The 72089-nt window shown below is 28.6% G+C and overlaps 5 protein-coding genes across 6 annotated transcripts; 3 read left to right on the top strand and 2 right to left on the bottom strand.

Moving 5' to 3' along the window:
* The first annotated feature begins 4747 nt into the window (after nt 1-4747).
* On the top strand, nt 4748-5669 carry LOC112756423 (uncharacterized). The gene has a single exon (XM_025805013.3). It carries the CDS (start codon nt 4882-4884, stop codon nt 5356-5358), a length of 477 nt encoding a protein of 158 aa, XP_025660798.1. The 5' UTR covers nt 4748-4881; the 3' UTR covers nt 5359-5669.
* Nucleotides 5670-7195: 1526 nt separating this feature from the next.
* Nucleotides 7196-10393, bottom strand: LOC112758134 (bet1-like SNARE 1-1). Of its 2 annotated transcripts, none has more exons than XM_025806734.3 (6): nt 10288-10393; nt 10088-10207; nt 8205-8358; nt 7764-7820; nt 7631-7690; nt 7196-7403 (listed from the first exon to the last, which is right to left on the bottom strand). In XM_025806734.3, exons 2-6 carry the CDS (start codon nt 10099-10101, stop codon nt 7314-7316), a joined length of 375 nt encoding a protein of 124 aa, XP_025662519.1. In that variant the 5' UTR covers nt 10102-10207; nt 10288-10393; the 3' UTR covers nt 7196-7313. The 2 variants fall into 2 exon arrangements, with proteins under 2 accessions (XP_025662519.1, XP_025662518.1); XM_025806733.3 differs by having other exon boundaries at nt 10088-10147.
* Nucleotides 10394-33738: 23345 nt separating this feature from the next.
* On the top strand, nt 33739-41341 carry LOC112754570 (poly [ADP-ribose] polymerase 1). The gene is made up of 20 exons (XM_025802250.3): nt 33739-34019; nt 34753-34802; nt 34895-35084; nt 35246-35405; nt 35521-35863; nt 36289-36484; nt 36558-36713; nt 36855-36915; nt 37032-37092; nt 37192-37443; nt 37904-38138; nt 38241-38353; nt 38423-38499; nt 38635-38792; nt 39168-39359; nt 39446-39554; nt 39944-40026; nt 40136-40273; nt 40408-40590; nt 41042-41341. Exons 1-20 carry the CDS (start codon nt 33867-33869, stop codon nt 41087-41089), a joined length of 2958 nt encoding a protein of 985 aa, XP_025658035.1. The 5' UTR covers nt 33739-33866; the 3' UTR covers nt 41090-41341.
* Nucleotides 41342-45411: 4070 nt separating this feature from the next.
* Nucleotides 45412-47384, top strand: LOC112754571 (LOB domain-containing protein 16). Its single transcript, XM_025802251.3, has 2 exons — nt 45412-46077; nt 46808-47384. The coding sequence occupies exons 1-2, from the start codon at nt 45769-45771 to the stop codon at nt 47192-47194; spliced, it is 696 nt and encodes a 231-aa protein (XP_025658036.1). The 5' UTR covers nt 45412-45768; the 3' UTR covers nt 47195-47384.
* A 9109-nt stretch (nt 47385-56493) lies between these two features.
* Nucleotides 56494-57650, bottom strand: LOC112757942 (LOB domain-containing protein 29). Its single transcript, XM_025806484.3, has 2 exons — nt 57366-57650; nt 56494-57108 (listed from the first exon to the last, which is right to left on the bottom strand). Exons 1-2 carry the CDS (start codon nt 57648-57650, stop codon nt 56767-56769), a joined length of 627 nt encoding a protein of 208 aa, XP_025662269.1. The 3' UTR covers nt 56494-56766.
* Between the last annotated feature and the right edge of the window lie 14439 nt (nt 57651-72089).

Here is a 72089-nt window from a genome sequence, read left to right as displayed (position 1 = left end):
TGATTTGACTGATTTGACTAAATTTTCATCAAACGACTCTCGACTATCAACTTCATGTGAAGTCGACTGCACCTGAATTTTTACCTAAAAAATAAATGTTACAAAAAATTTAAGATCTGTTTAGTTTCAGAAAATATTTCTTATTTATTTTTAGTATTTTTTTTTAGAATTTGTTTAGTAAAATTAAAAACAATGAACATAATAAAATTTTGTTATTTACATTTTTACGTTTTTTTTAAATCTTAAATACAAAATATAGAAAAAAATACTAATGATTAGAGCATTTTTAATATTAATTTTAAGTTTAATTTTATTTTGGTCTTACTAAATGATTCATTAGCATTTTTAAGACTATATATATATATATAGTAATTTGAAGCTAAGAATAAAATTTATCATTCTAATATTTGGTTTTAATTAAATTAGAATTTTATATTATATTTAGTTATTTTATTAAAATAGTTATATAAATAATAAAATTTTATTGATTTTCAATGATATTGTCTCTTTAAAGTGAGATTGATTTTATTTTATCTGTTAATTTTAATACAAATTTTAATTCTAAATCAATTTATTTTTTAAAATTATTTAAAATGATTCTCTAAATATACTTCATTGAAATTGGTCTAATTAGGTAAAAATTGATAAGAGTGATATAGTCTTAATCTTTTACTAATAAACTGTCAAATGAAAAAATCTTACCTGAAAGATTTTTATTTCATTCAAGGTATATAGTAGTGGGTTGGGTCAAAATAGATTTCTCAAAGTTCTAATATAGTAATAATTGAGATTTGGATTAAATTCAGACAAAAATAAGATTAAATATTCAATTAGAATTCATTATTGAAGCTCTTTACCTTTAATTCCATAATGAATCAGCAATAACGAGGAGAAAGCCATCTGAATAATCCAGACAGCAAAATGTCAAAAGAAAACATTCTTCCTATTACATATATATGTACACATCATATATTGATATATATACCATAGGAAACATTTTAAGTGTATCGGAAAGTACTGGTGTACCGGTTAAAATAACCGTTGATTTTAATTAATATATATTATATATTTTTTTTATGATTTATATCCACGGTTAAAATAATTGGAGTATCGATCTGGTGCATATATATATAAAGTGCAGTGTTTAGAGATGATTCAAACCACATTATAGATTGAGAAAAACTCTTAATAATAATGCATTATATTCCTCCTTGTTTTGTAATGAACAACAAGAAGCGAGAATGCCACCAACTAATCTCATCAATTCCACTTGTAGACCATAGAATATATAGAAAAGAGAAATAAAGATAAAGATGAAGAATGAGAGTGAGAGTGAGAGTAAGAGTTTATTAATTTTGAAAAAAATTTTTATTTTAATTATAAAAAAATATCGAATGACATATTTTGATTTGTCAAATTACTAATATAAATTATATATGAGTAAAAATAGTAGAGAGAAATAGAAAAATAGAGAGAGATAAATGAGAGAATTTAGGAAGGAAATTTATTAATTTAAAAAAAAATATTTTCTCTCAATTTTAATAAAGAGTGTCATGTGAGATGTGACACATTTGATTATTAAATTAGATAGTAATATATAATACATAATACAGATATATTTCAATTTTAATTTTAATACAATTGGAGAATGTCATATTGCACATTTTGATTATCAAATTAGTAATTAGTCATTGACATTGATAATGATATATAAAATAGATAAAATGATTGAAGGAATGAGAGAAATAGAGAAAAGAAGAGGGAGAGTGGGAGAATTCTTTAATTTTGGAAGAAAAAATTTGATTTCCATTACAATGAGGGAATAACATGTGGTACATTTTTGTTGTAAAATTAGTAATAGGGGTGTTCATGGATCGGATTCGATCCGCATATCGACGGTGTTTATCCGAATCCGATCCGAAAATTGTGGATATGGATCCAATGCGCAAGGCTTTCGAATCGGATCGGATCAGATCTGCACACTAATCGGATCGGATTGCGGATTTTGTGTTGGTATCCACATATCCGCGTATCCGCAAAAATAAAGAAATAAATAAGTAAATATTCTTTTTATGTTTTATTTCAACTAATAATTATCATATATGTTGTATTATTTTAATTTATTATTTAAGAAAAGTATGTTTAATATTATTTTAAGAGTAAATATATTTAAAAGAATAGAAAAAATGAATTTTATTGATATATTTTTAATAAAAATAAGCTTTTAAAAATATTTTTTTGTGTTTTGCGGATATATCTGATCCGATCCGCAAATGTGCGGATCGGATCGGATCCAACCTTAAAAACTGTGGATATTGGATCCGATCCGATCCGATAATTTTAGTGCGGATCGGATCGAAATTTTGGCCATATCCGATCCGATCCGATCCGTAGTCACCCATAATTAGTAAGGAAGAGTGAAGAATTCTTTAATTTTGGAGGGAATGATTTGATTTCAATTATAATAAAAAAGTGAGATGTGGCATATTTTGATTATAAAATTAGTAAAGATGAGAGGAGAATTTATTAATTTTAGAGAGAAAGATTTGATTCTAATTACAATGAGAAAATGACATGTAGCACATTTTTATTGTAAAATTAGTAAAGAGGAGAAAAAAATTTCTTAATTTTGGAAAAAAAAATTTGATTCTAATCACAATAAAAAAAGAATATGTAACTTATTTTGGTTGTAATAAAATTTTATATATATATATATATATGCGCGCGTGCGCATGTGGGAATGAAGGTTCGTGCATGGTTCCTGGCACAGATGCTATGCTACAAATTAATACAAAATTAGTGGGTGAACTTGTTCCCTCAAAAGCAAAATTGTTTTCTGTACTTTTCCAATGCCTGACTCTTATTTTTATATAAATTATGATCCAAGCGATAAGCTGTTGTTTTTATGTTACATTATTATTATTATTATTACCATTTTTAAAATTTTATACAAAATATTTTGAGAGAATATTCAATTCTGTCCTTGAAAATTATCTCAAAAGGATAATGAGATTTTTAACAAAAAAAAAAATTTTTTTTTTATTTTTATTTTTATGGAACTATCTTGTGCCAAAAAATAAAACATTAATTTTTTTTATAAAAATTAATCAATCCCATAAAAATAAAAAAAAAAAAACCAAAAAAAATATTTTTTTTTTATTAAAAATCTTGTTGTTTTTCGAAATAATTGTCAGTATCGTTTATAATTTTAAATATTTTCCCCAAATTACTTAGGGAAAATTTTTCCCCGAAATCAATCCTTAATTTTTCATTCCATTAGCCACATTCCTAAAAGAAAAATACTTACATCATTTTCTCTATGTAGAGTGTAGACAATCTCTGTTAGCCTTTTTAAAAGAAGAATATGACTCAAACTAATTTATCTAATGAAATTTACTAATTTAATAATTAACATTTGTTGGAAATTTCCCAATTATAGTTCGGGCTAAAATTCTTTGGGCCAAATTTGATTTAGGATATTACCCTAGTTAAAATAATAAACTTCTATTACCAAAAAAAACTTCATACAAATATTTCATCGTATCAGGTTTTCGTACATTTATAGTTAAGCAAATGAGATTTAATTTGTCTAAATATACATTATTTGATTGATTGCTTTCTTTGAAAAAAATTAAAAATATGATACCACCCCCGTTTACAATGTTAATTAGTTGTTATTAATAATGGTGATAAAACCAATCACAATAAAGAAATATAATGAAACCCAAAGTTATGATTTGATTTTCGTTTTTAGTACGACCATAATTATTACCAGTAAGTCTCGACCTTTTATGACAAGACCAATTAATTTTAGACCTTGTTTTTTTTCAAAAAATGTTACTTTTAGAGGAAAAAATAGGGTTAAAAATCTTAAAATAAACATTTTTTAATGAGTTGATCGAATCTTCATGTCGGATCAAAAGAAAAATTTTAAAAATGTATTTTTATTAAAATTTAAAAATAAAATAATGAGTCGTTGATTTAGTCTGTATGCTGTTTAGTCTATTATTTTTTTTGGATTAATCGAATAAAGCTATTTTAATATGAAATAAGCTTAAAAAACAATAATAAATGTACAGTATCATTTTTGTTGAATCATTTTAATATAGAAAAATATTAGATGGTGAATACTTTTGATTTTACTTTACATTTAAATTAATATTAATTAATTATTTATTTATTTTTTATATTGAAAGTGTTTGTCCCGTAATATTTAGCCATAATTAAAGAAAAAATTATAAGATATATAAGTATTTATAAAAATATCTGAAAAATTTTCGTAATTAAAATATTGATATAAATTTAAAAATATAGTAAAGAAAAAAGAGTAAAGGGAAATATTTACATGATGACATCTTCTTATGAAAATGACATTATGAACCTTTAGATGGTTAATCAAATGAAAAAGTATAAAATATTAACATATTATCTGTCAATTTATTGTTAATAATAATTAATTATTATATTTTAAACACATATATAAAGAGACACATCTAGAAAATATATCTATAAAAACACTTCTATTAAACACAGTCATAAAAAAGACATTTTTATTAGACACATCCATAAAAACACTTCCATTAAACACAATTATAAATAAGAGTTGGCAGAAGTTGACAGAAATGCTATTGATAATATAGCGAGATTGTAATCAAATATATTTAGTCAAACATATTAACTCATCTAATGATCCACAATACTATCTTCATGCGAAGATGTCATCATGGGAGTATCACCTTACAGTAATTGATTGGTGGAGATGCATTCGGGGCCGGCAATGCCTGTGCCCTTTGTTTGTCTCATCCACCTTCTCCTTTTCTATATTATACATACCATTCTTCTTCCTTTCTCAGATCTCTCTCTCTCTCTCAAATAGCTTCCATGGAAGAAGAGGATACGGATCCATCGCCCCCGGAAACTGCTGGCAGATCGTACGAGTGTGTCTTCTGCAAGAGAGGCTTCACAACTGCACAAGCCTTAGGTGGACACATGAACATTCATAGAAAGGACAAGGCCAATAACAGAACTAAACCTACTACTACTTTTCTTATTCCTTCTTCTTTGATAAGTTCTTCTTCAACTCAACTTCATAATTCCGATCATCATCTCGGCTTCTATTACTTTTCATCATCAACTTCCAGACGGAATACCTATGAGGTTCATTCTGATTGTTCTTCTTCCAATCAAGGTTATTTTCCTCCACCAAAGGAGAGAAACTTGAGTTCTTGCAATAATAATAATAATAATAATCCATCATCGTCATCATGTGTTGCTCAAGTTAAAGACAAGGTACAAGATAACAGTGATGAAGGTGGCGGCCTTGATTTAGAGCTCAGACTTGGTCATCATCATCCTTAATTAATTAATAACTAGCATGCATATTATATTATTGTTATGTCATACATAGCTTGAAGCTTCTTCAATGGAGAAATAATGATGGCTTAATTATTGCTCTGGATCCATCCATTTTCTGATGAGAAATAAGGCAGCAGGTACTACTGAACTTATTACCTTTTTATCCACAAAAATTGTGTAGCCACATCATATTCTAGGGTTTCTATTCTTATATATACCAGAAGCTCCTAATTCATATATATTATGTGAATTAATTAATTATTGTAATTTTTTTTCTAAATAAATCTATATATTACATATGCATATACTTCCAAGAAGTGTGTCAATAGAATATGAAGGTCCTGTATGTATATATGTCCTTTAATTTAAGGTGAAAACTCAGGTGAAGTCAACTACACGTGAAGTTGATACTTGAGGTTGAGAGCCATTAGATGATTTGACTTATTTGACTAAATTTTCATCTAACGACTTCACGCAGTCAATGTAAAAAATAATTATTTTCACTAATATAACATTACGTGATTAAATGCACATGTAAAATGATTTTATACTGACAGTATATCAAAATTAAATTCTAACAAAATATGTTAAAAGTTATCACACTAAATTTTAACATAGATAAAGTTCTTTAGTAGTGAATACATCTAACTATCCAAGTAATAAGTATAAAATGTTGCTAGACTTGTGTTACGTTTTTTTTTTTTTGGTAAAATACTTATATTAACCAAACCAAACCAATGCTAATATTAAATCATCCAAATCAAATAATATTACATAGATGTCTCTAATCATATTTTTATATAAATTAAATTAAACTAATTCGAATTACACAATATAATAATAAATCAAAACACATGAGTTCAAATTACATGAGAACATTATTTTAAATATAAATTGAATTGATTAAATTCGAATTATACATTATAATACTAAATCGAATCAATGTGATTCTGATTCGATTTATTCCTTATAACAGATTATTGATATTTACTACTTTTAAGTTAATCTTTATTAATGAATGAGAGTCTGGATGAAGTTTAAGGACGATTAAAGTGTGACATATCTCACAAGCAAATGGTTAGAGGTTGAAAAGAATATTCACTTTCTTTTTTTTTTTTTTTTTTGTCAACTTACATTAAGAAACGCTCGAACTCCAGACCTCTCATTCGAGAAAAGAGGCATGTTTGGATTATAGCTCATTTTGTGATTTTGGTCGCTGCCTAAGCCTTTTTTACCTCCCGATCTTTCTTTCACTGTTTCTGAGAATCCCTTTCTCTTTTCTCTCTGTTTATTCTTCTTTTCAAAGACAAAAAAATTTAGGTGCATCAGATATAGTATTTTTGGTTTGGATTGAAGATTGTTTTTTTGCCTGAAACGGTATTGGAAGAATAAGTTTGATGGTGATTTGATATATATGGTAAAAAAAATGATCACGACAAAAACAAAAAGGACTTTGCACTTTTCTTTTTCTTTGTATCTAATATCTATATGTCAAAAAAGAGCTGAAGACAATTTTGTTTGTTTCTGATTCAAATTGTGTCTTTTTTATTCCAACTCTCCGAATTTTTGTCACGGAACGAAACTCAAATGGAGTCTTAGGATTCATTGCCTCAACAAAAACTATCATCAATTTCAAACGGCTTACCGGGGTAGAACAACGCCAATTATTGGAAATTTGGAATAACGCCCAACTTAATTACCCGCTGCTTCCAAGTCCAAAAAAAAAAAAAATTACCCGCTGCTTTAATTCATATCGTGAAGAAGTATATTTAAATCAAGGTGAATGGGTACACCCCTAAGGCATGTACATAAGTACATAACTAATCGGGTTCAATGCCTGTTTAAACTTAAAAAGCTTTATACATGATAGAATATCTTACAGGGCGCAGCATTAATTACAGTGATAAGAGTTACCTCCTTTCGGGTCTAACCAAGTTGACAATTGAATGAAATATCAGTTACCTAGTTAGGTAATACACTATAAGAAAAAGCACAACAAATGATGCTACAAGTGTAAACATTCTCCTGCTGGATTTTGTCTCGAATACCTGAAAGATGACACAAGATCACCAGAATAGACATGGGGGGTTAAAAAATTGATCCGAACAAAGGAAACAACTCCACCTACCCCATCCATTATCTTATCTTTATCCCCAAGATCCCAACAAAAATGAAAACAAGCAGAGCAGAAATAATAGAAAGGAAAGGATAAAATTAATAATAATAATAAAAAAGACGCTCTCCAAAGGGGACTACAATTACTTGTTCAACATACCATTTTAAATTTGTCCATAGTGCCTGAAAGGATTCCCCTTGATGAATCCATATCATTCCCCTAAAATCAGTGCCACAAGATTACTAAAACATCAGAAAAGACCAAATAATTTCAATAGTTTCAGCAAACATACCATACGATCCAGCATGCGATTATGACTATCCACCTCCTCGTGTATATCGCCTGATAACTGTTACAATCACACCAATTGGAAAAAAAGGGGGCTATTTTAGACCATTGTGAAAACCTGCTATTTAAATATGTATGAAATAAAATTCCAATTTCCACATATTTTAAAACTCAAGAACAACCAGTGGTAACATCATTAAGGAATCAGAAATTATAAGCACCGGCAATCAGTGAAGATGGCGTCCAAGAATAGAAAACTAAAATCGCAAAAAAAAGGAGCATTTTTTATTTCTTAATATTCAAAATTTCTAATTTCAAATTCCAGAAGATTGTAGTTTGTGTAGTACAAACTACATTCAACAAGCAAAAGATATAACAAAAATTTTAAAAGAAAATTATCAAACTAGAAATGTGTAGGGCATGTTGCTAGCAATAATAAACTTACCCTTTTCAGGAGATTGACTCTATCTTGCAATCCATCCATTGCTTGCTCATTATCATGCTCATCAATTTCATGGGAAGAAGAGTAGAGAGATTGAGCTCTGATGCCCCCCTCCTCAATGCCATCAAAAAGCGCAACTCTGTTGTTCCGATTGTCTCTGGAAAAAAAATGTAAAATCCCAAAATGGTCAAGCAACACGCACAAGCAAGATAAATTTTCCTATCTAAACATTCGAATAGTTTTAAACTGAAGAAATCAGACAAGAGACATTTCCATATTCCAAAATAGTCATGCAACACACACACAAACAAGATGCATTTCCCTTCCTAAATATTTGAACAGTTTTATAATGGCCAGAAATCAGACATGAGAGATCTCCACATTGTATAAAGTATCATAATAATTATATAATGTCTCAGGCATCAGCATTTGTAACATCTGAACTCTGCCGGAAAAGATACAAACACCTACGTACTTCTAAAATCTAAATAATCTGAACTCGGTAGAGAAGAGTAGAAACAGTAGCTATGCCTACATAAAGTGTAATACTTATGTACTATTATCCTTGACTTTTTATACTTTCATTCAAGTGGCCATAATGTAATGTAATATCAGTAAAACAAAACAGTTTAGCTTCTAATTTTACAAACAGAGATGGTGAAAAAATGTTATACAATGATGGTAGACCAAAATTAAGATATTCAAAATATTAGTCTTATAACCAGAAGCTAAATAAATAAGCAATATGACATATCTAACACAGCTTCACTATATGATAAAACACGGTAATAAAGGAACTATTTAGAGTGTGACTGCATTATGGCGCTACAAATATAAAAGCAAAGGCATAATTATCAGCCTAAGTAACCATATGTTACCCGAGTTACCGACCAGTACAGATTACAGAAGAATTGATAGTGCAGTGGAAACTCAAATAAACTGCATGTCATGTTGCGTACACTGGAAAAGCCAATAGCCCAATACCTAGAGGAGATAAGAGACATACAACATAACTCAAAATGAGAAGAGATCATACACTACATTGGTCCTCCTTGTCATGTTGCATAGTATAGAAGTTAGATCCACCTTGTCTTCCATAAGTGGCAGAATCAAATCTCGGAAGCATGTTCGTTTCCAAACAGCTGCTTAACTTCTCTACCAGTTTCATTGAAATTATTTCATGATCGTATGGCAGGAGCATTATTATTGACTTAGTTTATTAATTAATTTTGCGACACATTTTCAGCACAAGTCATGTGCATAATGCCTCAATGCGAACAGTTAATAAGCTAGTAACAACTGATCTTTTTTTTTTTAAAAAAAGGAATTTTAACTAAATTTTATGTTAATGTAATTTGAAATCTCATACTCAACCTAATTTTTTGAGTTAGATTCAAACTAAGGTTTGAGATCAATAAATCAAAACAGAATCTCCTCCAGACACCACAGCTGACAGCTCATATCTGTTACAGGTAACTCGCCATCATTCAAAATTCAGATAAAAGGTATTCTAGTTGGACGACGCAAGGGCCCGTGAATTGCGCAATCTGGAAAACTAAAAGCATCGAGTCTCTAATCTATAACAGAGCACTGAGAGCAGTTCCCCTGCTTATTCGGTCCGCACAATTTCACCTCTATCAAGCAAATACGATTTCGAAATCACTCCAGAAACGAAACGAAATCACAGCTTTAAAGCTGCTATTCGCAAATCAATTATCGCAATCAAATCTATACCAGATAAAGAAATACAGATCTCCAAAAACGACGCCGAATCAACGGATCTGAAGTGTGCCACGAAGCAAACAAGTACAGAAGTACTGCTCTAGCCTAGCATAAATGAAATTCAGTAATACTAAAAGTCTGAAACACAAGATCTAAACACTAACCGTCGAGGATTCATGGCTCACGAGATCGCAGATTCGTCGGCGAGTACTCGATCGTCCAATCTGCGTTCCCAGAAACAAAATCATCGCAATTAATCCACCGAAAAAATCCTCACGATATAGCTAATACATAAGAAAGAAAAAATCGGAAGGTGAATAAACAGAAGCAACGAGGAAATTGGTGAGTTGAGTAGAGGAACAACCTTGGTGTGTAGCTGAGTAGATGGATGAACGCAACAAGGAACCGAATAAGTAATAAGGTTTGTTTTATAGAGGATTATTGCAATATAGTTTTATCAATTTTGGAAGAGGAATATTAGGGGTGAGGAACTTTTGTGATTTGTAGCCATCAAATAGTCATCAATGATGATTTTAATGGTGTGAGATTGGTGTGAACTTTCATCCAATAGCTCACTTTTCTTTGCTAATTACATGCTGGCCAGAATTTAACAAAGTTGCTGGTCCCTAGACTTTTTCATTTTGGAATTAGGTGTCTATATTTTTTTTAATAAAATTTTATATTATTTTTAATTTTATAATTAAATTATTTTAATAAAAATATTAAAATTAATAGAATATTTTTTTAAATAATATATAATAAAAAAATTAATTTTTAATTATATATTTTCAATTCATTATAAAAATATTTTGTTAATTTTACTAGACTAGTACTTCAAATTCTGAATTATTAATTTATTTTTTTTTAATAAGAGAGCTCAAATACAATAAAGTGGAGCGATAAACAAGCCAGCAATTCAACATGAAGAAGTAAAGAAAAACAAAAATCTCTTTAATGTCATCTCTATCATTGCCATCAACAACAAAAAGATCCAAACTACTCCATTCTCTAAAATTGTTTAAAGATTTCTGAAATACCACCTCTGCACTTCCATCCTTATTATTAAAAATCCGTCTGTTTCTCTCTAGCCAAACGTTCTAAATAACCGAAAAAAAGCAAATGAGCTACTTGTTGCGCTCTACCTTCATGTTAGCAACACATGTCCAACTCTCAAAGTGTTCTTTTAGTGAGCTCAGAATAGACCACGATCTCCCAAGTTCAGATAGTCATTGACACCACACCTGCCAAGTAAACTCACAACCCAGGAATAAATGGTGAATATGTTCAACTTCTTTGTTACACAAAACGCACATGTTGTCACCTTGACTAATAATTCTCAATCTATGCAGTCTTTCTTTAGTATTTACTCTTCCTATCAAAGTAAACTAAATAAATAATTCCACTCGTGGCAGTACCAAACCTTTCCATAGGATTCTTGTGAAACTGTAGCTGTTTATATCCTCAGGGAGAGATTCTGATTGTACTACCTGCACAAAAGAATTAGTTGAAAATATACATTCCTTGTCAAACTTCCAAAAAATGCTGCCTTGCTTATCATGTGCTAGCTTTACAGGCCTTAAAGACTCATGCAAAAGATCCACTAATTCCAACTCTCATTAGTATAAATCTCGTATCCACTGAAAATTTCAAATCCACTCTAACTCATCCCAAAACCCACAATCTCCTATGACAGATTCTTTTTGGTTTGAAATGGAAAAAAACTTTAGAAAACTCATCTTTAATAGACCACTTTGTAGCCAAACATCTTCCCAAAATCGAGTCATTCTTCCATCACCCACCTCCATAGCCAACCCCGCAATCATCTTATCTTTCACAGTACTATCCTTGAACTACAGCTGACAGATATCCTTCCATGGACCCCCTCTAGTAGGTAATATTTGAGCTGATAACATCACATTTGGGTTCAAATCATAACAAAAACATACCACCTTCTTCCATAATGGACATTTTTCTTTTGAAAAACACCACCACCACTTGAATAGGAGGACAGCGTTTCTAACCACGGCATCACCTACCCTCAATCTCCCAACTTTTTTAGGGGTCTGAACCACCTCCCACTTAACTAGCGCCAGACCATTCCTGCCTTCCTCCTTGCTCCACAAGAATCTTCTCTGCAATGATATCAATTTTTCTGTCACTGCCTTCGACATCTTATACAGGCTCAAGTAGTACACCGGCAAGCTATTTAATATAAACTTAATAAGGACCATCTTACCCACTTTATTGAGCACATTTTTCCTTCCACAGGCTGAGCTTCTCCTCTACCTTGTCAATTATCGGTTTTCAAGTTCTATCCAGTCTTGGGATTAGACTTGATTTATCAAAGTTAATGGTTAATCCCGACATCATCTCAAAGTACCTTAGCAACCTGGCATAGTTTCTGATGGTCTCCTCTTCTGTTGGACACAACAATATAGTGTCATCTGCAAACTAGCAGCGGCACAAGACATCTGTTTCTGACTGCCTCCCCTACCATCTTATGCAGAACATCAACTAGAACAAATAGAAACGGAGATAGAGGATTACCTTGTCTCAAATTCCTCTCCATCTTAAAAGGTTTAGATGGTGAGCCATTTACCAGGATTGACATGGACGCGGTGCCAACACACTCCTTAACTCATTCCCTCCATCTCCAACCAAAGCCCATCTTCTGTAGCACAATGTTCACAAAGCTCCATTTAACCCGATCATAAGCCTTCTGAAAGTCTAGTTTAATGATTGCCGCTTTCTTTCTTTTCGTCTTCAGCCATTGCATTGTTTCGCAAGCAATAAGTGCCCCCATCATATATTTTTCGACCCTTCACAAAAGCGCTCTGCGTCTCCTCCAGTAGACCTGGCATGACTGATCTCATCCTCCTGACCATCACTTTGGAAATCACTTTGTATACGCAGCCTACCATGCTGATCGGTCGGAGGTCCTTAATCTCCTTGACTCCAGTGTACTTAGGTGCAAGAGACACCCAAATAATATTGGAGTCAAAAGGCAACCTTGAAGATCGAAAGAAATCCATAACAGCTTTGGTAAACTCTGTACCAATCTCATCTCAGCACTTCTTAATGAAATTCATGTTATACCCATCACTTCCTGGAGCCTTGGAAGATTCGCAATCCCAAACTGCCTCTCTAATCTCCTCCGATGTCGGTAATCTCTCCAAAGCTATGGACTCTTCTTCATCAATCTGATTTACCAGTCCGTCCCTAAATCCCACCACCGGTGATACAAATCTTTATAGAAATCTCTAATAGCAATCTTGATCCGAGCTTGATTTCTTATCAACCTTCCGTTAATATCAGGACATCAATTCTATTGTTCCTCCTTCTTGCTGACGCCATATAATTTATCAATTTAGTGGTTCAATTAAAATAATTGAATCATAATAAAATAATGTATAAAACTATAAATAAATATACAAAATATAAATATATTTTAGTACCAATCTTAAAATTACATAAACTAAAAGTATAACACTAAACAAAGTTTTATAATCTCATATAACTACAACACAAAATTAAATCGAAACAAAAAAAAAGTCAAATATCAAAGATTAAATCAATATTTATATACGTATAAAATCTATAATATTATATATTATATATTACAAAATAATAAAAAATAAGCAAAAAAATTATTAGTTTAGTTGTATCTTAGTTCTTAGTTTTTTATTTTTTATTTGAAAAATGTGTATAGTATATATTTTATTGTTTAATATATATTTAGTTTAAATTAAATATATTATATTAATATCTAAAGGATATGTATAATTATCATGAATACAAATTATGTGCTAATTAAACCTAATCTAAATTCCATTTTTTATAAAATAATGAAGATAAAATAGACATTTTAATAGACTTGTAAATTATATGTTCTATTTATGTCTTAATTAAAAGTCAAAATATAAAAATAATATTTTTTATTTATATATTTTTTGTATATTTATGTCTATATCTTGATAATTATGAGATAAATACTCAAATATAACCTATATTTTATAAAAAACTATTGCCAGTTGTATAGTTAAAATAAGATTTTAGTTATATCTATAAATTATATTTGTTTGATATAAATAGTTTAACTCCTATTTACAATATTATGTTAGTGTAATAATAAGAAGTAACTATTAATTTTTTGTGAGACTTAAATAAATTAAGCAAAAAATAACCAAAAAACAAACAAACTGCTTAAATAGAGGGATAATTTCGTTTAAAACTACTCTTAAATTCCTCCTAAAGAGAAGAAAGCTCCACATGATGAAGTTATAATCTCATTGTCATCTTTGTCATATGTCTGCCACTGTATTTGCATCTCTCATAATCAAACAGAAGTCAACACGCCAATTCTAATGCATGATATCCTTTATTTTGAACACTAATGGATCCATAAATCCAAAACCATCTTCGTGATTAGTAACAAGATTAAACGCTTTAACACAATCCGTCTCACAAATAGCATATCGTTGACCCACATCCAGATTAAGAGATATCCTTTCCAAATAGTAAATAATTCTCTTTGAAAAATACTATTACTCCCAATCATTCTCAGACACTCCATTTGCCAACTTCCATTACAAATGATAAATTAGCCTTCGAAAAATTTAAAAATTTAACAAAATTGTCTAAACATTAATTGATCACGTCTTCGTTAATCGAAAATACTTACATGACTAAAAGAATTGACACTTGGCACCACGTCATCCTCTACTTCACCACCGCTACTAATCCTCGCCTTAATGTATTCAACATTTCTCCTTCTTTTTCTCTTTTTTTATTTTATTTTTCTTCTTCACCATCACCATTAACTCTATCATAAAAAATGATAATATTTTCTCAAAAAATAATTCATCATCTCATTAGATTCATCCATCATCAAATAATTAAAAAAAAATATTATTAAAAAATATCAATTAAAAAACTAGAGAAAGAGAATAAAAAATAGAGAAAAAAAAAAAGAGAAAGAAAAAAGAGAAAAACGATGAAAAAAAAAATAGTGTTGTCGCCGCTGCTGTTAGATTTCATCTTTCGCCTCAGATTCACGTTTCAGATCCATGTCCAACTCATATCAAGCCATGACCCCTCTCTCTAGCACCATATAAAATAGGCTCGGTAACATAAACACACATCATGCGGTGCAAAGTGAAAGAAAAAAAAAAGAATTGAGATGGAGGGAGGGAGAGGGAGAGAGAGTCTAAGACCTCCTCCTCCACTTATACAAGTTAGACTTTTTTCTTGGTCATCTAAGGAGATTGATGAAGAAAAAGAGGATGAATAAAATTGAGAGAGATAACGAGAGGGAGAACGGCCATAACTACGTCATAGAGGAATGACATAACGCTAGTGTCGGCAAGGAAGAAAAGCACGGCATCAATAAAGAGGCCTGTAGTGGAGATATGAAGAATGAAAAAAGTAGGAGAAGGGGTAAAGAAAAGAAATAGAGCAAGATTTTTACATAATCAATAATGCCAGGCCTGTAATGGAGATATGGAGAATAAAGAAAGGTGACATAAGGGGTAGAGAAAAGAAATGGAGTAAGATTTTTACATAATCAATAATGCCATGTAATTATGAGGTTAGCCAAGTATACATTTTTCGTTAATGAAGACGTGATCAATTAACGTTTGGACTTTTTTGTCAAACTTTTAAATTTTTTGAAACTAATTTATTTTTTACATATTTCAGTCTTTTTTATGAGCGTTTGAATAATTCAAATACCAAATTAGTAATTATTTCTAATAATAATAATTATTATTATTTTAAATTTAGTTAAAATAATAAATATATTATATTAAAACTAAAAAAAAGTCATAAATTTAACTTTTGGAGTTAACAAATTATTTTTTTTATAAATTATATTTAATACAAAATAATTTTAAAAAAAATTGTATACCAACTCTATTTTATATTCTTATTATATAATAATAGAACAAGTGAACAACTATGTTATATCTTATATGTAATATGTACATAAAAAACTTAGTTATCAATGTAGAATATATATTAAAATATAAAATACGCATTAAAAATGAGTTAAATAAGACATACATAAACAATTTATTTAATGATTGACATTTGATATACATATAACATTTTTTTTATAAAAAGTTTAATTTTAATACTTTGACGATACAAAATATTTTACATAATTATCCAATCATATTCATTTTTGTAAATAACTATTCATGCAATAAATATTAAGAGTTGTGATTTGTATAATTAGATGCACTATTTTATAGCATCAAAATTAAATTATTTTTAAATTAAAATAGATATAAATTGAATATGTTAAGAGTCACTTTACAAAAAAAATTTGTATACCAACATTTTTTCAACTAAATTATCAAAATCATTTTTAAAAGATCATTTGTTCGGTAAATTAGTCTATAGAAATATTTTTTTAATCAAATTTGTCTTTTAAAAATCTTAAGTTAGTTATATTAGTTATTTTGTCACTTCCAATGTTAGTAGCATCAAAATTTATTGATATGATGTGGCACATTAAGTAATATCACATTGAAAATATAATATATATGGTAGTCTTAATTAGCTCCTAACATGATAAGATCATGCTATTAGATCAAATCAATTTTGGGCCTTGAGGTATTGAAATTCTTAAATTTAGGATTAATTTAGTCTAATTTTATAAACTTATCATGTTAGTAGCTAATTAGGACAGTTAGCTAACATGTCATATTAGCAAACTATAACGCGCCATGAGCAATAAAGTGTCGACATGACTAACGTAATTAACTTAAAATTTTTAAAGGATGAATTTAATTAAAAAAATATTTCAAAAACTAATTTAAAAAATAAATAATTTTTCAAAACAAATTTGACCATTTATTTTCTTCTATTTCCATTATATATAATAGATTATCCAATCAATCAAACCGAAAATATATTTATAGAAAAAATTACTCTAAAAAATAAGTAAAAAGATTTAATTATTAAAAGTAACCTAATTTTATCAAAATTATTAAAAAAGATTATTTAATAAAATATTTAGAAAGAATGACAAATTTGTTTTATTAAAAAAGTAAATAACTATTTCTAGCTATAAAAAATTTAGACAAATTTAGACGCCGACAAAATTAATAACATAACGAAAAAACGAAATAAAAATCATATCCATAAAAAATGAGTTTTATTTGACAAAAATAAGCGATCATTAAATTTAGAACCAATTCTGTTAAAAAAATTTTAAATTACAAAATTATCGTTTTTATCATCTTCAACATATTCCTTCGTCCATTCTAATTTTTAACCCTTTAACTTCTCCCATCACCATTACTCAACTTCATATCACAGTACAATAGCCCCTACAAAAAAAATGTGACACACTCCAAAACAAACCACCACTACCATGCTACCCACATCTTAGTTTGAATTTTCGATTTTCAATTATATCCATTGTAACTATATCGTTTATCTCATTCTGAAAATAATACACCAATCAAGTTTATCACTTTTTATTTTGCTTTGCAATTGTACATGATCCCACTTCATATACTACTTACTACTGTATTGATGTGCTAGCCCGTTTTTAGTATTTTTTTGTTGAGTTCTAAAGATGAGAACGAACACATCAAATCCTTAGTTTCATGATTTTAGCAAACTGAATGATGCGGTTCACTAATTGGAGAATGTTGGAGGTGCCCCTAAAGCGTAACCAAAGCAGCGACCATGGAGGGTTGTGGGTGGTTATTTTTTGGACCTCTTAGGTCCTGACAAAAAAGAAAAGACGCCCTTCAAACCAAAGAAAAATGGAGGAAACAGATCTGACTCCAAAAGAAAAAACTCACCAGATATGAACTGTGGCGGCAAAAGGTTGTAGCGATGGCAAAAGGTTGTGGCAGTGGTAGCTAAAGAGTGAATGTAGAAGTGTAAGAGAAAGTATTGAGAAATAATGAACTAAATAATTTGAATAATTGAGTAAAAAAAGAATAAATTATCATTTGTACCTATAAAAAATACTGACAAATTTATCCATATAATAATAAAACAACAATTGTAACTATGAAAGATGATTTTTGTGTGCTAAGAGTACCCTAACAAACCAATTACGTAACCAAGTTCGAGTACTCTTTGCACATAGAGGCCATCTTTTGTGGTTACAATTATCGTTTTATTCTTATGTGAGTACATTTGTCGGCGTCTATATCTTTCATAAGTACAAATGGTAATTTATTCGTAAAAAAAATTAAGATTAAAATCATAATATAAATAAGATTATGAATTAATTATTTTTAAATTTTAAAATTTAAAAAATAAGAATTTGTAATTAAACCAAATGTGCAGTTACTTTCAATATCACACTAACATCTCATTTTCTATTTGCAATCTCTGATTTATAGAATCACTCCAATGTTGCTGTACTTTTCCACTATTCAATCCAACACTACCCAATCGACGCCGTCCTCCTCCCGCCAACACCGCCCAGCCTCTCCGCATTTCATTTGCGGTGGAGGGCTGCCATAAGTTGAGCATAAGCTATGTAAGCAAAACCATAAGCCATGGTCTGGAGAGTGGCATCATGAAGTTCCTCATCTGAGGTGGTAGTGACATCTGTGGAGAAGAACACTCTGAAGCCTCTAACAGATGCTTCTCGCGCATTGGTCTCCCAGCACAGGTTGGTCATCACACCCGTCACTATCACTTCCTTAATTCCCATCTCCACCGGCTTCTCTTCCAACCCACTCTTCCTGAATGCACCATATGTGTTCTTCTCCACTACCATATCTTTCCCTGCACCGTTCCATGTATTCAATCATAAACCCTATATCATCCTAATTTAATTACTCAACCAAGCTTACCAGGTTTGCGGTGGAGGGCTGCCATAAGGTGAGCATCGAGAGTATGGTTCAGGATGTTTAATTCACTAGGTAAGTAGATAGTTATTTTAATTCTTAATTAGACATTGTCTTGTTCAATTCAGTTTAAATATATACAATTAACAAATGCTGAATAATCATTTCACTAGGTACGTAGATGATTATTTTAATAACTATGTAGATGGTTGCTTGATGACAATCCGACGACGAAGATGGAGAGGGAGCTATAGGGGTGGACGATGATGGTTGGTGAGAAAGCTTCTAACGCGGGAGAGGTGAGATGATTGATGAAGGTGGGGTAATAGATGGTTTGGAGGAGAAAGAAGGTGATTAGGTGAATTCTTTTGGTAAAATAATTTGGGGAGTTTTTTTTTCTTATATTGGGCCAAATTCAGAACCCATTATTCACATTATTTAGATACCTCGTTGTTTCCCTAACGGAGTTCAAAGTGTAAATATTAACTGAGTTAACAGTTAAGTTGTTTAAATACCTCATTGTCTCCTTAACGGAGTTCAAAGCGTAAATATTAACTGAGTTAAGTCTAAATTTGATGTTTGATATTTTTATCGAACAAAATTTAATTTTGATGGGTATAATGTTAGTTTCAATTTTTTGTGATTAATTTTATTAGTATCTAAATCTTTAATTGTTAGAAATAATTATTTATTTTTATTAAAAAGATAAATATACTCTTAAATTAATTTTTTATTTATTTATCTCTCAAAGACATATTTTTTTTAATTGAACCTTTTCTTTCCATCTTTATTTTTCTCTTTCTTCTTATTCTTTTTTTTTTTTCTAATTCAATTATTCTCCACGAACGAGTCATTTTTTGATACAAATATATACAAGTTATTTATATTCACACGTGTATGTTCTTCTTCATGTCGTTACTGCACGTTCTTTATTTTTCTCTTTTGTTATCGTAGTCACCAACACCACCACCTCCTCCTCCTCCTCCTCATCTTCCTCCTTTTTTCATTGGAATTTCTTTTTCTCCTTCTTTTTCTTCCATCATCAGTTATCTCGTTGTTGAAAATAATGAATAATTCAAGTTCAGATTATCAATTGAATCAGAACGAAATTGATTATTATTTTGAATTCAATCAAGTGACTGAGGTGTGGTTCGATTCTAGTTAATTTTTTTGTTAGTAGTTTATGATTCTGTAGGTGAATAATATTTTATCGTTGATGGTTTGAATTGAATGTAATGTAAAAGTTCTGCATTAAAGAAAATATTTTTCTGTATTTGCAGCAAATTTGGATGTAACACGAAAATATTTGGGTGTAACACAAAGATATTTGAGTGTATTGTTTAAAAATTTTCGATGTATGTGTGCTGATAAGTTCTGCATAATTCAAAACTACTCTTCTTCTCCCTCCTCCCCGTCTTGTTCTGCTTCTTCTTCTTCTTTTTCATAATAATAATAATCATCATCATCATCTTTCTTTTTCTTATTCATATTTTTTTTCTTGTTTTATCTTCTCAAATTTCTTCTTATTTTATTCTTTTAACAAGAATAAAAATAAAAAATAAACAAAGAAGAAGAAGAAGAAGAAGAAGAAGAAGAAGAAGAAGAAATACATAATGCTGCAAAATTACTTGAAAGAGGATGAACTTACATTCATTTAACTAAAAGAAAGAAAGAAATAAGAAAAAAATACAGTATTAGAGGAAACACTTTTCTGTATTTGCAACTAATTTGGGTGTAACACAAAGATCTTTGGATGTAACACAAAGATATTTGAGTGTATTGTTTAAGAATTTTCGGTGTATGTGTGCTGATTTAAGTTCTACATAATTCAAAACTCTTCCTCTTCCTCCTCCTCATCTTCTGCTACTTCTTCTTCTTTTTTTCATTATCATCACCATCTTCTTTTTCTTCTTTTCTTATTCATCTTTTCTTTTTTATTTTACCTTCTCAAGTTTTTTCTTGTTTTACTCTTTTAACAAGAATAAAAATAAAAAAAAAATCAAACAAAAGAAGAAGAAACACATAATGTTACAAAATTACTTGGAAGATGATGAAATTACATTCATTCAACTAAAAGAAATAAAGAAATAAGAAAAAAGGAAGAAGAAAAAAATGCAACATTAAAGGAAATATTTTTCTATATTTGCAGTAAATTTGGGTGTAACACGAAGATATTTGGGTGTAACATGAAGATATTCGAGTCTATTATTTAAGAGTTTTTGGTGTATGTGTGCTGATAAGTTCTGCATAATTTAAAACTCTTCCTCTTCCTCCTCATCATCTTCTGCTGCTCCTTTTTCTTCATCTTCTTATTTCATATTTTCATAATTCTTCTTGGGAGAAAAAAATCAAACAAAGAAGAAAAAAAAACATAATGTTGCAAAATCAATAGAAAGAGAAAGAGGGAAAAAAATGCAGCAACAACAACAGTAATAAAAAAATGACGATGATGAAACACGCGAAAAAAAGGAGAAGAAACACAAAAAAAAAAGATAAAGGAGGAGGAGGAGGAGGAGGAACACAGGATACAAAGAGGAACAATATAATTTTACACATACATTATGTAAGCGACTTGTATGACTTGTATGTCAAAAAAATTTGTATATATAACAGTACTATTTCTAATTATATTTTTATGCATCAAATTAATTTCAGAATCTTACTTTATTTTTTATTTAAATTTTATTGTATTTTATTTTATACTTTTACTTACTTTAATTTGTACCGTCAAATCCAATACAATAATATATATATTATGAAAAAGTATCGAGAAGCAACATTCAACCAGTCAAGTTTTAACAACTTCAATTAATAAATATTTATTTATTTTTTTTAAATTAAGAATCCATTAATTAATTAATCCAAATTTAAAAAATAAGAATTCATAACCACACCTTCGTCATTCTATATTTACTATATGTGAATTCAGTGAAACCAGTGAGTCTTTCCCCCTCCCCCGAACGTGAACTCGAACACCCTTCTCTCCCGGACTTGAACCCGAGCACCCTTCTCCCCCCCTCCCCCGAGACGGGAACCACGACAAAACTCTGGCCGCCCCACATATCCGGCCGTATATGCCACCTGAATTCACCCCAAACACCTGCCGCAACGCAACTGGAAGTAGCCCCCAACGCCATCCGTACCATCTCAGCCCGCGACGTGAGGCTATTCTCAACCCTGTTCATCAAGACCGCACTCACCTTCCTGTACTAAGCCCCATCTTTAATGGAGGCCACATCCCAAACCACGGACAAAAATTTCGCATCCCTGACTTCGTCGTCAATGGAAGATACAATTGGAGACACATCCACTTTAAAAGATACCTCCATTAAGAGACACATCCACAAAGACAGTCGAAGTAATAAACAAAGGACATACCCATTAAAAGACACTTCTAATAAAAGACACATCCAACAGACACATCCAATGCATGGAGCAGAGCACGGGAGGCACCGTCACGTTGTCGAGCGGAAAAGGGGACGCCACTTCAATGGAGCTGCAACCGAGACCTGCAGCAGTAGTGGTGCAATGGGATGACCTTCCGAGTCCCACAGTTGCTCGTAGATGAAACAGTGGGATGACGTTGACTAGGGTTGACGCCGGCGACAATGAGCTGTAGTAGTAGTGGTGCAATGGGGTGTCCTTCCGATATCTACGGTTGCTTGCGGATGGAAATGGGGCGGCACGACTGGGTTTGACGCTACGGAAGAAAACACATCTGAAGAAGAAGGGTGGGAGGCGTTGCCATTGAGGTTTGTGGGATGAGCCTCAGGTGCGATGGTGAAAGTTAGGATTAATCAGGTTTACTATAGGTAGTTGGGGTTAATTTAGGTTACTATGGTTAATTGAGGATGTTGCTTTTCTGATGAAATGGGTTCTGGGGTCCAACCCAATAGGAGTTGGCAGGAGTTGGCTATATCCCTCTTAGTTACCTAGCGAAGTTCTATTTTTATTTTTATTATTTTTTAGAAATTATAGAAAGAACTCAATTCAATTCTAATGTACCAATTTTGTAAAGTTTATATCAATCGTCATTGCTAAATTCTATAATTAAATTCAATTTTACACGGTTAATAATAAAGAAAAAAATTCACACTATCTAACAACAATATCAAAATTAACTCCTTACAAAAAGAAACAATAAAATCAACTTGGAAAGGCTATTTTTTATATGAAAATGATGTGTGTGTTACGTTAGGTTATGGAGGTTAGGGGGTAATACACTGTTGTGACGGCGCTATTTTTTTGAACTGACAGTAAAAAAATCGGATCGTCTGATTTCTTTGAGGGGAGAGAGAGGAACACAAATCGGACAGTCCGATTTATAAGGAGCAAGCAACGACAAACATTTTGCATGTAGAAATCGGACCCACCGATTTCATGCATATGACTTTTTTTAAATTTCCTTAGAACGCTAATTGGATGGTCCGATTTGAGTTCTGTAAGAAATTCAAACGGTAAAAAGGTAGTTGGACCGTTCGATTTGTTTGGTTATATATACATTAGCTTAGCCGAAGTCTCCACTTCTTCTTCATCTCTGAATTTTCAGCTTCTGAAACTCGTTTTTTCTGTTCTTCCTCTCCATTGTTTCAAAAAAAAAAATACCAAGGTTGAGAGTGTTCAATGTGAGTATATTATCATGGATGATAGAGTTATGTTAAAAGTATATTATCATGGCCATATTTTTTTACAAACATATGAATGATTGAAATTTGTATGTGAGAATCCATTAGATATTGTTATTCCATTCACATTGTCATTTGAAGAACTAAAGGGTGATTTGTGAGAAAATGAAGTATCAAATATCTAGGAGAGTGTCATGTATTTTGTACTGATATCCTATATCTGTGTTTGGCGGGTTTGTTCAATTTCAAACCAAATATATAACCGATGAAGCGAGCATGCAAGAAATGTTTTCAGTATATATTGAAACTCGATCCCGAGTATCGTTCATCGAGCTGTATATTGAGTTCGAGCAATCTGAAGTAGACCAAGATGTTGAATTGTAAGATTATAATAGTGAAAGCAAGGAGGAGTTTGAAAGCAACTATGAGGTCATTGATCCGAGTGTAGACGAAGATCAGCTGACGACATTATGGAGGTAGATGTGGCGGATGTAGCAAATGCACTGACAAACCAGCATTCGTTTGAGGAGCCTACTTTCATGCACTCGTTGGACTTGGATGCCATGCATGCACCGGAATTTCCTCAATATATAAATGCAGGTATGTAATTTGCACATTTGTATGATAGATTTATATCATCCTCATCCTCATCCTCATCCTCATCCGGATAGTCTACTAGGTAGTCATCAGCCTCATTCTCAACTACTTTATTGCTCTCCTGAATTAGATCCATTGGAATACGCCGTGGGGTCCCGCTTTGTATGATCCCTCCCATGGCATAATCACTTTTACTCGAGTCAACAGATAGTCTACCTCTAGAATTTCCAGAGGAAGTGCAATGTTGAGGCCTCGAATCCAATGACCTCCTACTTGAAGCAATACTACTCGGATGCGCCCTCTGGTTGGTGAAAATGTCTCCGTAATTACTTGAAAGTGGGTGACCTTGCACCGGAGTCATGAAGCTAAGCAGCTGGCAAACGAAGCTTGATCCCCTGAGTCAAATTGTGGAACACTCCAATATTATTGATGTAATGGACTAATGGTGTAAAATAATCTGTGAAATGCGTGTGAGGAATATATGGTGTAAAATGCTCAGGATCTTGTTGTGCTTGTGTCTGTGAATGTGGTGGTGGCGGTGGCGATGGCGATGGCGGTGGTTGCTACTATTGATTATTCTGATTATGCACAAGATTGCCTTCCTGATTCTCTTAAAATACGATGTCTGACAAATGCAAGTGGGTCCCATATGTACTTCGATACCAATACATGTAAATTTTCAAAGGATGCCGTGAAGGCACCATGGGTTCAGCAAGAACATGATTATACCGATTCGTCCATTGCATCACCCAAAAAGTGACGGACCAATCTTGATTCTTAGGACCAGTCGGTACTTCGCCGTGTGCTTCACCTAGATCCCACTCCTGATGAGAACACCTTAGGACAAACCAAACCGTCTCACCATTCTATTGCATGCATGCCACTCAACGCATTCGAAAGATATTAACGGCACCATGGCACTCCAAATAATCGAATGTTGACGGATGTCAACGGGAATCACGTCTGCCTCAATACGATCAACACCATAAGCCTCCCAAACAAAATGGACATATTGAAAGTAAAAGAGAATTACACACCAAACAATAGTACAGTTAAATAAAAACAGATACTTATTTATTACAATATACTTGTCTTTCTTGCAGATTATCCAACGACCTCCTAAAGTAAGCAAGAGAATGAAATCTGTAAGGCCAATTAGCACGCTCCCAATTACGCCACCTGACATTAGACAATTCTTTAATTAACTTTTATTGTAAAAATTAAAATACAATGTGCTACACTTTTTCGAAGCAGATAGTAATTAATTTTACCTGTTTATAATTAGAAGGAGTCGAAGATTGTCGGGAATCGGCGCTAGAAATGGTAGACGGATCCAAGCCCAGGTAAACAAAAGTGTCAGTGGACCATCGATCTTCTTGCAGTCGACACGAGATGCCCTACACAATACTCTATACAAGTGTGCCAGGTATGCTGATCTCCAACTAAATTGTATCATCCCAGGAAAGTTACGGAGCAACGACAGAAACTTCCAGTGAACCGCTACTCCAGACTTGTCTCCATACAGAATGGTCCCAAATCATAACATTATGTGGTACTTTATGTACTTCTGAATGTGAATATCATCAATCAAGACTAAACGATCTTTCAATCTCCGAAACCAGGTCAACTTTACGAATCTTCTTCTACAATATGTCTTCCTAGGTGTAAGCACCAAACTAGTACAAGCATTCGACCTCTAAGGCCTCATAACTACTCAGGGTTGGTCCTATAACTGGAAGACCATTTGTTGGAAGACCAAGAATTATCGCCACATCCTCCAATGTCACAGCACACTCACCAACTGAAAAATAAAATGTGTGACTCTCAGAGTGTCATCTCTCGATTAGAGCATTGATACTGGCATTGGATGATAACAATATGGGAAACGTTATAAAAATCAGTCTCCCATAAATACCCCTCAACAATTTAGTTGTACAAATCCGAGGGCATTAAGTGGTCACATGTCAACATCCATAAACCCTATAAAACATAACCACATATCACATTAAACAAAGATAAGCATAATTAGTTAATAAGTAAAACTTAACAATATCACATTTTTATTATACATAACCAATATAATATAATTATATTAACAATTATATTATTAACTGTTTGAAACATACTAAATCTATTTTATTAAAATTTAACATTTATATTTAATAACTTCTAACAATAATTAATAAATTTTAAATGAATCTAAAATATAAATCGAGTTATTATTATTAGATACATTTTCTACAGTCTAAAATTTATTTATTTTATAATAACAGAATAATTTATTAACTCTAAAATCTATTTATAAAACTAGAATAATTTTAATAATCATAAATTATTTATTAAATTCATATATATTTTTTTAACACCAAATTTATATATCACCAAAACCTATAATATTATATATATACCAAATTTTTATAATAATTATAAATAATTTATTGAATTCATATTTTAAATTTAGTGTTACTAACATAATTCATTACTTGAATTACACTACCATAAATTATTATTAGGGTTAAGTACGATTTTGATCCCTAAGGTAGGGGCTGAAAATTTATTTCGTCCCCAACCTTTTTTTCGCTACAAATTGATTCCAAAGGTTTAACTAAGTTTTAAAATCGTCCTTCGAACGAAAATACACTTCCCCCTTCTTCCCCAAAATCAACCAACGTCAACCAGAAACAGAACAGAAGCCTAAGCTGAACTAGAACCAACCACCACCACCACCATTATCATCATGGTCATCATCTTCATCATCAGAACTTCTCCAAAATCAACCAGAAGCAGAATAGAAACCCAAGCTGAACCAAAACCCACCACCACCACCACCATTATCATCATGGTCGTCATCATCATCATCAGAAGAACAATAATGGAATCATAAGAAGAAATATACGAAGAAGAACGACAACAACAATGATAATGGAATCATAAGAAGAATAACAAAACTCAAAATCCACCACCACCATCTCCACCCAGAACTCAGATAACTAGAACAATCAAAACTCAGAATCATCAACAAAATTCAAAACTAAAATTCTTCCTCTTTCATTAACAAAAATCATATGCAATTACAATAATAAAAAATTCTCAAATTCATCTTCAATTACAAAAACCAAAAATTCATAAATATAATTACCAAAATAAGCGACGAGACGAGGTGCGACGGCAAGGAGGAGGTGCGGCGAGACGAGGGCGACGGCGAGGCGATCATGACGGCGAAGGCGAGGCGATGACGTCGGCGAGGGCGAGGAGCAGCGACGTCCACCCTCACGGTGAGATCCAGCGGCGAGGACTGAACGACGAGGAGCAGGAGCGGCGGTGGCCTTTCTCCTTCCCCTTCCCCTTCCCCTTCCCTTCCCTTGCCTCTCTTCTCCCTAAACCAAAACCCAATCCCCTCCAGCGGATACCCTCCCCCTTTTCCTTAACTCGTGTTTCTTTTCTTTCTTTTTTTATTTTTTTAGTTAAGAGTATATCTATACCAATATATAAAGGCAATACTAGAGTTTGGTGTCCAATTTTTATAGACACCATTTGCCCTCAAATAATTCATTTTACAAATCAAATTTATGGATAAAATAGTAATAATACATTTTTGTTTATAATTAAAAAAAATCATTAACCCATTAAATAACTGCTGCAATCGTGAGAAAAATAAATAACTGCTCCACTTACAAATATTTCTCACTGTTGTCGATTCTTTTTTCTGCATCTTGCTGCTATCTTTTGGTTCTGACATGTATTTACTAAGAAAGGACACCTGCAAATCATCGTGAGAGAATTTGACAAGGAAGTTGATACAATTTCTATGCCAATTCCATTGCCAAATACAGGTACCTTTTGAGTAATAATAGACGTTATGAGTACTAATTTTTAATTTTTAAAAAAAAATTCAAAGGACAAGTACTCTTTATCTTATTCCATTTTTACATCTAAAGTTTGTATTTTTTTTGTATAATTATAGATCGAGCACTACTACTCAAATATATTCTATAGTATTAAAATTTATCTATAAATATATTCTATATTTATTAAAATTTATCAATATTTTTTTTGCATTGTTTGATACGTATTATCAAAGTCTATGTTTATTAATTGATACGTATTATTAAAGTCTATGTTTATAATTTTCTAAACTATCTAAACTATTAATTATGTAGAGTATTAAATTTGACATTTATTTATAAAGAGTACTAAAATTGACATTTACTAATTTTTTAAATTATTGTAAAAAGATTAATTAATTTAATATTATTCATCTGTCATATGATTGGCATATAAAAGATGTAAAAAAATTTATATTTACCAATGGTAGAATGAAAAATCTCTACGTATATTTTGTTAATTTTTTTCTTTATTTTTAATATGTTCTATATTAAAAAATATTATTTTTTATTAATTATTAGATTCACATATAACACAATAAATATAATAAATATAGTGAGATACAATAAATATAGTAAGATACGAATTTGTTAATTGATTTTTTAAATAATCTGGCAACTTAAGATAAGAACTTTGTTAATTGATTTTGTTAATCTCTTTCTTATTTTTAAATATCTGTTTCACTTTCAATCATGCTCTTGCAACCTTATGTTCTGACAATTATAATTGGAAAATTCAACGAATCAGCAATCATATTATATCAACTAATATAATTCCTATTCCAAATCCATTGTCAAGTACATAATTAACTACACTTAGACAAATGATAAGAGCCACCCATCATCATCATCATCATCATTTTGTTTCAGGTAACATAAAACTTAACATGTCTTATGATAATTCAATTTTTGCTTAAAATCTGTATTCTACTCTTTGAAAATTCTAGAATTGAAAGCGCATGATAATGAAATTGGTACAAATAACAGACGTCATAGTAACATAATTGGTTGGTATTCTATAACAAAATTAATTAAATTAATATACACTATTTATATATTTTTGATGCTTATTATTTAACTTAAAAAAAATTACATATATAACAGAGCACTCCTTACTAAAAAATACAAAAAGTTACTAGAATTTGGTGTCCAATTTTTTTTAGACTTCGTATATCCTTACATAATTTATTTTATAAAATAAATTTAGTGGACAAAATAATAATTTTTTTAATATTTCATCTTTATCATATAGTATATAAATAATTAAAAAATTAAAATAAACAATGTATTCATAAAACTAATAATAACAAATAGAATAAAGAGAAAAAATATTAACATATCGCTTATTTTTTTGCCATGTGTATTTTTAAATTTGAGTGATTAAATATATTTTACAAAGTAATAACTATAAAATAAAAATAAATTTTTTGCTCTAAATTATTAAAAGAAGTATTGAGTTCTCTTTAACTAAAACTTTTATTATAAATTTATTACAAAAAAATATATTTATGTTTCAAATTAATGTAGATGCTTGGGATAAAATATTAAAAATAAAAAAAAGATGCATTTGCATTCTCATATTAAAAAAATAAATAAAGTCATTTTAAATACAAAAATACTACGTTATAAGATAATTATAAAAAGTTGTCAAACATAATAATTTTATTATCAAAATAATATTTATATATTGTGTTAAATTAATGTAACATAATGATTTTTAATATACTTTAATTTAATTTTTTTAGTTTTTATTTTAATTTATATATTTTCATATTTTAAAATTTTGGTAATAATATATATTTTTTATAATTTAAAAATAAAACCAGGAGAATTCTGACTTAAATACAAACATAATGATAGAAGAAGAATACAAGAATATTGATATTTCATCTCATGTATTTAAATACATGGCATAAATAAAAATTAATCCTTCTTATTATAAAATTATTTTTCATTTAAAAATTTAACAAATGCCAAAATTTGATCACGGTAAAATGGGTCATAATTTTATAAAAAATCTAAATACTATATTAAATATTACAAACAGTGATTGGATAAATAATTTTCAAATTCTAAAATTAAAAACATAGATAACGCTCTACATATTTATATGAGTTACTGAATCAATTTTTATTGAATAACTATCTTAAATATCAATTATAAAAAAATGCTACTATATCAACCAATAATATTAATAATCATGAGACACGTAACATTATTTATTATTAAAAATATATTAATTTAATAATATTAAATATGTAATAAATTTCTAATGTGAAATATTAAAATATAAACACAAAAAATAAAGATAAATTAGAGTATAACAAATAAACTATTTTTTAAAAAATATTTCTGCAATCTTAACGGACAAAATACTCATCATATTGTTAATTTATCATAATAAATTTAAAAAATAAATTTAAAAATGTCACAAATTAATGGACGATATTCAAACTTTGAAAAAAATCAATGAAAAAAATATAATAGAAGAATATTATTTTTAAAATATTCTCTGTTTCAGAATAAAATTAAACAAATTTAAAATAATTAAAATTACCTTTATACGCGACATAAAAGTTAACTTTAATCATGATAACTAATTTTAATCTTATGAATTCAAATTATGCTTATTATCTGTATTACTCTTTAAAAATATAGGTCTGGAATCACATTATAATGAAGTTGTTCAAGTAAAAGATGTGGTGATGTCCTAACTGGTTAGTACCCTATATATTCAAAACATGTAATAACGTCGTTTTAAGTCATTTTGCCTATACATTAAATCTTAATATAGAAGATTAACAAAATTAATTAACTTAATTTACGCGATTTGATTTGATTTCTGAGAACTAATTTTTAATTCTTTTAAGATAATCTACAACATATTAAGTTTGTATTTTTTTTGTATTAGTGTAGGTCGAGACATACACCACTGCTACTAATTCAATGCCTCAATCAATCTCTTATAATGAACCAGTTACAAATAATACTAAAAGCCATGCAAATATGAAGTTAGTACTCACATACTCTACTTATATTTTTAATATTTTATCTTCATCGCATAATATTCATTTAAAATATTTTTTGTATTGAATAAATTAAGAAGTTTGATATTGTGCACTATTATATAAAATGCCTAATGTTAAACAAAATTATGAAGTCTATAATAAAAAAATAAAACAAATAATTAACAAATACTATAAATTTTAAATAGGCAATACATTCGTAAGACTAATAATAACAATAACTTTGTAATAAAATTTTGGTAACAACATATATCTTTTAAAATTAAATAGTAAAATTAGAAAAGATCTACCTTAAACACAAAATAACAACTATTGTAAAATAGTACAAAAATATGTCTTATTTTATCTCATGTATTTATTAATGTATTGTATAAATTATATAGATCCTTTTTATTATAGAATCTTTACCCAATTAAAAATTTAATAGATAGTAAAATTTGGTCATGGCAAAATGTGTTCTAATTTTTTAAAAAATATCAAAATACTATATTAAATATTATAAGTCAATAGGTAACTAAACTAAAAATCCTCAAATTAAAAATATAGATAACATTGTATATATTTTTATGAGTTATCGGACAAATTTTTATTGAATAACTAATTTAAGTACAAACTAAAAAAATGCTACTACAAATATTATTTAATGGCAATAACCGTAATACACATAACATTATTTAGTGATGAAAAATAAATCTTAATTAAATTACAGTAACTAAATAATAAGTCCTTGATGATAAAAAATTATCAAATTAAAATTTAATAATGTATGGAATATAACATAAACACCCAAAAAAAAAAAAAACAAAATAAAGTACAATGAATAAACTAATTTTTAAAAATATTTTCGCAATTTTAGAGGACAAAAACTTCATCATATCGTTATTTTGTCATAACAAATTTAAAAATTAAATTAAAAATATTATAAATTAATAGACGACATTCAAAACTTTTAAAGAAATACAATAGAAGCATTATCATTCTGAAAATACTTTTTGTATATTTTAGAATAGTTGAGAATAAAAATTTACTCTATCGAATATTTCACCTCATATATTACCTAGAACTTTAACTATGACGATTTTATATTATCTCTTTATTGTGTGGTTTTATAATTTAACATTTTAAAGTGTTTTATAGTAATTTTAATTTCAACAAAATATGATATAAATAAGATCACGTCAATATTAAAATAAAAAAATATTTATCTAATAAATTTGAAAAGTAAATAATATATTAACAGAAAAATAAAATTAATTTCTTAAAAACAATAGAAAAGCGGCTGAACAGGCACGTTAGTGCCTGTTGAGCCGCTAGTTTGGAATAAAAATAAAAAATTTGGTAAAAAAAACGATTTTAAAACTTAGTTAAACTTTTGGGACTATTTTGTAGCAAAAAAAGGCCAATAACAAAATAATTTTTCAGCCACTACTTTAAAGACCAAAATTGCAGTTAACATTTATTATTATTATTATTATTATAATAATAATAATAATAATAATAATAATAATAATAATAATAATAATAATAATAATAATATACCAGAATTATTATTGACTAAGAATAATTAATTATTATATTTATAAAATTTTAAAACTTTCATTTTCAGTACAATACAATAAAAAAATTTATTAATTGAATATCTAACTAACAACACACAATAGTAATTTGTTAATCCTTAATTAAATATCTAAACACTATATTTATAATAATAATTAATTCAATAATTATGCAAAAATTTTTAAATTTGTTTTCTTATACTGAATATTTCTAACAATAAATAATAATATCATACATACTTAATATAATATTTCTACTTAAATCTATCACTACTATTTTTATTAAATTAAAATATTTAATAATAAAAAATTACATAATATAAATGACCAAGATAATTAATAATATAAAACTCTGGTTAATTAATTTTTTTTATTTTGGATCTTTTAGCTATTGTTTCTGAATTTGTTAATGGTGTTTTTTGCTGATCTAACAATGGAAAAAATGAAGAGAGAAGTGAAGTTGGAGGTATGTGTTTCAAATAGTGAGAATGATGAGAGTAAAACTGTAAAGTGATGGGTGGTTGAGAGATTAACGAAGCTTAAGGAGAGCCAAAGTTGGGAAGCGCTGCATGCAAGCCACGAGTTATCGGTACGCAAATCGAACGGTTCCATTTGTGTATCATTCAATTAGTATAATCGGATCGTCTGATTATTTTTTTTTATCAGACCGTTCGATTTGTTTAACACTTTCATCCTAAGGGCATTAATCACCCTACACTCCAATAATCTTGCTATACACGAGCTATTACCTCATATAAAATTAAAAAGTTCACTTGGAAACAGAACTTTTTTTTTTATAATATTAAATTTGTATTGGTGTAATTCATCAAAATGTCAAAAAAATTATATTTAATATGGTTATGGGAATGTTTTCAACTTTTTTAATTAAAAAAAATAAAAAACATCAAAACGTCAATGACGTTTTTCTATTCTCAATTTAAAAAAAATTACTTCATTCAAAACGATTATGTCGTTTTGTAAAAAATATATATTTTTTATTTTTCAAATGAAAATGGCATTGTCCTTTTGTATTTAATAAATTTAAAAATAATTTTTATATACAAAACGTAAGTGACGTTTTGTGTCTTTTAAAAGGTAAAAAATTATTCTATACAAAAGTAAAACTCACATACATTAAAATATTGGAGCACATCACACAATTTGTTCCAATATAAAAAAAAATCAGTCCTTGAAAACATGTATAAATAATTATAACTAATAATAATAATAATAATAATAATAATAATAATAATAATATCTGTAAGCAAGCGAATACAAAAATGCTAAGTATACAAATACTTATTTATGATTTTTATACGGATTAATAAGCATTGAAAGCGTTTCGGGGAAGCCAATGAAATGAGTGAGTAGTGAAAAAGGGAGAGGAAGGATCGTGTGTGAGAGAGAGAGTGTGTGAGGGTGAGAAGTTGAGAATGGCGACGCCTCAGAAGGAGCAGAAGCCATGGAAAGCGGAGTATGCCAAGTCAGGGAGATCATCATGCAGGACGTGTAAGGCTCCCATCGACAAGGAGCAATTCCGCCTCGGCAAGATGGTCCAATCCACCAAGTTCGACGGCATCATGGCGGTATTACTCTTCCCATTCCTCTCTTTTTTAAGTTTTTTCATTTCTTCTCATACCCTAACCCCGCTTCCCTTTTAATCCATCATCTTTCTTCCTTTGAGAAACAGTGGCAAAGGGCACTGTCTAAGGTCTAATGAGCTTTAACTTTTCTGTTCTTAACTTTCATTCCTTTGTTTCTTTAACTCTGCTTCTACTGCATTCTTTAGAAAAATGCTCTTCCTTTTTTTTTTTTGGTAAAAGAGGTTGAGTATTTAGAAATTGTGGCTTTTACTTTAGAGAACTTCCTGGAAGAAAAAAAGAAGGTATAAATTCCTTCACTTGAAAAGTTTTGTTGCTTGGTTAAGAGTGCATCCTAAGAACATTTTTGGCTATGTAAAGGCTTCAATCTTTATTTGAACTGCAAAAGCTTTGACCTTGGTTAAGAGTGCATCCTAAGAACTACTGGGATATCTTCTTAGTTTTTGTTTCTACAATCAATTCAGAAACTATTTCTAACAAGATCTTGAAATTTATAATTATCACATCATATGAGCATAAATAACATACACATTATTATTTTAATAAAATAACTTACATATCTCACCTAAACAATACTCCAACAATAAATTCAAAGAGCTGAAAAGAAAGTAGTCTTGTTATTTAAAATCTTTAGTGCATTTGAATTAACTTGGTAGTAGGTAGTAAGTAGTGAGAGTTACAACATTTGGTGTTTTGATCTGTATTCTTTTTCTATCAGATGTGGAACCATGCGGATTGCATATTGAGGAAATCCAACCAGATAAAATTGTATGAAATTTTCTACTTATTTCCATTATAAATATGGATCTGTGTGATGATTTGACATCAACAAGGATTTGCTTGTAACACTTTTCTTCTAGAGTTGATGATGTTGAAGACCTAGAGACTCTTCGCTGGGAAGATCAGCAGAAGGTCAGAAGATATGTAGAAGCTGGTGCATCAACAACAACGAAGTCAAAATCTGTCAAGGATACCGAGTGTGGTATTGAAGTTTCACAGAATGCTCGTGCTACATGCAAACATTGTAGTAAAAAGATCACCAAAGGAGAGGTTGGCTTTTAATTTTTCATTCTATGTCATAGTATTTCATATGCTGGCTGCTAGAGTGTGTATGTCATTGGGCTTATGGATTTTGTGGAGGGAAAACATATTTCATGTGTAATTGGGTCTAGAATCTTTCTCCTCGCTGACTGACTTCAATATTATTTGAGGTTCGGATATCTATCAAGCCTGATGGAGGGGGTGCTAAAGGTTTGGCTTGGCATCATGCCAAGTGTTTCATAGAATCATCACCATCAATTCAAGTGGATAAGTTGTCGGGATGGAATAATCTTCCACCTTCTGAACAATCAGCTGTCAGTGCCTTGGCAGGTATAGTCTATACCACCGTATAGGGATCATTATGTTCAAGACAGGATGTTTCTTGACATAGTGGTTGCCTCTGCTGTTTTCTTTTGTAGTTGGCTTCTCACTCGTTTTCTTTCAGGCGATAGTGGTCCAAAAGTTGAGTCCGAAGATACTAAAGAATCCATAAGACGAACCAATTCAAAAGGTGGCACAAAACGTGGGAAGGATGCTGAGGGTGGGCAGAAGTCAAAAGTTGCCAAGGTAAAGGGAGACGAGTCTGCTAGCAGCGTGGCATCAGTGAAAAATTCTAGTGATTTGGATAAGGTAAATGATCTAGAGAATAGATTGGAGGCACAGAGCAAAGAACTCTGGGCTCTAAAGGATGATCTTAAAAAGCACGTGACAACACCAGAGTTGCGTGAAATGCTAGAAGCCAATAATCAAGATTCAACTGGATCAGAACTTGATTTACGTGATCGCTGGTAATTTTCTTTTCTTGCACTTTTTGTGTTGATCTTTTAACCACCTTTTGCCTCCTTATTGCTTTTGCTTTGTGATGCTCAAGGTTCTCTATTCAATATGATATCCACCTTTTATTCTAAGTTACCAAGGATTTAACCGATAGTAGATATCAGATATAGTTATCTATTTGCTGGGTGGGTGTAAACTGTTAAATGCATTATAACTTGTCCTGAGCTCTATTATAGTTTTAATGGAAAAATTAGAATTTATTAATCTAAATAAACAACAATAATACAAGCATGTTACCACTATACTATTTTCTTTATGGAAGATATTTTTTTACATACATTTTTGTCTTTTTCCACTCCCTTTGTGATGTATTTTGGAAATGATTTACATGATCTTTTCAATCAACGTCTATTTTCGATATTATTGTGATTTTCAGTGCTGATGGAATGATGTTTGGAGCACTTGGTAGCTGCCCAACATGCTCTGGCAATCTGCACTATTCTGGAGGAATGTACCGGTGCAGTGGATACATTTCTGAGTGGAGTAAATGTTCGTACTCTACCTGTGAATCAAAACGTCTTGAAGGGAAGTGGAAAATCCCAGAGGAAACAGACAACCAGTACCTTAAAAAGGTGTGTAAGGAAAATTGATTGACACAAACCAAAACTGTCAGTTCTGACTGAAGTATTTGCATGTCATTTTCAGTGGTTCAAATCTCAAAAAGGGAAGAAACCAGTTAGGATATTGCCTGCACCGTCAGCAAGGGAAAGTCAAGCTGTTGCTTCTCAGAATCAATCTTCAAATGGTGGAAGTTTGGGAGATTTGAAAGTTGCCATGTGTGGATTTCCTAAAGAAACTATTGTATAACTTCTTTCCTTTGTCATCTGTGTTTTTGAGTCCATAAGTTGAAGTTCCCCTCTCCCTCAAAATCATTTTGAGAATCTGTCATGTCTTAGTTTTGTGGCATGTTTACAAATGATCTTATAAGAGCTGATCATGCAGGCGGAATGGAAATGCAAAATTGAAGGCTTTGGTGGGGAGCTTCATGCAAAAGTGAAGAAAGGTAGCTGCTGGATATGAAAATTCCAGAAGAATATATATCTCTTTTGTTAAGGAAGGATTTGGAGAAGCATACATTTCTATTCTTCATCTATATCATTTTGACCTATTTACTTGCAGAAACTAACTGCTTGGTTGTTAGCGGATTGCTCAATGATGAAGTTGAGATGAGGAAGGCAAGGTAGGGGTGCATTCAAATTGCGAATCTCAAATACCCATTTTTTCCTAGCTTTTTGTTCTGAGTTATTCAAACCTAACTGACTTAAGAGTTCTTCTATAGGAGGATGAAAATACCAATAGTAAGAGAGGACTATTTGGTTGATTCTATTGAGAAAAAGAAGAAGCTTCCCTTTGATATGTACAAAGTTGAAATGATTGGAGAGTCTTCTAGCATTGTCACAATTAAAGTGAAGGGGCAAAGTGCTGTCCATGAGGCTTCTGGCCTACAGGATTCTGGCCACATACTTGAGGAAAGAGAAACCATTTATAACACAACTTTGAATAAGTCTGATTTATCTACTGGTGTTAACAGGTGAGTTCATTGTATTTTTACCTTTCTTGTTCAGCTTTTAGCCTAGAGTCTGTTTCCTCGCCCTAAGCTAGGATTAGCAGCAGCTTGTTATCTGCTATTGATGTTAAAAATTGAAGCTAAAGGTATGCATCTTGATATTGTTATACTATGTTTGATGTTGAGGGAAGCGTTAAGAAAGTTGGAATAGAATTGGAAGTTACGACAGAGCTAGGTCTCTTGAACAACTAACCTTATCATACACATTTTCACCCAACATAGGTGAAATTACACTGCTTTTGCTCAATTCCTAGAGGTTTACTCACTTTTCTCTGTCAAGTTCTCTTGTATTAGATGCCTATTACAAAGATCCTTGTTATAATACTTTTCCCCCATCCCATCCCCTCACATTTTAGTAAAAAAAGATTAAAAAATCCATTATTGACACTTCCATCATCATCTTCTAACTTTTTCTTATGTAAAGCTACTATATTCTCCAAATCATTGAAGAAGACAAGGGTTCAGCATGCTATGTGTTTCGTAAATGGGGCCGAGTGGGAAATGACAAGATTGGAGGAACCAAACTGGATGAAATGTTGAAATCAGATGCAATCAAGGAATTCAAACGATTATTTTATGAGAAGACTGGAAATACTTGGGAGGCTTGGGAGCAAAAGACTATTCAGAAGCAACCTGGAAAGTTCTTCCCATTGGATATTGTACTTATTCTAACCTAACTATATAAATTTTATTTGATTTTGATCAGTTTCACCTATAAGGCAATTATTCAACTCATGGCTATTTCAAATGTCACTTTGTAGGATTATGGAGTTAACAAACAGGTTTCAAAGAAAAACAGAAATGACGAGGACAGCAAACTACCACCTGCATTAAAAGAATTGATGAAAATGCTCTTCAACGTGGAAACATACAGGTTTTGATCTAATACCACTTCGTTTTATTGGCAAATATCTTATTCAATACTAATTCTTGGGTTTTATAGAGCTGCCATGATGGAATTTGATATTAATATGTCCGAAATGCCACTTGGGAAACTGAGCAAAAGTAATATTCAAAAAGGTATCTACATGTTCATTCCTCTATCTCAATTAGCTATAGAAGTTTACTATTTTCTTTTATTGGCAGCATGAAGCAATCATGCTGTGTTAAAGTAATAAATGTTTGATTTTATGTTATTTTGGTTCTTCTTTCCAGGGTTTGAAGCATTAACAGATATACAGAATCTCCTAACTAAGAATTCTGACCCATCAGTCCGGGAAAGCTTGCTTATTGATGCCAGCAATCGGTTCTTTACTTTGATCCCATCTATTCATCCACATATTATTAGGGATGACGATGATTTTAAGTCAAAGGTGTGTATTACCTTCCGAATGATATTCCAGGTTGTATTTGATAATAAATACATGAAACATGAAGTCAGATTGATGCTTTGATTTTTGTCAGTTTTGTTCTTGCAATTGTGTGGCACAAGGATGTTGATAAAGTTATGCCTGAATATAGTTAAAAAATGATGTCATTTTTATTTTCTTGTTTTCTTAAAACTCAGTCATGATTTTTGATATATAAAGCTTAATGGATAAAATATTAATGCAAGAAATGTAAAGCCTTTTTTTGGTTAAGAAAAGAATTTTTTTTGTGTTTGAATTTGATCAGCACTTTTCTGACTCTTTTTTCCATGTGGATTGGCACATGTGAATCTTGTTATATTTTGAATAATTTTGTTGCAGGTGAAAATGTTAGAAGCTCTTCAAAACATTGAAATAGCTTCTAGATTAGTTGGATTTGATGCTAACAGTGATGACTCCATTGATGATAAGTATAAGAAGCTCCAGTGTGTCATGTCTCCTCTACCTCATGATAGTGAAGATTATCGATTGATTGAGAAGTATCTCCATACTACTCATGCTCCCACACATACGGTATGTTTCTGTGTATTTAATTTCAAGTATGAGCTCTTTCATTTCTTTTACTATATAACATCCTTATTTGTATTCCTTCTATACAGGAATGGAGTCTTGAGCTAGAAGAAGTTTTTTCCCTTGAAAGGCAAGGAGAATTTGATAAGTATGCTCCCTATAGGGAGAAACTTGGTAACAAAATGCTACTATGGCACGGTAGGTTTTGATTATTATTTGACCAGTATTGTGCTGTTTCTAATATCCAATACGACACAAGAGTAGGAAAGTTGAACAAAATGAATACAAATCAGATTTCTTAATAGAAAAAGTGAAGAGAAAACCTCTCAATCTATGAATCTTGGAATTCTGCTCCTAAACTTGATTAATCCATGGGAAGGCCCATGATATTACTACACAGGAGTTCTAAAAGCCTAAACTTCTAGGTTATAATTTCTTTAATCTCTCTGTTGAAATACCTCCAGTTTGGGTAAATTACAATCGTTTGTATGACTTATTTATTTTTTGCAATGTGCATACTACATTATGAACAGTAATATGTATAAAATTGGAGTTAAGACACCTATAACAATTTTTCTCTGTTTCAGGTTCTAGGGTGACAAATTTTGTGGGTATTCTTAGCCAAGGACTTAGAATTGCACCTCCGGAGGCCCCGGTGACTGGCTACATGGTTCGATTGATTACCCCTCATTCATACTTATCTTGTTTTTATAATTTTATGCATTTCATACGTAATTACTTATGCACTGGTGGCAAAATCTGAATATTTTGCATTGCAGTTTGGCAAAGGTATTTACTTTGCTGACTTGGTCAGCAAGAGTGCTCAGTATTGTTTCACTGAAAAGAAAAATCCTGTTGGTCTAATGCTTTTGAGTGAAGTTGCCCTTGGAAATGTCTATGAGCTCAAGAAAGCTAAGGTCAGTCTGGTTTGATTCAAGTTGTGTATATTGGCTTTTTAATGAGTTCATGCACATTAAACACTAAATTTCTGCCAAATTGATTTGCAAAAATGTTCATTTTATATTGAACGGCTCCTTCATCTATCAAACAGTACATGGATAAGCCTCCCGAAGGAAAGCACTCTACTAAAGGCCTTGGCAAGAAAGTGCCTAATGAATCAGAACATGTTAAGTGGAGGGACGATGTCACGGTTCCCTGTGGCAAGCCTGTGCCATCAAATGTCAAGACTTCTGAGCTCATGTACAATGAGTATATTGTGTATAACACTTCTCAAGTAAGTTTCATGATTGGTTGGTCTATTTTTTGCCTTACCATGTCAATGAAGTAAGTGTTTTAAGTTAGAATACTTGTTTAAATTGTATCACAATTAAATCAGGAAATTACTATCGTGACCATTATTGATTTGTAATTTTGATATATTTATGCTGATTAAATGGGACTTATAGGTATAGCTCTCTAATGATTGTCAACTTAGTAATGAAAACTAAGTATTGTTAGCCAACTTGTGGAAACTGTAAAGCACACAAATTTTCAGCACAATGATATGATGTTTGAGTTTGTGGCTGAGTATAATTATTCTCTAGCTGCTAATTTAGGTGCATTTTGATGACCATATCATAAAGCTTTTCAAGACAAACCCTAGTGCTTTTTCCGAAAAACGGTTTGATGGTTTGTAAATCACTTATGCAGTTATGCATGTGACTGAATGTGTACGATTTGTGCAGGTTAAGTTGCAATATTTGTTGAAGGTGAGGTTCCATCACAAGAGATGAAGAATTGAAGATTGTTGGAGTAAACTAGGCAGCATTTTGAGTAGGAGTTGAACATAGTTCTTCTAGAAGTCTTTAGAATTCCTGTTGGTAAAGGTCTCATTTTGGGTTTCCTGTGGAGATCTTTCTTCTTCCTTTCCGGTGTTTGTAATGGGAACTACTCAACATTTACAGCATTGGTCTCTTATGGTATTAAGTGATCTGGTAATGTCTATAACTAAACCACCATTTTAATATCAGACTTTAGCTTGTTTATCGGCGAGCTCTTACCTTTTAGAGTATAATGGCATGTTTGGTTGTGATAAGAATGAAATGGAAATTTTCATGATGAGTTTGATGTGTAAAACTAGACACAGTTTATCCATGAAAATTTCATCCCATGTTTAGAGCTCCTAACAAAACGTACCCCTGCCTTTTAAGTTTTATGTGATGCATGAGTGTGGTTGCTTGTTTAAGGGTCTTCTCGTGTGCTATGCATATATTAAGTTTACCTTAGATGAGTACCCTAAGATTAATCATTTTAATGATATGTATGCATAACTAACATCAGAGTTGTATGCCACTTGTTGAAGGGAAGGGCTTCAAAATGGTTCATATTCATATAATGTGTCTTTTGTGGTTTGAAAGAAACAAAAACCCTTGAATCCAGAGAAGAAAAAGTATGGCCGCTAGCTTAACTGATGGGGTAATGCAAAAAATTCAATAAACTAATGAAACAAGCACAAATCACAATGGTGGTTATGGGAGTTAACTGGTTTGCACAATATTTTATGTGGTCTGCATGTGATAAGGTGATGCTGTTAATTGTCTCACCATAAAATGTTGATTAATGACACTGATGGTTTGGTGTATTTAAAATTGTTGCATGCTACTTGGTGCCAATCAAATTATTGTTTCGTAGAAACAGCCACTTCTCATTGTTAAGGATGACGAACTGCAATAATGTCTTCAGTTTTATTCTGCCTGCTATATTCATATAACAGTCACCATTATATAATATGTATTTTATTGTTTTCTCTTGTTAAGGGTTGTGAGTTGTGACCTCTATTACATCACTACGTGTTACCCGCAATAACACAGATTTTCATTTGAATCTTAAACCATTTTGGTTTTTATCTCTTGGAGCATGCTCTGTAATTTTTATTTTGCAGGGAAAGGAAGTAAAGGGTTTCAAGTGTCGCTTTTTATTTTTATTATGGAGAAGGGATTGGGGTAGGACGGGATATGGAGAGCATGTGAGCTTTACCAGCTTGTAAGATCAGTTAAGAACAAATCGGACGGTCCAAAATTTCCATAAATCGGACCCTGAGTTGTTCAAATTCGTCCAAAAAAATCTTATAATAATTCCGAATTGTTTTTTCTATTACTCAAAAAAAAAATAAAACAACACAGACGGTCTGATTTACACCGTCTAAAATTCAAAATTTTCCTCCTTGCAAATCAGACCACTTATATTTTACTTTACAAACAATTCGCATGGTCCGAATTGTTAACATCAAAATTCACAAAAAGCTGCCTCACATTGTGGTGTAGCACCTGCATATCCCTTAACGGAGCACTACACACTCATATGTTTATAACCAAAAAAATCAACCTTCAAGTGTAAAGTGAATTAAGATATTCTCTTCTAAAACCTATATTTGCAAATTGCAAACAAACCTTTATATATTTGATTTTAGATTTTGATGATGACCCGTAGATATCTAAATATTAGATGAGTGTATGACATCATCTTGTACGAGTAAACGGAACTGTAGAAGATTTGAATTTCATGATTCACCAAAGCTACTTGCAGATCATATCATGTAGTAATTGTTGGTAAATCATAAGAGAGTCAGAGAAAACATGCCTTAAAAGTCAAATGAAAGCTTCTCTTCAATGAATAGGAAACTGCAACGGTTGAATGAAGTCATGAAAGCAAGCATAACCTTTACTTCTCTAGACCAAAGAAAAACGAAATTACTTAAATATCTGTTCTTCATTTATTTATTTTAAATTTTAACATACTGAGGAATCTGGTTTGCAAGCCAGAAAGAATAAGAGTGAAAGGAACATATGATATGGTGTATTATGGGTTTTACTAAATAAAATTGTTTAAATAAAAGAGAGTTTCTGTATCTTTGTACAATCTTACTCTCTATTAGGTCTTATTAAAGCTATTTGTTAAAGTTATTTATACTATAAATATTTTTTTAATAAATGTACTACTAAATAATTTTTTAAAATGATCTTTTTAAAAATTTTTACATTAAAGATATTAACAAATATCTTTTTTAGCAAAATGCTAATAATAATAAATTTAACCAAAGACTAAACTATCATCAATTATATCCCTGAACTTTTTTTATACTAATTTAATTGTTGAAAAATACACATGACACTAGTTTAGCTCTTAAAAGATATATGGAAGTAAACTAACATTATTTAATTTCATTAGTTATGATATTTCTCATTATTTTCTGTACTCTTTTTCGCCTATGCTATTACAATTGACAATGTATAATTTTAACTATAATAACCCACAGAAATTGATAAAAGAATTAGTTAAGATAGATCCAAGTCCAAAATGTTTAGAAACATGTTTTATTGGTGAGTCAGTGAAGAGCACTGATTAAAGAGTATTACATGTCTCCGGAAATGCTGAAACATGTACTCCATATAATTGTAACTATATAATTTTTTGATCTTGGTTTAATAATTACAAAAATAAAAAATTACTACATGAGAAAAGTATTTCCATTTGAGTATACTAAAACATGTCATTGTAATAAAAATAAACTAGAAGGGTCCCCATAAACAGAAAGCTGTGGGGGCATAGGGTAACCGGCAGGTGGCAGTGTACTAACTCAGCGTTGTAAAGTGACAAACTTCAGCAGTTCCCAGGTGCGGCGTTCGGCGCAAAATTGGAACCCAACTCCAACTACTCTTAAGAAATTCATTTATCTATCATATCTTTCATTACATATTGCCAGTAACGTATTTAATTTAAGGGGTACTCTATTATACATAATTTAAGGGTACTCTAAATACAGATTGAAATTGTATAAAGAAAAAATTAAATTTTTTTATAGTTATTTTTTATTATTTTATTAATGTTCAAAATGTGAATTTTAATATTTTTAATTTCTCTTTCATCACATAAAAAAAATCTGTAAACTTACATTTTTATCATATAATTCACCTTAATTTAATTAATTACTGCTCGTTAACTAAACCAAAACCAAAACATTTTTATAGGAGATACTGAAATAAGTAAATAACCATAAAACAAAATACTTAGATTATTTTATTGTTTCTAATAATAACAAATAAAAAAGTAGAAAACTTTTATTTTAGAATAAAAACATTTTGTTTTTTTTATTTATCTCTCTCTTTTTTTTTAAAAAAAATAATTTGTATCTCTCTTTTTTAAAAAAAAATAATTTGTATTTCTCAAAGTTAAACTATGTCTACTAGTTAAGACAAGTTGAAAATATAAGTAAAAAAACAAGTAATTTGCATTGTGTCGTGTCTATTTCTATATTCTAAGAAAATTAAACAAAAATATATGTATTTTAGAATGTAATGCTTTAATTTATAAGTATTTTTAATTTCAAACAAGTGGTATGTTGTATGTATACTTAGTCCTCCTAGACATGATTCAATAGGGGGATACAAGAGTAATGTTACATAGTCAAATATCACAAATAATAAATAAAATTATATATTTAATAACATTTACTTATAAAATAACATGAATCATTCTTTTTAATTAATCGACACAATTAATTTTTTTATAAATATTTTTTTACTTAATTACACCAAAAATCAATTTAAATTTATGAAAATCAAATCTCACAAATCTCTCCATAATTATTAGCTTATTATATCTACAATTATATAATCTTTATTTTAAATAAAAGTCTTAAATTCTTAAATCCAAAATCTGAAATTTGTTAGTCTCAATTTATTGAAGATAAAAAAAAAAGAAAAATTTTTTGTTTATGACCGGTAAAATAAATAATAACAAATTAATTTTAATTCATAGATTATACGTGGATGTTATATGTTTAAAGTTATGAATATTATACATATACAATTTATATTTTTAATAAAATTGCTAATAGTAGATAATAATATGTTCGCCATAACAGTTGGTAAAGCAATTTAAATATTATTAATGTATTTTTTATTCAATTATTATTATTTGACAGAGTGCAAAAAAAAAACATGAGAATAGAAAAATAATAAATATAATTAAAAAAAATTATAAAAGAAAATTTTTGGCTGCTATTTTTGTTGTGACTAAACATTTGGGGTGATACAAATACTACATACTGCTAAGTACCGAATTGGTTGATACATGAACATGAAACTTAAAAGAGAAGGTACACGAAATAATTAATGAAGCAATGCAAGTTACATTAACCTTACCCTCCTCATAGAAAATATTGCATCAACCATTAAGCAATGTTCCCCTGGAACCCTGCATTATGAACCCTCCTTTGTCCCCCATTCACATTTTCTCATATAATATAAATATAACACCCTCCTTTATTCCATTGTCCCACACACAATTCATCAATTTCCCCTAACAAAAACAACGTAACCATCTCTTTCTCAATCCCTCTCCAACCAAATATATATATATAGCATAGTCCTCAGAGATTAATTTGCTTAATTGCAAAATATATATATAAGTAATGGCTTGTTCAAGTGGAAATGGAACAAGTAGTGGTGGGTCAGGTTCACCGTGTGGGGCGTGCAAGTTTCTGAGGAGGAAGTGTGCTGCAGATTGCATATTTGCACCATACTTCTGCTCAGAACAAGGGCCTGCAAGATTTGCAGCCATACATAAGGTGTTTGGTGCAAGCAACGTTTCCAAGCTCTTGCTTCATATTCCCGCTCATGATCGCTGTGAGGCTGTTGTCACCATTGCTTATGAGGCTCAAGCTCGTATCAGAGACCCCGTTTATGGTTGCGTCTCTCACATTTTCGCATTACAACAACAGGTACTTCAACTTTCTTTTCGAACTTTATCTTTTGCGTAATGCTAGGTATACAAAAAAACAGTCATAACTTGCTTTATTTAGCATTCATTAAGAAAGAATGCTAAATAATAATGAATGCTAAATAAAGCAAGTTATGGCTGATTTTCTTTGGTTACCAAACATTTTCGTTATTCTTTTATCATTCAGTATCTTTAACTTAATTACTTTTACTTATAATATATTCTTCCAGTTTATTTCCTTTTTGGTAAAAATTCAGGTGAAGTCAACTTTACGTGAAGTTGATATATAAGAGCCGTTAGATGAAAATTTAGTTAAATTAGTCAAATCATTTAACGGCTCTTAGGTATCAACTTCACGTGAAGTTGACTGCACCTGATTTTTCATCTCTTTTTTTTCTTCTTAAGACTTAGTAGTCACGCTGGCTGATGCATGTTCATCAAGTTCTATTTAGAAATCTAGAATTATATATATATATATATATATATATATATATATATATATATTGGAAATTTGGAAAATGAGTGAGGTCATTCAATAACTCCACTCCTGTCTTTTTCTCTTGCTAAAGCTATACATACATGTTGTGTTTTGGCTTCTATGATGCTTCAAGAGCCAGTCAAAGCTAAAAATATTTTTAATTAAATATTTATTTACAGTTGTAGTGAAGGTGATGTATGTGATAAAATAATAATTAAAATTTATGATTTTCTTTGTTGGTACATATGTATAGGTAGCATGCTTGCAGGCACAATTGATGCAAGTGAAGGCTCAGCTGGCACAGAATCAAATGGAATCTTGTAGGAACATAGAGAATCAATGGCCAGGGAATGTTGGTGGAGCCATCAACAACAATAATAACAATCCATTTGGTCACACCAATTACATGAACCCTCCTATATCTCCTCAGAGTTCACTTGAATCAATTGATCATCACAGCAGCAGCATCATTGATGGAGTTGCAAATAATAATATGCATGACACAAGACCAGAGGATTTCAACTCATTCCAACAACAACAACAACAAGCTTCTTCTAAGAGAAGATCATATAACAACAACAACAACAACAATGACCTGGGTGAGCTGCAAGAGTTGGCACTTAGGATGATGAGGAACTAATTATTATTAGCATTAGCCTTTCTAATAACACTACTACCTAGTCTCATCTTAATTTCTTTTCTTATCATCCAACACTATTGTTATTTGAACATAGTTATATCCTATTTTGTACTAAAATTTACCTCTTATCTTATAATGAATGGGTATGTCTGTTCAAAATATAATGATAATAATTATGTTTATTTTTTTCTTCAAGGATGATAGTTTCCTAAATGAGGGATATATATTTCTATTAGTGTTGCAAGCGTGAGGAGTGCATAAAATTAGTTCCGCATCAAAAAAAGTAAGGAAGAGTGATGAGTTTATAAAATGAGAGATCCATTAAATTGACACTTTAAGATTTTGAGTTAAATGTTTCTTATGTTCTCTTAGCTTGGACCAAAAAGGAATAGCCTAATAGGGTTTGTCTTTAATTGTAATGCATTCTTAGCCGGTCAAACTTCAATAATGTACCTTTGAATTATGAGTTGTCCTTCATCTTCTTCTTTCTTTGTGATTTTTATTTTTATGGATGATGGCAGAGTAGGAGTTTTTTTTTGTTCTGATGGGAATCCCCATATATCCATCATCATGATCATGCATGGTTCATTTGGATTTGTTACTCTTAAAGGACAAACACATATACTAGTCTCTCATGTCCTTATCTTACTTTACTGAATGAATAATCCCATTCATTTTGGCCACATTTATTTATATAAAATAATTACATATGATAAGCCTTGGATGTTTTTCTTATTTTATTTATGATAAAAACAAAGTCAAAAAGTGATCAAGTTGCCCCATTTTCAATATGTTCTCGGATCCAAATGGCAATGTTCCGATCCCTTGGGCTTATCGATGAGACATGGTTTCAAGATTTTGTTTCAGCAAGGTCAAGGCAGGGGCGATATTTATAAGACTTGGACGATGCTATTATTTCATCATAGTTTATGCCATGCACAAGCCTATCTAGCTAGGTTTAAGGGTTAGTATCTAATGGACCCCACTTCCCTAGGTTAATATTATTTTAACATCAAGATTTACCCAACATTAGTTACATTACTCTGCTAATTAATCTAGCTGACCCTAATGAGATGTGCATTATTTTTATTAAATTCTGCTTCTAACATTTAATAGACCAAAAATAAAATAAAATATGAATAGACAATATTTTTCAATAGTAAGACTATTTGCACTAGTGATTTTGTATTCATACAATAAGCAAAGTATCTTCTTATCTAGATTGATCGAATGCGTGCATGGCCTACTTTTTTATTTAGTTTTATTTTAACTCTAGCTTATTGTAAGTAACATCAAAGGAGGGCCTAATCCTATATATAACAAGAGAAATATTATTTGTACACCAAAATCAACCATCAGTCACCAATATATATAAATACATGTATAATTTAATTTATTTTTAATATGCATTTATATTTTAGCATGTATTTTGTGCTTGTTTGGGCGTCATTATTTTGATAAAAAAAGATTTTTTTTAATGAAAAAGATCTTTTTTTATTTTTTAGCCTATTTGGCAATTGGCAAATTTCGAGTAGTAAAAGTAAAAGTACTAGAAAAATCAGAAAAATATCTTTTTTGAGAAGCTGTAATTTACATTTTTTTAAAAGATCTTTTTTCCTTAAAAAAAAAAGATATTTTTTATGTAATAAATAAACAAAAAAATACTTTTATATTATTATATCCAAACATAATTGATAGATAAAAAGATCTTTTTGTATGAGATATCCAAACATAAAATTATTTTTACTTTTCTATAAGATCTTTTTAAAAAAGATAATTCGAAAAAAGATCTTTTCTTAAAAATTCACCTAAACAAACCCAATTTATACTGGTGACTAATTTTAGTGTATACGTAACATAACGCATATAATAAATAGAGCAATATTTGCCCAGTGAACATATTATAATATAGTATTATTACTTCATTAGAAGAGCACTGTGTTTTGGTTTAATTTGGTAGAGGCATTAATTAAATTGACTCAATATAACTCAAGACATTTAATTAGCTAGTTGGACACAATTATTGGTGGTGTTGACACGACCACGTACGGTGAATAAAAGACTTGTGATTATATAATTAAAACAGAAGAAATCAAGGAAACGGATCATTAAAGCGTACTACATCCAATCGAATTGGTCCTTCAGAATAAGCCAAGTGATATTATTGTGATCGATTAATTGCTCGTCTATGTTGACTACATATATGTATATTATGAAATCATTTTTATAATTTTCCATTGCGTGTCACTCAAATATTATTGGTGAATTATACTGTTAATAAGTTAATCGATAAAGCAAGTTACCTAAGCATGCATCCATCGTCCACCACATTATTATACATAGAATTTTTAAATATGGCAAAAATAATTTGTTATTCTTATAGACCTAGCTATATTAGGAGGCATATATAGACAATATTATATTATAATGAGTGTGAACAAAAATTAAAGGAGAAGAAATTAAAATATGTCTCTTCCTCTCTCTCTCATATATATATATATATATATATATATATATATATATATATATATATATATATATATATATGGGCGGATTTAGAGAGAGACCAATAAAGACTATAAACTCTCAGAAAATTTTAAAATTTTTATATATTATATGATGATGCATTTAATTTTAAAATTGAGTTATTAATTTAATGATTAATTAAAATATTTGTTATTTCATAACTTAAGTTCAAATCTCAATTATTATATTTTGAATATTAATAGTATATTATATTTTTTAGGCCAATTATTTTTTATTAATAAATCTTTTTTAATTGTTCCTTCTATTTTTTATTTTTTTATTAACCATTTGTTTTGATGAATTTTTTTTTTTATTGTTCATTCTATTTTTTTTTAATTTTTTTTTTTTTTTATTTTATTTTTTATTTTTTAATTTTAATTATTATTTTCATATATTCAAATAATAACATATTAAATAAATTATATATTAGTACGAATATTTCATATATTTTATTCACTAATTTATTTTAAATGCATATATCAAAAATATCATAATAACTAATCTATATTATTCATGTTATATTTTTTATAATAAAAACAAATAAAAATTTTAATTATTATAAATGATATCAAATATAAAATTATTATTTTTTAGTAGAATTTTTTATTTTAATATAGCACTTATTAATATTTTTTATTATAAATAATAATAAAAAATAATATCATCAATTATATAATACAATATTTAATTATATAAATATTTAATTTTGACCTCTTTTCAAAAGATTTTTGGATTCGCCCATATATATATATATATATTTGTTATAGGTGTTGAATGCATGGGAGCTAGTGGTGGTTGAAAGAAAGTCACCGAAGCGGTTTCCCTCAGGGGAGCCTACAGGTGAAGTTTGGTAAAATAAGACTCTGTAGTGTGCATACCCCAAAATAAAATAAAAAATATTTTGCAACTTCTTGTTGCATTGTTATATATAAATGATTATAAATTGAATTCATCAGTTATGTCACTTAAAAATATTTTTGTGGTATATAAGTGGTAAAGAGTAATAATAATTTTCATGTTCAAATCCCTAAAAAAAAATAAAAAGATAGGAGTAAGTAAATAAGTAAATAAAAACAGGAATTGCAGGCTATTGTCGCCCTCTCCAAGCTAAGGTTCAACAAATTGTTACATGTTTATTGGTGCATTTTAGGTGAAGTGAAAAAAGGGTGAAGAGATCCAGATTTTCTTTAATAGCTAGTTAGATATTTATCTATGAGAATGTATTATTTTATTTTTATTAATTTTTTTAAAAGTAGATATATACTCCTCTTTATTATAAAATTATCCATGTTTATTTGCAAAATGTTTGGGAATTATATGTTGAAAATTATAGAAAACTAATTTCTTTTGTTTGCATTCATTAATTATTATTGGAATAAATAATATAATATAATAAATATTACACATATAAAATTATAAATACTAAGTTAAATAAAATTATTTTCTTTCTAGTATTACTATTTATTGGTAGAGTATTAAATTAATAGATTGTGCATGTGCTATAATTATTAATATTTGGGTGACACATCTATATATCTTAATTATGAATAGTGTAACTTAAAAAATGTATCTTGTATCTTGTTTTAGTTCTTAAACTATTAGAACACTAATATTTAAAAAATACTTAAAATTATTCTTGAATTATATTTTTTTAAGGGTAAAGTATATTTTTTGTCCCTAAAGTTTGACAAAAATTTCAAAAATATTCCTAAGTTTTATTTTGTTTCAATTTTATCCCAAAAATTTTTGATTTGCATCAAATATACTACTGATGACTAATTTTTTAAAAAATTAAAGATCAATTCAACAACAATTTCATAAAAACAACCCTCAACACAAACAAATCAAGCATAATTTTCATGCATTATTGTTAGATTGATCTTAATTGTTTTGAAAATTTAGTCGTCGAGGATATATTTGATGCAAATCGAAAACTTTTAGGACAAAATTGAAACAAAATAAAACTTAGGGGTATTTTTGAAATTTTTGCCAAACTTCAAGGACAAAAAGTATACTTTACCTTTTTTTAATTTTTGATCTCTTGTTATAAAATTTGTGGCGGAGATGACTTAAATTTTAGAGTGGTATCCGCTAGGGAGCCAATGAAATATTTGTACAATGTATATAATGGGCTATGAGTTCACGAAGGATCGAACTCTTCACCTTTCGAATCTAGAGCTCTGATACTATGTCATGAAACTACTCACCCAAAAGCTTAAGCTGATAAGAAAAGGTAACACTAATGGTTATATCTCTAATACTGAATCGGACATCCCTAAATTGTACACATTGTACAGATATTCCATTGGTTGAAGATGAGTTTGATGGGCACCAGAAAGAGACAGGGAAAGGTGGACATGAAGGAGCGCTGCCGCCGGGGTTTGTGGAAGGCGGTCTGTTGTTGTTAGTTGTATGGGGCTGCGCTGGGTGTGCACTGGAGAGTATGAGTGTATGTGTTCAATAAAATGTACCATCATTCAATTCATACATACATTATAATGAGTAACTATTATTTAAAACAAATCTCTCCTTAAACACTGTTAATTATTGCTAACCGTTAATCAACACCTCGCATTCACGTGCAATATGTTTTATGGGAAACATACAAATTTTAAAAAATTATATTAGTAATAATAATAATCTTAACTTATACTCTAAAAATACACTTTCAATAAATTTTTTAAATATTTTTTGTGAAGTTAGCAATTGAAAAATGATTGATCGGCAACATGAGTGTTAAATTAAAATAGACACTTATTATAACAATAATTTGCAGTAATTTATATTTTCATAATTTTTTATTTAATTAATAAATATCTTAAAGAATATTGGCTTAGAGAATGCATGAAAAATAAAATATCTTGATTACTCAATGCCTAAAAAGGATAAAAAGATTGTTTTCTAATAAAACTTTCTAGAAAACCCTCATCTTGTAAGTGAATTTTACGTGTCTTGCGCTATTTTTATTAATTGTAATAATTTTTTAGGCTGGATTAAGTGTAATAATTTATAAACGGTCCCGTTACGTTACCAATAATATTTCTGTCAACTTCTGCCAACTCTTATTTATAATTGTGTTTAATGGAAGTGTCTTCGTAGATGTGTCTAATAAAAATATCTTTTTTATGGCTGTATTTAATAAAAATGTCTTTATAGATATATTTTCTGAATGTGTCTCTTTATATATGTATTTAAAATATAATAATTAATTATTATTAGCAATAAGTTGGCAGATAATATGTTGGTACCCTATACTTTTCCATTTATAAATTACTAGTGTATAGTGATTAATAAACAAACAACCTAATCAGCTCTTTATTTTATTTTATTTTATTTTTAACACACACCCTACTCACACTGTCACACACACATCTTATACTTTCTTTTTCAGCAAGAGAGATTCGAACTCGTGGCAACTTTAGGAGGCAAATGTGATTGCCATTAGGACAAGCCTCAGCCACGCCTAATCAGCTCTAATAAGCTCTAAGGACCCACTAATTATTGGGCCTAATAAGCTCTAAGTGTAGCAATTTTTTATTTTGGCCCACCAATAATTATTGGGCCTAACAACATTTTTGTTCTGTTGTACCTGCCAGTTGGCAAAGGAGCCACTTTATCATTCACCAAAAAAATAGGAGCCGCTTTATCTATCAGAAAGAAAGTATATACACTTGTCAACAAAAAAACAAAAACAGAAATTATATACAGTTATACATTCAACAATATTATTGGGAAAACTGAGATGCTATTATCTTATTATCTTTTAGCTTTTAGACGAAAAAATTTACCACTATGTATTTCTTATAATGCAATTTTTACTATAATTTCATTTCTAGCTAGCAAAAATTGCAGATATATTATTTATATATATTAATTAAAGTTGTGAAAATCGGATCGATCATCAAACTGATAAAGTTAGAAGATAAAAAAATTAAAGATTTAATTGGAGTTAAATAACAAATATAATAAAATTATATTTATGTATTAAATATATATTATTTTAAAAAAATAATTTTATTTGTGTTTTATTATTTTAACCGATTAGATATAAAAAAAAATTGTACCCATTCAACCACCAATTTTTTGATTGATTATTTTTTTATTTTGTGACTAATTTATTGTCAACCGATATTTATCTGAATTAAATTGATTTAGTGATCAATTCTCAATTAATTTAGTTGAACAGATCTCAAAATCATAGTATTAATATAGTGTATCAATATTCCAAATCATTCCTTAAGAAATTTTTAATTAAACATTTTAGTTTTAAACAAATTTTAATCACTAAAATTTTATTTTCTTAGACAAATCAATAATCACATCAAATTGTTTGTTTATATTAAAGAATTGATTTGAGAATTATTTTAAAAAATTTTAGAGATTATTATGTCTTTATTAAATAATGATAAACATTGATTATTTGTCTAATTTTTTTTAATCGAAATTTGATGTAAAAATTAATATGTTTAATAAAATAAAAGATTAAAATTATTTGGTGGTTAAAATTTATTGAGAATTAAAGTATACCACTGAAAATTGTTTAGGGAGCGAATTGATTTGAGATATTACTCAATGCATTATGCCATTATATATGTAATTTGTCAAACTCTTATCTGGACCACATTCATCTTCCTTTTAAATTTCTTTTTTTCTTATTTCCTTATTACATTTCTTATTTCCTTATTACGTCTGCCATGGATCGATATTCAGCCTGCGAGACACCTGTTTGCTTCTTAGAAGACCATGAAATTAGATTGGGACCAAAAAACACACAGGTACCACTTGTAATTTTTGGTTATTTGCAGTTCTTTCTTTTAATTAAACACGTATACTGATATTGAATCAATTAAAATAAGGCCTAATTTACATTGTGAATGCATGTTGTTCAATAAGAGTAATGTTATGGTGGAACGAAGTATATTCTGAGTTGTTAATAAGTGTATTTTGTTTGTATGAGATATGATATGATAGGGGAATTCTACCCAACTTTTTTATAAATAATATGTAATTTATTTTTTGTGACGTGTCAATTTTTGATTGGTCGATATTTTAATAAGATTATTAACTATATTAATAACTTGAATTGTTTAAATTTAACCAAAATTAATATTTAATCATAATATCGTCAGTTTTTAATTAATAACTTATCATTTAAAATAAATCATTGAATAATTTTTAAAAAATTAACAAACAAACCCTCCTTTCTCCCCCCAAATCTTTATCATGGATAAACAACCAAAAAAAAAAAGAAAACTCCTAATGCTTTATTTCTTCTACTGATTCAAGTTCAAGTTCATCAAGAGGGTTTCATTTCGATAGCCCAACAAAAAATTAAACAACTAAAAAAACCATAGATACACCAAAAATCCAAGAATACACAGAAAAAAAGTATTGATATATAAATTCTAAGTTGCTCAATTTATCTTACCTTCTTTTTTTTTTTTATCAAAGATAGGAGACTCGCAACCTCTTAATTGAATATGGAGAGACTATGTCATTTGAGTTATAACTCATTGGTCTCAATTTATCTTACCTTGCTAATTGGAAAAACAATTATTTGATAACAATAATAAATAATTATAATTTCATAATTAAGTAATTTTCACTATAGTTCCAGACTAATAATGGTTTTAAAATGGAGTGAAAGTCATGGAGAGAGAGTAATCAGATTTGGAGGAGAAGAAGTTTTGTTTTGTTTAATGACAAAGAAGATTAAGGATAGGAACAATAATTTATTTTAAAATATCGATTAATAAAAAATTAACACATCACATAAAATAAATTATATATTATTTTAAAAAAAGTTAAATAGAATTCAATTAATAATAAACATATATTTTAGCTGCAATCACCATTTTCTTTCAATATATACTTTATGCATATTTCCTTAATTTGACTTTTCTATCATCGTGGAGATTAGTCTCTCAAAATATCTTCATAGAGTTTTTGTCATAATATATACACTAGTCTAAATATTGGCCAATACAAGATAGCCTTTTGATATTTAGGGAAAGTAAATAATAAATGTTAAAAAAAATTATATATATAAATTGTGTTAGGTCAAAATTTAGGATCGTTGCTAGCTAGCTCCATAAACTAAACAAAACCAGACTTTTAGCAATTATCACTAGGGTTGGAAGTTAAGCCAGCTCATGAGCTAGCTCGAACTCGACTCGTTAATAGCTTGATAAGCTAAGCTCGTGAGTTAGTGAGCCAAGCTTGAGCTTGAAATTAAGCTCATAAATTAAATGAGCCGAGCTTAAACTTGGATAAGCTCAGTTCATTAGCTCGTAAGTTGACTCGATTATATATATATAATTATTAATACACATATCCTATATGCATTTAATCTGTATTTTTAATATTATATATATACATATGAAATAGTACTATATAATTATATATATTAATAATCTTAATTATTTAAAATTTTATATTTATTTTTTATATATAATTTTGATATAGGATATAAATAAAAAATTTATAATTTATTGATAGATAACAATATATAAAATTGATCTTTTTAAATATTTTTAAAAATATATAAGTTATAATTTATTGATATAGAATTATAGATTTTGTATTTATGTGTCTATTATTTGAGCCAGCTCGTGAGCTTTCAGTAAGCCGAGCTTGAGCTTAAGAAATAGGCTCAATTGTTAATGAGTCGAGCCGTGAGTCAAGCTCAATTTTTGTGAGCCGAACTTGAACTTGGTCTAGCTCGACTCAGCTCGGCTCACTTCTAGCCCTAATTATCTCTAACAAGAATTACATGCATGTATAAGCTAAGCATCAATATATTGCACTAGATTAACAAATACAATACTAGCTAGAGTGGTTTCCACTCTAATGATATATTTTTAGGTTTCCTAATTAGCTTATTTATGGAAACAGAGGGAATTGCATGCTTCACAATATACTAACTACAAAACAAAAAAGAAGCAATTAAAGTTTGATAAAGTGGTCCTTTCCCCTGCACCTAGCACTAATCTTTCATGAAGCTCTTCACCATTGAAAGTATAATCCTTAATGTAATCAAAGACCACTTATTGAAGTTGAGAGGGCCACAGTCTTTTCATGTCAAAGAACACCGTGTCACAAGTCTCATCAAAGGAGATGCTTGAATTTTCATAGTTCTCAATAGGGTTTGATTCCATCATGATGAGACTACTACGAGTATTCCCATGGTATTGTTGTGTTGCTGATGAGGGATAATTAGATGAACTATCAGAAAGAAACTGTGGAACCATGGTGGAATTTTCCATCTGGAACGAATTTCCAAGATCTTGGTGATTGGGGTAAAGAGCAGTAGTATTATTAGGGTTCAGATTACAACTCTCTGCAGCTTGTTCCCTTAAATAAGCCAACTGTGCTTGTAAATTCATCACCTGCGAAGATCAAAAGTAAAATTTCATCAATCTACATACCTAGCTAGGGTTTTGACTTTCTTTTTTTCTTTTTAGTTATCTAGCTAATTAATAATACAAAGTTGGTTTTAAATTTCTTGAACTTGTTTTATTTATTATTCATTAATTATCGCAACAATTAATGAATGCTAAATAAGATAAGTTACAGCGGTTTTTGACTGATTTTCTTTAGTTACTAAACATTTTCGAATGATGATGAGAGGGGAACGAAATGAAACCTGTTGTTGTAGGGCAAAAATATGTGCGACGCAGCCATAGATTGGATCTTGAAGCCTTGCCTGAGCTTCGAATGAGATGGTGACGGCGGCTTCGCAGCGATCGGCGACAGGAAGATGAGCAAGGAGCTTGGAGACATTGCTTGCACCAAAGACCTTATGAATGGCTGCAAAATGAGTAGCACCTTGTTCATGGCAAAAATAAGGTGCAAAAACACAACCTCTCACGCATTTTCTCCTCAAGAATTTGCAGGCTCCACAAGGTGTACCTGAACCTGTCATCTTCATTAATTTGTGGTGTGTGTGTGGTTTTAGGTTTTTGGATGTTTCTGGTGCTCCTCTCTCTCTCTCTCTTCAATTCTTGAGCTATTTGGTGCAAATCATAATCATTTGTCTTGATCTTTATACACACCACAAAGAGAGGAAGGTGTGATAGATTAGAGTATGTATGGATTATTTAATTTCATGAGGTTCCCTCAATGGCCTACACTGTTCACTGTATAAATACAACGCTACCAAATTTTTGCTTTAATTTGTCTCAAAATTACATGGATACATTCCATCCAACATATATAACTTACAGTAAAAATTCAGGTGCAGTCGACTTCACGTGAAATTAATTGTTGAGAGCCATTAGATGATTCTTCACGTGAAGTTGATAGCCGAGAGCCGTTAGATCTCATCTATCAACTTTACGTGAAGTCAACTGCACTTGAGTTTTCACTCTAATTTATACCACTTATACCACAAATTCAAATTAAAAGGACTATAGAGCAATAAACCAAACCCATTTTGTTTGATCCTTTTGTCCTTTCTTTAATTTTCTGAAAATTATGTATGTGTTAGTACTATATATTTAGTTGAAAATATTTGGTAACCAAAGAAAATTAGACAAAAACAGTCATAACTTGCCTTATTTAGCATTTATTAATTGTTGCGATAATTAATGAATGCTAAATAAGATAAGTTCTGGCTGTTTTTTTTGTTTCCCTAGCATTCCGCATGTTTAGTAGACTTAATTATTAATTAAAAACTCATTGTTTATATTGCCTTAACATATTCGTAAGTGATTTAATTTGTTTAATATTAATGTAAAATTAAGATTTGCTTTTAATTAAACCTACCTTTAAAAAAAGAAAAATATTTTTATAAAGATAATATTATAAATAATTAAATAATTTATAATATTATTTTATATAATAAAGATGTCATCATAAAACATCACCTTAAGATAAGTAGATAACGATTGCTATATGCCTATATTCTAAGAACGCAACGTGCCTGTTTATATCTATCACACATGTTTTTTCTGCCACGTTTCTTATTGACTATTATGATCAATAGTAGTTACAGAAATATAATAATTTAATTTCTTCTTGAATATTTGTAGCTATACTCTTATGTAGTAATTCGTGTGAGCTAAATATGCTTCTCTGCTTCTCTCATTGTACTGTTCAGTCAACATACGTACCCAATACATAAATACATAATAACAAATTAAGGGTCAATAAGTCAAACCTTTAGTTGGTACAACATGGAGAAACACAACCGATCTAGATAATTTAGTTTAATTATAATTACTAACAAGTTTAATCACCGTGCCATGCACGTGATAAGATTGAAATTATAATTTTAAGTTATTATGTTAAATTTCATTTTAATTATAATAATTTAATTAATAAAAGAATAACTTGTATGCATTGTTTTTCTTTTCTTAATATAGTGTTAATTGTATTAACTATAAAATAGTTATTTAATCTATTTTTTTTCAATAAATCAGACATATATACTCAATATGACCATAAATAATCTAGTAATACTTAAATCTACCAACAAAGTTTTATATGTTGATTTACTGTGAAGTAAGAAAATATCAAAATCAGTTAAAAATGAAGAACAATTAACCCGTGCCATGCCATGCACGTGATAAGATTAAAATTATAATTTTAAATTATTTTGTTAAGATTAATTTAAATTATAATAATTTGATTAATAAAAATATAATATGTTATGATTTATTTATTTTTCTTAATCTAGTGTTAAATATATTAATTCTAAAATAATTATTAATTGGTTTTAGTAATCTACTTTCATCAATAAATCAAACATACATACTCAATGTGACTATAAATAACTTAATAATACTTAGACCCACCAACAAATTTTTATATGTTGTTTTACTGTCAAGTAAGAACATATCAAAATTAACTCAAAGTAAATAATAAATTATTAGAGAATTATAATGCACAAAATTCTCTAATAAACAATAAATAATTTAAATCTACTAAAAAACAACTCAACACTTTTCTTTGATGCCTGCAAAACATATACTTAAAATAATATTATATCAATGTTAGCATACAGTTTTACAATCATCGACCGTATTTACTATACATGACTCCTTCTTAAAAGTTATTCTACACACGTGTGCAGTCGGAAGATAAATTACTGGACTTTATTTTTCTAAATTATTATAATTATGTATTATTCATTAAATGCTAATTGTAATATTGTAATAAAATTATAATAAAGATATTTTTCTAAAATAATTTAGAAGAGAGAATAGTGCTTTCATTTTGGAGGAAAAATGAATTCATGAGGAATTGTACCTCACTTTTATTAGTTGATAATGTATTAAATATTGATTTTATATAATTATAATAAAAATATTTCTCTAAATTAGTATAATCATGCATTATTCGTTAAATGTTAATTGTAATATAATTATAATAAATATATTTTTCTAAAATAAATTTAGTAAAGAAAATAATGATTTCATTTTAGAGAAAAAATGAATTCATGAGAAATTAACACTGCACCTCACTTTTATTAGTTGGAGAAAAAATCTAGTTTTAGTATATTTTGTCATTAATATACATTTTTCTCTAATCATATATCCACCGTTTTCTTTTCTTTGTTTCAACATTTTGAACCTAGGTTTAACTTCTCGTAGTTCTCACTTCTTAGTTATTCTATTAGATGTAGTTGATAACTATTAAAATTCTTCGATTAATATAGGAGAAAAATATATTATTATATGATAGAATTAATATGAGTATATTTTATTATTAAATAAACAAAATTAATATAAAATAAAATTATACATAAAAAAGCAAAAAAAAAAAAATTAAATAGCAAAAGTGATAAAAATATTATTTTTATAATTTTGTTTTGTCATTTTTATGTATAGAAGATTAGAAAATAGTAAATTTTTAACTAAATTAATTTATATTTGTTGTATTCAATTTAAATAAGTAATAAAGTATCTTATTTTAATTTATTTCTTAAATTTATATATCATAAAAATTAAATCAAATAATTAATATACCTAATTTTAAATTGTGTGATACTTAAATATCTATTCAAATCAATTAGTTGATATAATTAATTCATCATAATGAATTGTCTTTAATGAGTTAAACAAAATAAAGTAGAAGCATGTTATGTTGATTCTATCATTAAAGGTAAAAATTCGATTTTTATATAATAGAATAGATAGAATAGATAATATAATAGACGGCGAGAAAGAGAAAGATAAACATTTTAGATTCTAAGTTGTTTTATTTAGATGTTGCAATGTGGGTATCACATTATTTTACTTATTTTACCCTATGGACCCTTTTGTAACTTTATTTCAGTATCAATGGAATTTCACTACCTTTGTGTACTAAATTAAAAATTCAAAATGAAACTGAAAAAAAATAAAGAGTATAAAATTATTGATTGAAAAACACTCTAAATAATAAAAAGCCAAATTAATTTTAATATTAAATTCATTAATACGGTTTTAATTTTATATAATAGTTAGATAATAAATTAGTAAAAGCAAATAGAAGAATGACTTTAATTAGTATTTGATAAAATATTTATTTAGAATAATAAAAAAATATAAAATTATGATATTATTAAAAATAATACATTTTTATGTTAAAAAAATTATATTTAAATAAAATATTTATAAAATATAAAATTTAGAGTAACATAGTTTCATAAACATTAATCATTAATCAGCAATTATGAACTAACATAAAATTATAATATAATTTATTTATGAAAAAATAATCAATAATTAATATTAATAAATATAAAAATTATCCAAATACTTTGATCAAAAGTATGAGTGGTTAATTATTATTCATTATTAATAATATTTTATTCATAACAAAAACTGAAAATATAATTATTCAGATTTAGATTTTAGAAAAATAAACGTAATAGTAACAAATGATCTATTTTATCATGTATATTATAAATTAATTAATTAAACTAACTGATATAATGAATTATAATTAATTAATTGGTATAAATTATAATAAATTATATGATATTAAAAAAATAAAATGAATACAAAAAATAAAAAAAATAGAAGAATAGAAGACTACAATAAAATAAATTGAATGTGAGTTTTTTTTTCTTTTTACAAATTTTATATCACATCCTCTTCGATAATAATAAATAAAAATATATCAACTTAATATCTAAGAGAAAATGATGAGATAAAATCATAACACAATTCTAAAATAAAAGCTTAAATTAAACCATAATATCGTTGCACAACACAAATTAAAATTAATTTCACACTACAATATACCACACAAATAGGTAAATAACTTAAGCTTAATTACGGATTTTTTACGGATTTTTTTTATTTATGTATTCATGATAACACCATGGTCTATAAATGCTTAATGGATAACATATCATATATTGCTTTGAACGATGAGCACATGCGTTGAAGAATGTGTGCTGATTTGTGTACATGATAGTTGCCTTGTGACGACGTCTCATAGAAAGAAAAAGAATTGTTGTAAAAGCTACCCAATGAAAGAGTAATTAGTAAATGAATAATATTTTCTTCTAGTATTTTTATAGTGGTAAAATAAAAACAGAAGAAATAAAATTTTGTATTTTTATATTAGAAATAGAATTTGATATTTATCCTTATAAAATTAAATAACTAATTAGCTATATTTAAATAAATAAAATAAATTAAATAAAAATATTTTTAAGAATTAACCAAATCAATTAGTCGATACAAATAATTAGTATAATTAATTTTATTTAATTTATTGAATTCAAAAAAATAAATTAGAAAATAATTGATTGAATTAATTAGTTGATATAATTAATTTATTATAATTGATTGGATTTAATGAATTAAAAAAAAATAGAAAACATAGGAGACAATGATTTTTTTTAACTAAATTAATATGTGTTTATTGTATTTAATCAGTATAAGTAACAAATCATTTATGTTATTATGTACCTTATAAATTAATGAATTAAAATAATTGATATAATAAATTACAATTATTTGATTGATATAAATTATACTAAGGGTGTGTTTGGAAAACACGTTGGGGAGGAGAGAAGCCCGTTTGAGCTTCTTGAAAGTTTCACTTTGATGTTTGGCAATTTTTATCTTTGTGAACGCAGAATTGATTCTGCCTCTGAACCCACGTTTAGGAGAAGCTCAAATTTGTAGCTTCTGCGTTTCACGTTTTACGTTCACGTTTAGGAGAAGCTCAAATATTTCTTTTTTACCAACCCTACCCTTCATTTTCTTCTATAAAAATGATACTGGTAACTATTATCTTCACAGTCATTCTTTGTAGTTCTTCCTACTTCTTCATAATTTTTTAGTTCCATTTTTTTTCATCAAAATTGTTCAGATTTATTTCAATCACTAACAAATTAAAATTTTTTTATTTTTATTTGATTTTATTCATATGAATTTTATTTATGTTTTATGGTATTTTTTTGTTCATATAATATATGTTGTTGGTTTTATGGAATTTTTATTATTTCTTATCTGTATAATTTTTTTCTATTCTTTGATGTACTCTATTTTTGTTTTGTATTAATTTTTTTATTTTTTATTCTGAATTTGTAAAATTTGTAATTGTAATTATTATATACTACGTTTATTATCAAAATTTTGAATAATATAAATTATGATCCTATAAAAAAATGACAAAATAAATAAAAAATTAATTATAAGTAACAATAGAGTCATAAATAATAAAAATTTATAGTCTAAAATAATACTAAATTAAAGAGTACTGACGATACTAAAAAAAATTATAAAATATTTTCTTTTTGTGTGACATTATAAAATTTATAGTATTCTCTTTTATATTTTTATTTTTTATTATATTTATTTTATTTATATGATAAATATTTTTTATAGTATTCTGATTTTGCAGGTATATAAAATTGATGTATATTTTAGTAATTTTTTATCTAAAAGTGATTTTGAGTAGTATAATCCAAACAATATTTATTTTACTATAATCAATTTTAATACAAAGATTACCAAACATAAATCACGTTAACCCAAACTAACTTATCATCAAAATCAATTTTACAAAATCAATTTTATGCAAACTCTGGTTTGCAAACTGTAATCCAAACACACACTAAATCGTGTGATATTTAAATACCTAATCAAATCAATTAATTAATATAATTAATTTACTGTAATAAATTGTATTCAATGAGTTATAAAAAATAAATTAAGAAACACGCTAAGAAGTATCCTACGTCCATCATGAAGTACAGAAATTCAATTTTTATATAATAAAAATATACATTCTTATATATGTTATAGAAATATGATTTGATTCCATTAACTTGCTTATTTTTTTTTTAACTTGCCACCTATATTTAGCATGGAATTTTTATTTTTCTAAAATAAATTTAGAAGAGAGAATAGTACTTTTATTTTGGAGAGAAAATAAATTCATTAAAAATTGACACCTCGCTTTCATTAGTTGATAATGCATTAAATATTAATTTTATATAATTATAATAAATATATTTTCCTAAATTAGTATAATCATACATTATTCATTAAATGTTAATTGTAATATAAATATAATAAAGATATTTTTCTAAAATAAATTTAGAAGAGAGAATAGTACTTTCATTTTAGAAGAAAAATGAATTTATGAAAAATTGACACATCACTTTAATTAATTAGGAAAAAATACAATTTTAGTATATTAAGTAGAAGTATATTATTATTATTATTATTATTATTATTATTATTATTATTATTATTATTATTATTATTATTATTATTATTATTAAAAATATTTTCGATTGATAATTGATAAGTAGTTTAATAATGTATTAAATATGGATTTTATATAATTATAATAAAGATATTTTCCTAAATTAGTATAATTATGCATTATTCATTAAATGCATTCATTTTGGAGGAAAAATGAATTCATGAGAAATTCATACCTCACTCTCATTAGTTGAGAAAAAATCTAATTTTAATATATTAAGTAGATTATATAAATAGAAATACTTGCTAAGTATATATAAAAGAGGAGATATATAATTATATATAATATAATTGCTATATATGTAACAGATATAAATTGTTATAATTATAGAGACTTACTATAATTATATTAAATTTAATTATGAATGTAAATAAATAAAAGTGATAATAATTAATATTATTTTTTTCTATATTTAATATTTACCATAAATATAAAAAATATTGAGAAAAAAGTAGATACTGACTTTATTTTATTTTATTTTATTTTACGTCATGGATTTCTTTACTAAAATTAATGGAAGAAAAAAAATCTTTGTTTATATATCAATCTCAATCACAATAAATAAGATGAATCGATTGAGCAACTAACAAATTTAATGGGTAAATGTTATTTTCCATTTATGAAAAAAAGGAGGTAATATGCATGCGTATATTAATATAGAAAGAATATATACTCACAACTTTAAAATCTTCAAGAATATTCGATTGTATTATCCTTCAAACCAAAAAATTCATCCTTTATTTTCATTAAATATTTATATTAATTCAATTAGATGAGTATTTTAATTAAAGAAAAGATTATTATTATTATTATTATTATTATTATTGAATAATAACGATAATTATCGTTATTAATATTAAATTGGTTATATATATATATATATATATATATATATATATATATATATATTTTTTTTTTTTTTTGTTACTTCTACAATCAATCGTGTAATAATATTTCCTTTCATTTGTTAACTAATTAAACTTAGTTATTTATATTAAATATATTTAATGATTACTAAAAATTAATCATATAATTATCATTATTAATAACCAATTTATATTTTCCTAAAATATTATTTTCTATATTATTATTATTATTATTAATAATGTATAGGTCACCATTAAGATAATAATTTGTCACTAATAAAATTTTAGGATAATGAATAAAAAATAGAATTATATCAATATAATTAAAATTGTTACAAATATTTCTGATTGATAATTATGTTAATAATGCATTAATTATTGATTTTATATAATTATAGTAGAGATATTTTTTTAAATTAGTATAATTATGAATTATTCATTAAATACTAAGTATAATATTGTTATATAATTATAATTAAGATAATTTTCTGAAATAAATTTAAAAGAGATTAGTATAATTATAATAAAGAGATTATCTTAAATTAGTATAATTATGTATCATTGATTAAATATTAATTATAATACAATTATATCAATTAAAGATAATTTTTAAAAATAAATTTGAAAGAGAGAAATAGTGCAATTATTTTGGAGGAAAAATGGATTCACGAGAAAATAACACCTCACCATTATAAGTTGGGAAAAAAATTCAGTTTTAGTATATTAAGTAGATAGATTGGTATAAATTATAATAAATTATATAATATTTAAAAAGAAAATAGAATGAATAAGAAGAAAATAAAAATAAATAGAATAGATAGAAGACTACAATAAAATAAATTGAATGTAAGAGTTTTTTTTTTGTACATTTCATATCACATCCGTTTCAATAATAATAATAAATAAAAATACGTCAACTTGATATCTAAAAAAAAATGATGAGATAAAATCATAATACAGTTCTAAAGTAAAAGATTAAATTAGAACATAATAATATCGTTACACAACACATATTGAAAGTAATTTCACACTACAATATACTACAAACAGGTAAATGACTTAAATTTAAATACGAAATATTTTTTATTTATGCATACATGATAACACCATGGTCTATAAATACTTCATAGATAACATACCTTATATAGCTCCGAATGATGAGCACGAAAGTTGGAGAGTGTGGTAGTTTGTGTCCACGATAGTTGCCTTCTTGCAACTACGCCTCATAGGAAGAAAAAGAATTGTTGTAAAAGCTATCAAATGAAAGATTTATTAGTAAACGAATGATATTTTCTTCTAATATACATGATCTTTTATAGTGGTAAAATGAAGATGGAAGGAATTAAATTTTATATTTTTATATTAGGAATAGAATTTGATATTTATTCTAATAAAGTTATTATTATTATCAATATAAATGGGTTAACAACTTGCCACTAATAAAATATATGTTCTCAAATTTAGATTCATGTACCACAGGAAAACACTATATATAGACTTTAGTAAAACAAAATAAATATGTAAATTACCTATTATTAAGGTAATTTTTTAATAATGCATTAAATTTTGATTTGATACAATTATAATAAAGATATGTTTCTAAATTAGTATAATTATATATTATTCATTAAATATTAATTACAATATAATTATATTAAAGATTTTTTATAAAATAATTTAGAAAAATTGTTTGATATATGTGAATCGGGTAACAAAGATTTTTTATTATTATTATTACTATTATTGATATTATTATTATCATTAAAATTATTAAAAGTATTTTTAATTGATAATTGATAAGTAATTTAATAGTGTATTAAATATTGATTTGATATAATTATAAGGAAGATATGTTGCTAAATTAGTATAATTATATATTATTCATTTAGTATTAATTATAATATAATTACAATAAAATAATTTAGAATAGAAAAAAAAATTTATTCGTTTTAGAGGAAAACGGAGGCATGAGAGATCGACACGTCACCTTTAGTAGCTGGGGGAAAACCCAATTTTAGTATATTAAGTAGATAATATATTACACAAATTTCTTAGTAAATATAGGTAATCAAAATGTAAATTAAATTAAAGGAGACATAACAAAAAAAAGGGAATACATAATTAATTCAGATAAATTCCAAAAGATAGTGACACTAAACTAGTTTAAATCACACATATAATACATATATGTAGAAGCAACTAATTAAAGAAAGGTGAAGAGATGTGATCTGTTTTCCCTTTGCAGAGCTTAAATTGTTTAAGCCATGGCGGTCATAGTTTGTCGAGCAATACCGTATAATTAATTAATTTTTAATCATCGCTTAATTAACAAAGACTGTACTTACTCATTAGGTCACTTTCTAGTGTCCGGTATTGGCACCATCATGTAGACCCATCCCAAATGAATAAATGGACCCCACCTTCAACTAGCTACCTAATAATGACATCCCAACAAATTAAAAACATTAGCTTAACTCACAAAAAAGGGAGGAAGTTCTTAGACTAATAATTATATATATGTTTTAGTGATAAACTTTTAATGATAATAATCCAATGATCATTAATTTTTTAATTTAAGTTATATTTTTTTTAATAATTATATATTTGTCACTTATTACTGAAATAATAATTGTTATTATTACCACTAATAGATATAAAAAAATCTTTTTAATAAAAATTTTAGTGATTATAGAATTATCACCGATATTATTTTTATTAAAATAATTTTTTTAATAATAATTGTCAAATAGATAGAGTGAAATAAAAAAAAGTGTGACTGATAAGCTTAAATTTGCTGTAAACAAACAGATTTAGAGAGAAGATAGGTCTCACTGTCGAAATCTTAATGTTAATTCTAATAAAATTAGCATATATAATTAAAAAAATGAGTTAAGATTTTAACGACAATAATAATGACAACTAAAAATGAATAACATCATAATCTTATAATTACTTTTAGTGGCCATATAAATTTTCGAAAGAAGGCCATAAAAAGTTATAATTTTTTGTGGCTGTTAAATTAACGGTGTTTACTGGTAATTATATAATTGTTATAAAAAATTATAACTTTTAGTGGTTATTAAAAAATTTATTAATAGCTAAGATGGCTAATGTCTAATTACCGATAGATATATTAGTGGTTATTTTTATTGTCGCTAAAAACAAAATAAATAGACATTAAAAATAATTTTTTTAGTATATATGTATAATTGAAAATTTAAAATAAGTAAAATAATTTAAAAAAATTGACTAATATTAAGTAAAAAAAAAAAGTTGATTCTCTATCATTATTTTATTTTAAAAACTACTCAAGATTGAATAAAATTCCTAATTTAAATTAAATTAAACCAATCTTAATTAAATGAGAGTGATTTTTAGGTCTTCAATTGAGTTCAAATCAAAGCACACAAAACACTCCAAATTAACAAAGTTATGACATGAGAAATTGCTATAAGTATGCCTTTGTACGTATGTCTTTAATTAGTAGATACATAATGCCCCACCACAATGTTTTTATTTAAGTCATAGTTGATACATCTAGACAAAGTGCACCGCATGTATTCTTAAAATATACTGTCCAGAAATTTGAATGTAATAATTTTTTATCCAAATTAAATCTGGAGAGTGGAATCCATTTGAGTATTATTTTTTTAGGAAAACAAATTAAAGAAATTGGAAACACTTTACAGGGGAAGATGTTCTCCATCTATTGTGTCCTTTTTCTTGGGACACTCATCCATTCCATTTCCTCTTCTTTCCCTTTAATGAGCCATTATTATACTAATTGTAACGACGTGGACTAACATTAAAATTAGCTAGTTAAGTGATATACTCATTTTTATGTCAATTTTAAATTTTGTGAGCACGAAAAATATTTTTTTTAAAAATATTTCGAGAGAGAAATAATAAAAAAAATATAAGTAGATAATAAGAATGCTAAATAATGTAAACAATAAATATGTCAAATATTCAATTGAATAGGTATGCTAGCTGATGATTATGTTCATTATTTTTAATTCGATTTACTAATGCGCAGTTAACAATGACTAGATATTTAATTCACTAGGTGTGCAGATGATTATTCTAATGTTAAGGTTTAAGAAGTAATTTGAAAATAAAATGTTTTTTTTACTTTATTGAATCAATTTTAGAATTCATTGTTTAAATTATTTACAAAAGTTATTGTCTACCTAACAAATCCGATAATAAAACTACAATTATATATCTATGCATACAGAACCTTTTTTATCTTTACTATAATAGTCTCAATGCAATATTCGAGCCAAAAAAAATGAAAAATTAAGAGTAAAGTATGGTTTTTGTACTCAACGTTTGGGGTAAGTCTTATTTGTGTCCCTAACGTTTAAATCGTCCTATTTGTATCCTTAACGTTTATAAAAGTGATTCAATGTTATCCTACTATCAATTATACTAACAAATCAGATTATATTTTTCAATTATTCTCACTTGGATGTATTCATTCTCAATTAGGTCTCATTTGGATGTGTTCGATTTTAATATTATACCCACTATTTGTATTTAGATTCAATTATGTCCCTAAAAAAGTGAATTATGTAAATGTTGTAGGAATTAATTTCAACATTTGATGAGCTATTTTTTGGAGTAGATCATCGATTCTATCCTAAACATTTGTATTCTAACTTCAAGAAGAGATTTTTAAAACTCAAACTAAAGCATTCATGATGTGTAATTGACGGCAGGATAACATTGAACCACTTTTACAAACGTTAGGGATACAAATAGGACAATTTAAACGTTAGGAACACAAATAGAATTTACCCCAAACGTTAGGGACAAAAACAATACTTTACTCAAAAATTAAAGAACTGTCAAATAATCAATTCCTACTTATTATAATTTATAATCACAAGGTTCAAAAGGTTACTAATTAATAAGGTTATATATACATACAAAAACAACTTAAGTTATTTGATAATTATAAGATTCGAGTTATAATCTTGTTACAACAACAACAAAGCCTTGTCCCACTAAGTGTCATGAATCAAACGACGTCATTGTGCTCTATTATGTGTCATGTCTACAGAGAGACCATTTACATTTAGATATCGTTTGACCACCTCATGGATGGTCTTCTTAGGTCTTCCTCTACCTTTCGCCCCTTGTCCATCTTCCATCTCATCCACCCTCCTGACTGAATGTTCTATCGGTCTTCTTCTCACATGTTCAAACCACCTAAGACGCGATTCAATCATCTTTTCCACAATGGGTACTACTCCAACTTCTCCCTTATATCTTCATTCCTTATTTTATCCAATCGCGTATGACCACTCATCCATCTCAACATCTTCATCTCTGCCACACTCAACTTATGTTCGTGCTCCCCTTTAGCTGCCCAACACTCCGTACCATAAAGCATAGCCGGTCTTATAGCGGTGCGATAGAATTTATCTTTAAGTTTTAAAGGCACTTTTTTGTCGCATATAAAACTAGATACACTCCGCCATTTTGACCACCCTGCTTGGATCCTATGATTTACATCCTGTTCAATCTCTCCATTATCCTGTATGATGCACCCAAGATACCTAAAACTTTTAACTTTTCGTATGGTGTTTTCTCCAATCTTCACCTCTATATTAGAGTTTTTCCTTCTCGAACTGAACTTACATTCCATATATTCCGTCTTGCTACGGCTTATGCGCAGACCATACACTTTTAAAGCTTCTCTCCATAACTCCAACTTCTTATTTAGGTCTTCCCTTGACTCTCCCATAAGGACGATATCATCGGCAAAAAGCATGCACCATGGCACAGGCTCATGGATGTGCTCTGTGAGTACTTCAAAGACTAATGTGAAAAGGTATGGACTTAAGGATGATCCCTGGTGTAATTCTATACCAATAGGAAATTCCTCTATCACACCACCTTGAGTCTTCACACTAGTTGTGGCCCCATCATACATGTCTTTAATTGCACGAATATATGCGATCCTTATCCTCCTCTTTTCTAAAACCTTCCATAAGACCTCCCTTGGTACCATATCATACGCTTTTTCCAAATCAATAAACACCATATGTAGATCCATTTTATTACTACGATACCTCTCCATCATCCTTCTTAAAAGGTATATCGCTTCAGTAGTAGATCTGCCTGGCATGAATCCAAATTGGTTCTCTGTTACGTGTGTCTCTTTTCTCAACCTCCGTTCTATCACCCTTTCCCATAACTTCATGGTATGACTCATAAGCTTGATCCCTCTATAGTTTCCGCAACTTTGTATATCCCCCTTATTCTTGTAGATAGGTACCAAGGTGCTCTTTCTCCACTCATCATACATCTTCTTTGACCTTAAAATTTCATTAAAAAGCTTGGTTAACCAGTTGATGCCTTTTTCTCCAAGACCCTTCCAAACCTCAATCGGGATATTATCAGGTCCTACTGCCCTGCCATTTTTCATCTGCTTTAGAGTCTCTTTTACCTCGAAGTCTCGAATTCTTCGATAGTAGTCAAAGTTTTGATCTTCTTCCCTTGTGCATAATCGACCAAGGCTCGGAAGAGTCTTATGTCCCTCATTAAATAACTCGTAGAAGTAGCTCTTCCACCTTTCCTTAATCTTCTCCTCTTGAGCCAACACCTCTCCATCCTTATCCTTTATGCACTTAACCTGATCCAAATCTCTCGTTCTTCTTTCACGGCTCTTTGCGATTCTATATATACCTTTTTCTCCTTCTTTTGTGCCCAAAGACTGGTAGAGACCCTCATATGCTCTTGTTCTTTCTTCACTTACAGCCACTTTTGTCTCTTTC

Source organism: Arachis hypogaea, chromosome 16, assembly GCF_003086295.3.
Source record: "Arachis hypogaea cultivar Tifrunner chromosome 16, arahy.Tifrunner.gnm2.J5K5, whole genome shotgun sequence".
Lineage (NCBI taxonomy): Eukaryota > Viridiplantae > Streptophyta > Magnoliopsida > Fabales > Fabaceae > Arachis > Arachis hypogaea.
This window is presented reverse-complemented; position numbering and strand designations above follow the sequence as displayed.

Coding starts and splice junctions, on each gene's coding strand:
- LOC112756423 (XM_025805013.3), top strand. CDS start 4,882: ATGGAAGAAGAGGATACGGATCCATCGCCCCCGGAAACTGCTGGCAGA.
- LOC112758134 (XM_025806734.3), bottom strand. Junction 7,691..7,763: donor ATCGCATGCTGGATCGTATG/GTATGTTTGCTG, acceptor CACTGATTTTAG/GGGAATGATATGGATTCATC. Junction 7,404..7,630: donor CTATGGACAAATTTAAAATG/GTATGTTGAACA, acceptor GTCATCTTTCAG/GTATTCGAGACAAAATCCAG.
- LOC112754570 (XM_025802250.3), top strand. CDS start 33,867: ATGGCGACGCCTCAGAAGGAGCAGAAGCCATGGAAAGCGGAGTATGCC. Junction 36,916..37,031: donor TCATGCAAAAGTGAAGAAAG/GTAGCTGCTGGA, acceptor ATTTACTTGCAG/AAACTAACTGCTTGGTTGTT. Junction 37,093..37,191: donor GTTGAGATGAGGAAGGCAAG/GTAGGGGTGCAT, acceptor GTTCTTCTATAG/GAGGATGAAAATACCAATAG.
- LOC112754571 (XM_025802251.3), top strand. CDS start 45,769: ATGGCTTGTTCAAGTGGAAATGGAACAAGTAGTGGTGGGTCAGGTTCA. Junction 46,078..46,807: donor TTTTCGCATTACAACAACAG/GTACTTCAACTT, acceptor ACATATGTATAG/GTAGCATGCTTGCAGGCACA.
- LOC112757942 (XM_025806484.3), bottom strand. CDS start 57,650: ATGAAGATGACAGGTTCAGGTACACCTTGTGGAGCCTGCAAATTCTTG. Junction 57,109..57,365: donor TTTTTGCCCTACAACAACAG/GTTTCATTTCGT, acceptor TGATCTTCGCAG/GTGATGAATTTACAAGCACA.